The sequence below is a fragment of the Sycon ciliatum genome, chromosome 8 (genome assembly GCF_964019385.1).
Source record: "Sycon ciliatum chromosome 8, ocSycCili1.1, whole genome shotgun sequence".
Lineage (NCBI taxonomy): Eukaryota > Metazoa > Porifera > Calcarea > Leucosolenida > Sycettidae > Sycon > Sycon ciliatum.
In genome coordinates this window covers 13,337,080-13,409,168 of record NC_088650.1, presented here as the reverse complement: position 1 = coordinate 13,409,168, position 72,089 = coordinate 13,337,080, and the positions used below count along the sequence as shown (strand labels likewise).

The 72,089-nt window shown below is 47.4% G+C and overlaps 3 protein-coding genes across 6 annotated transcripts; all 3 read right to left on the bottom strand.

Moving 5' to 3' along the window:
• Positions 1-555: 555 nt before the first annotated feature.
• Positions 556-18,466, bottom strand: LOC135823740 (complement receptor type 2-like). 3 transcript variants are annotated; one of them, XM_065336581.1, is made up of 9 exons: positions 18,332-18,466; positions 14,798-14,993; positions 13,901-14,092; positions 12,270-12,428; positions 10,718-10,903; positions 10,061-10,231; positions 9,202-9,453; positions 1,759-1,879; positions 556-1,358 (listed from the first exon to the last, which is right to left on the bottom strand). In XM_065336581.1, the coding sequence occupies exons 2-9, from the start codon at positions 14,907-14,909 to the stop codon at positions 1,295-1,297; spliced, it is 1,257 nt and encodes a 418-aa protein (XP_065192653.1). In that variant the 5' UTR covers positions 14,910-14,993; positions 18,332-18,466; the 3' UTR covers positions 556-1,294. The 3 variants fall into 3 exon arrangements, with proteins under 3 accessions (XP_065192653.1, XP_065192652.1, XP_065192654.1); XM_065336580.1 differs by lacking the exon at positions 18,332-18,466 and adding an exon at positions 17,726-18,153; XM_065336582.1 differs by lacking the exons at positions 556-1,358; positions 1,759-1,879; positions 18,332-18,466 and adding exons at positions 7,417-7,945; positions 17,726-18,157.
• A 3,073-nt stretch (positions 18,467-21,539) lies between these two features.
• LOC135823742 (BET1 homolog) lies at positions 21,540-27,493 on the bottom strand. Its single transcript, XM_065336583.1, has 3 exons — positions 27,106-27,493; positions 26,260-26,316; positions 21,540-22,372 (listed from the first exon to the last, which is right to left on the bottom strand). Exons 1-3 carry the CDS (start codon positions 27,214-27,216, stop codon positions 22,223-22,225), a joined length of 318 nt encoding a protein of 105 aa, XP_065192655.1. The 5' UTR covers positions 27,217-27,493; the 3' UTR covers positions 21,540-22,222.
• A 3,726-nt stretch (positions 27,494-31,219) lies between these two features.
• LOC135823739 (ral guanine nucleotide dissociation stimulator-like 1) lies at positions 31,220-58,839 on the bottom strand. 2 transcript variants are annotated; one of them, XM_065336578.1, is made up of 21 exons: positions 58,590-58,839; positions 58,240-58,490; positions 56,054-56,182; positions 55,486-55,630; positions 54,531-54,663; positions 54,113-54,246; positions 52,933-53,205; positions 52,564-52,667; positions 51,359-51,443; positions 49,257-49,367; positions 48,371-48,457; positions 47,364-47,459; positions 46,403-46,468; positions 45,154-45,213; positions 39,761-40,015; positions 39,327-39,490; positions 36,672-36,776; positions 34,425-34,479; positions 33,424-33,639; positions 32,837-32,945; positions 31,220-32,304 (listed from the first exon to the last, which is right to left on the bottom strand). In XM_065336578.1, exons 1-21 carry the CDS (start codon positions 58,605-58,607, stop codon positions 32,144-32,146), a joined length of 2,757 nt encoding a protein of 918 aa, XP_065192650.1. In that variant the 5' UTR covers positions 58,608-58,839; the 3' UTR covers positions 31,220-32,143. The 2 variants fall into 2 exon arrangements, with proteins under 2 accessions (XP_065192650.1, XP_065192651.1); XM_065336579.1 differs by lacking the exons at positions 45,154-45,213; positions 46,403-46,468.
• Positions 58,840-72,089: the final 13,250 nt, after the last annotated feature.

Sequence of the window (72,089 nt, the reverse complement as noted above, 5' to 3'; positions counted from 1 at the left end):
TGCATTGTTTTGGTTGCATGTGCAGTCTTCTGTACATGTCTACAACATGGAACGCTTACGTCATCGTCGCGCGTGCAACATTATTTCGCGCGCATGCTTATATACTGCCGCAACGTTTGTCCTTTTCTTCAGTTATCAGTTTTACCTCGTCGTGATCGGTGTTCTTGTCTGTCCGTCTTCGTCTTGTCAAGATATTAATATGTAGAACTTTTAGTTCAGTTGCGCTGTTGTGTGTGGCGAGTCGGATGGGTGGGGAGGCTGGGCCCCTGACGCCTGGAGAAGATGTGCTGGTGCACGAAAGTGCATTAATGATTCCAACTGTGGACATGGCTGACCAGTCTGGGTTATGTCGGACTGTATGTCTGATCAGAGATGCCATGTGCATGGTCAGAATTGTACAGAGCACAAGAAGACATAGACCTCCACTAGTTACATTTTCTAGACACGGTAGGGCAGAAGTTCTCCCGATGCTACATTACACATGACAATACGCCTCGACGCCAAGCATCGACTGGACTACGTTGCGAAGCATTATGTCGAGATATGAGCAACCGGTCAGATTTCAATTGCTTTTTGTCTCTGTAAAGTGATTCTTTTCTGGGAAAGTCCTTTGTGGACTCTTCAGCGCAGCAGCAAAGCGAGAATGAGGCCAAACCTGATGGCAATGAGAAGTTAATTTCCAAGGCCAGATTTAAATCAGGCCTGAGCTCACCTTGCCAGAGTGCTCAAACTGACACTTGAAGTCACTGCGCTCTGCACATATCTTCTAATAAAATATATATATGTTTGGGAGGGGGGAGTACTGCTACAATAGTATCATTTATCAGCATTATAGAACAATTCTAGTTTGTTGTCTCCTTGTACTTGTATCAAGGATATTGTTTAGTACAGCCTATCAGTATTGAGCTTAATAATGAAGCACTAGCTTGGCGTGCCCTCGAAGCCACCCATATATTACCATGGCCGCCCGAAAAGGAGCAAGGGGAATCTTGGCATGCCATCGAAGAGACCCAAGCACTACAACGCATTGGCTGATCGAGAAATAGCAAGGGGAATCGCTCTCGTGGGCGAATATAGACGGATTTCATGGAGCCGACACGACACGCGGAGAGTTACCATCATGAATGTTAGCTCGTGTTCACTGAGCCCCTGTACTGATCTACTAGTCACAAGCATACATATACACAAGCGCTGGGGCGCTGCAGCATTTCCCTGATTCGGGGATTCGAAACTATCGCTACAGTTGACGGAGCAGCGGTTCCAAGTGTACGCAACCGTCCCGTCCTCCGTCTCCTCAGCACTTCACCGTCTTGGTATTGAAACGATAACGAGTGATTGTTGATGGCTGCGGGATGGATCTGTACATGTATACACAGGAGAAGAAAACTTCATTCCGCTAGTGGACTATCACCAGACAGAAAACAAAGGGAAAGCCGTATTTAAATCCACTGGAAACCTGTTACAAACACAGAGAAGGGGAAAATCCATATTGCTGTGAACTTCTTGCACACTGCAATAATCAGACAGCAGCCTGGTGAGGCGTGCTGCCACTCAGGAGTATTGGCACAGGCCAGTGTACATAACTTATTGCGGCGGCAGTGCGCCTTAACCTGCCAGGGTGCTCAATGCCTGTCATGGGCAGAGCGAATATGATGATGTCTGACGATTGGTTGTTAAACCATGAAACTCTGAGTGACAACAAACAGAGCCCTGCTTTCTTTTGTGTACCTCAGAAAGCCAGCATGCGCCTCAAGTTACCTGAATCGGGTACAGCGACTCCAGCCCCACCAGCCGCACTTCGTAGTGAACCGCTGCCGGACATAGATTGTGGTGGGAACCTCCTCGGCAACAACCGTCTGCACTTGACGGTAGCAACCGACTGCGGAAAGTGAAGAAAAAGAAACACATGACAATATGGTGTAGACCCTGAGGTTAGTACAGTCGCGCTCGGTGGAATCCGACCCGGAGTGCGAATTTAGCACTCTCAACATGCAAGGCCCCTGACGCTCTGGAAGGTGGTATACACGCGGCTCGACGTACACCTGTACAAGTACACTCACGAGGATGTAATCAGAACTGGTCCCGGGCACCAGCTTTGAACTTTGGGTCGGATTTCAGTGAGCGCAACTACAGCGTCATGACACGTTGACATGTGCCATTTCGACCCCATCCTACCAGATTTTGAACGTGATTTTCGCCGATTTCGGTGCAGATTGTGCGTAATCGAGATCAAATCCCTCCTCAATGACTGCTGAGATGATGAACTGATTTCCGAATGTGTGGTGAGATGCTCGCCACTACAGAGGTATTTTGTGAACGAAAACATACCGCTTGGTATTGGGCAACAGCGCAGACACACCTCAAGCATGCCTCGTCATGACATGATGGCGTAGTCAATATCACCCCGAAGCTTGCATTCTGGGCATCGATTCGCAATTAAGTACCAATATTCAGCATCTTGCGACTCTTGATATGTAATTTGGCCCGTAATGACCAACACAACAGCGTCAGCTGCAACACCGGGTCAACCGGGTCAGCAATCCAGTTGGGGTGTTTGGTCTCATTTGGGAAAAGGAGTCGTGTTTTTCTTTTTCTTTTTCCTACTTCAAGGGGTACACGTTGATGTGAGAGGCTGCAGCTAGAGCAGGCACGGGCATGCAGGCGTGCGCGGATAAAGTGCCCAGTGCGTTCACACATGCACAGTAAAACCTGGTGTAGGCAACCTCTGTGTTTAGCGACCACCTGCTCGTTTTTCCCATGCGCCGACAGTCCTACACAGACACTGCGGGACTTGGTCCTAAGGGCCGATTCCCACTACGGTACCGTGAGTGCCGTGCTGACGATTTGGGTAGGTCACGTGTACCTCACGGTACGAGCTTGACGCTGAGAGTGATTTACACCTGCGCACAGCCATTCCGTCGGCAGGCCGGATCACCATTTTTTTTATCAATTTCTGACTTTGGTCCTGAGGGAAAATAGCGGGGGCCTGGGAGATGACTGGAGAAAGCTCAAGAATCAACCAATCGAAAAGCCAAAAGCCAAGAAAAGACTTCGTACCACAAATACAAAAGAAAGAAAAACTTCCTTTCAGGGAGTAGTAAAATACCTACTACTCACTGCATTCGACCTCGCGGAATACCACGGCATGCCATTTCCACCCCCCAGAGGCCCTCGGCACTGGAATGTCCACGGCGCGGTACGGCAGGAGCCACGGAATGAACTCGCGCCAAAACTGCCCTTCACGTGAGCAAATCGCCATGGGTACTCATGGCACGGCACTCACGGTACCGTAGTGGGAATCGGCCCTAAAGACCACCTGGCTTCAACGACCGTTTTTGTTTGCACTGTGGGGTGGTCGCGTAAACCAGGATTTACTGTACCATCATGTACATCAAAGAGTGGCAAAATATTTACGACCCTCTGATGTACAGTAGCCGCACTTGAATTTGCTGTACATGGCTCGGACCCAGTAGCAAGAGTCGTGCCAGCTACACGTGTACCTGGTTGGTTTGAAAGCCTAGAGTAGACACTGCACACTGAGTATAATGTATGTCTAGGGTTTGGGCAAACTCTACTGTGCAAAGTTATTACTGGCTCGCTACAGTCTATTCATTGGAAACTGGCACCCTAACTTTTTGGTGTCTCTCTCACATAGTTGTAGATATCGTGAAAACAACAGTACATCCTGCGTTGTGTGACCCGTGCAATTACTCCTTGCCACATTTGAGGCCAGAAAAGTCCAAGAACAGGGAAATAAAAATTCAGCCAGGTTTTACAAAATTAGGACAGGTATGCCATGGCAAAATGTATGGAGAAGCAGATCCAAACCCCAGATTTTTGAGATTTTTGATCCTCAATTCGGCCCAAATCCGACTTTCAAAAGCCAGCGGGCCAGTTTCCAATGAATGGACTGTAGAGGCGCCAGAGTGTAAAGCTTCAGTATAAAATATAGAAGAGAGATGGAAGAGAGATGGTGGTTAAAACGAACATGGCAAAATGGCGGCAAATGTAGTTTTGGCAACGATGCTGATAATGCTGCATAATGCATACTGCATCCATTGGAGTCTTCACATCAGATAGAGCATACTATCTTAATTATGAGATATTAAATTTTATATTTTGTGTTAGGTACCTCCTCCCGTACCTTTTCTAGCTGGCCTGCATGCATTTGCGGACTCACCTTTTGTCTCCTTTTGTTCCGTTGGCCTGGGTACTACTTGCGCGCCCATATTTGCCATAGCTACCCAGGCCCTTTATCTTGCCGTTCAGACTTGCTCTCTTTTCTCACTCGTCAATAATCACCATGTAGTCGTTTCGTTCGTCTTGGTCTCTTGTCCCGTCTCTAATAAATGTCGTTCCACCAACCTACCTGTTCCCGTTGTAATGTCTGGATAATGTGTCGTCAGTCGTCCTTTTCTCGTATTCAACATTGGCGCCCGATTATTGATCGACCCACGACCCTGAGATCATCCCATGCCCAGCCATCCTCAACCGCCATTCGTCTCGTCTATGTCAACCTCGTCTCGTCCATGTTGGTTGGTTGGTTGGTATATTTTATTTTACCATTCCCATGTCAGTCTCGTCTCTCCTACGCCAACCTCGTCTCGTCTCTATCAACCTCGTCTCTCCTACGCCAACCTCGTCTAGTCTCGTTCAAGCCATGCAGGTCAGCTACCTTTCTCTCTTTCTTTTTTTTTGTATGCGTTCCTTCTTCGTCAAGTTTATATTCGTGAATTTTTTTGTAGTGTGTGTGCGCGCGTGTATTCATAAAACATTACCAAGTTAGGGGTCCGATCATGGTGAGCCACGCTCTAATTTTTGGATGTTTAGCAAAAGTGTAACTAGGTTGTATTAGCCATGCAAAATACTAGTAATTCACCTTCCTCGTCATACTCCAATAGTTATTGCACACTATAAGTAGTACAGGAATGATCTGTAGTGCATTTTTAGTACACACTTTTGTGAGATCCGTGCGCGCGTGCAATATGTGTGTGTGTGTGTTTTTTTTCTCCTTCAGTCATTTTTTAAATCTTTTTCTCTCCGCGAGGACGCGGGATTTTTTTCATGGAGGGGTGGTATGTTAGGTACCTCCTCCCGTACCTTTTCTAGCTGGCCTGCGTGCATTTGCGTACTCACCTTTTGTCTCCTTTTGTTCCGTTGGCCTGGGTAGCTACTTGCGCGCCCATATTTGCCATAGCTACCAAGGCCCTTTATCTTGCCGTTCAGACTTGCTCTCTTTTCTCACTCGTCAATAACCACCATGTAGTCGTTTCGTTCGTCTTGGTCTCTTGTCCCGTCTCTAATAAATGTCGTTCCACCAACCTACCTGTTCCCGTTGTAATGTCTGGATAATGTGTCGTCAGTCGTCCTTTTCTCGTATTCAACATTTGTATGGGAAGGAGACAACCTCTCTGAAAGCTCTCTCGTTTCCGTACAATGATAGGGATGTCAGCGCGGACACTGCGCAGGGCTTTGCGCATTCAATGATGTAATCGATTTTTCAACGCGGCGATGGCAGACTGAAAGAAAATGACGATCGCCAAAAACCGGCTCGGTGAGTCGGTATTTGACAACTCCCCGATGCAGCTCGACCTAGATTTTGAAGTTTGGAACATTTTTAGAGAGAAAGAGAGGAAGAGAGAGAGAGGGAGAGAGAGAGAAAGAGAGGGCTAGAAAGAAAGATTACTCAAGCTAATGCCTCAGTAGAGTCACTAGAAGTTCTGGGCACACTGATAGGCTAATATCATCTGACGATTTCCACAGCTTGTGCCGCTTGTTGCAGAGCATAAGTTAAAATGCGCCGCCAGAAGATCGGCGATCGTGAAGTCGGCTTTGGGTAGATTTGGCTTTCGCCATCCCGAGGAGCCGCTCCTGTTGCCTGTGAGAACCAAACCACGTCTCCACACGACTACTCGAACAAAACCCTGTCCACACCTGACAATCGATGTCTCTGGAACAACGGCCCATGCACGGCGATATGTGAGAATTGCAGAAATAATAGTATTAATACACAAGAACGAACACCGTCACGTCGAGCATGAACGCTTCGGTCAAATTTCCTGCAAACTCTCAACATCCAACATCAAGTATTTCTGCCGGGTTTACCATTGAATCCAGAGCTTTTCCCCGGTTAAATCCAGAGATTTTCAACTCGGAGATCGTGGCAACGATCGGCATGGTCGCCATTTTCCGCTCTGAAAGAACCCTGTCGTTTGGAACGAAAACGGCTTCGCGCCTTCCAACGAAAGCTACAAATTGATTCCAGAACACATGGGCGGCCAACATACCAAACAAGATCCCATTCTGGTAAGCAGGTAGCCTGTAACCACCATCTCCTTGCAAGGAAATTTCAGCCATTTCTCCTTCGTTCAAGGTCTCAATTTTCTGGCAAAAAATAGCCAGTGTTTGGCAAAAATTCTGCATGCCACTTCTGATGCACGTTTGGCTGCATGCGCGAACTGCATGCGCAGTGTACGCGCTGAGATCCCTAACAATGAGGGAACCTTTAAAAGTTCTCTCATTCCCATACAATTGTATCAACTGCGATACAAAAAATCCGGGAAGTGAACTGCCAAAAAAGTAAAACAATGTCTCCGGGAGTGAACTATTTGTCAGGGCCTTCTAAGTTCGGCCTGGTCAGGAGTCTCAGATGGCTAGAGCAATGACCAAGATAAGCAAGGTCCCAGGATTTTTAGTGGGCCAAAGTTGTTTTATACCCCATGGAGGAAAGTTTACTCACGCTTCAATGCATGTCCGTAAGCAATGCACATACTGGTGAAAAAAATCTGCAAATCGCCTGCTCCATAAGACCACTTCTTCTTTGGAATTAAACAAGCGGAATGCTCAAGGATCACCCAGGCATCACCTCCCCACACAACAACACAAAGACGCACACACCAATACAAACGAGTTTCACACCAACACACCAGACATGCACACACGTGACAACAACACTATGACACCACAGGCACGGGATACATGCACGAAGCGGAGAACACCTACGAGACAAAAGACAGGACTCGGAAGAAGACCAACATTCGATCACAATGCACAACGGTCAACGAACAAAGCAACAGCCCTAGCCAGTCAGGACCTCAAGACAAACCATATTCCAGTCCACACACCCACACCCACACCCACACCCACACACACACACACACACACACACACACACACATACACACACTGTCGCCTTTCAGGTTTTGCCACACTCGACTTCACAACAAATGTCCAGGAATTCAGAACAAAACAATGCATTCAATCACCACACACCACACTCTCTCCAATGCTCTGCATTATAAATTTCCAACATTTGTTTTAATAAACAAATTCACACGCTACTACATGAACCATGCTACACAAAGCGATACATTACTGGTTCAACGCTTGCACATCTCTACTCCATGCGTTCAAAAAGAAATCACACGAGGGTCGAAAGGCAAAGGGCAAATCATCGGGCACACCAGCACATTGTGAAATTCATCGATTCTGCTGCTCAGTACAATCATTCACAGATAGACATGCTGGTTTCTGCCAACAAGTAAATCCAGTCCAGCCAGCAGTGCGGTATGAAAACGGGCGACGGAAGGAAGATTTTCAGCTCGACATTCAGCCACAACTTGCCAAATTTTGAGAATACTACCAGCCAGTTTTTTGTTCTTCAGCATTGGTGTCTGTTCCATGCAGACTTATCACCATACACATAGTTTGCCAGCAGTATATGACACTATAGGCATATTGGCCTGATCTTGGGAAGCGAAAAAAAATTCTGCAATGCTGTATTCTGCACTTGTGCTCCAAGAATGAAAACTGAAGTTAGGGAAGTTTAGCACGTTATGTTTCATCACGGACATGAAGATTGATACACTTTGCAGGGCACACGCTACTGAACTACATCACTCCAGCAGTGCTTAGGGTACAAATATACAGTCTACTATCGATTTTCCTGTACACAAACACACACACACCAGAAGTATACGATAGATTCACGCTCTCTGGTCACTGAACCAGTCAGTCCCACTGATACGAGGACACAAACATGAGCACGCAAACACACGAGAACTCTCTAACACACAGCGACACGGATACACAGGGACGCAAACATACAAGAACACAAACAATCAAAACACAACACACACAAGAACACTACGACAAATATACACAAGGACTTCCAACAAGCGACTCACGATTACACATAATAGTTTGTAAATTCGTGATACTTGTACATACATGTATATCTACTTCGTGCAGCAAGGTTAGTTTGCTGCAACTCTGAGCTTCATGTTCATGATGCTATCAATAGGCACCAATGTGGATAGTCCACTTGATCATGCTGCCATATCGTCAACATTATGTATTACAGTTAGATGGGACTTTGCTCTGGGAATGGAAATTCTGTCGTTATTCGCGAATTGTCGTTACATCCGCAGTCGTTACTAGCAAAGCTAACTGTATATGAGGGAGAAAATGGGTACTGATAGCAGAGGTGTTGAGCTTTGGGTGCATCTACATCTACAGCCCATGCGTGCCCATCTCACCCTCACAGGGTAAAAGCGTGTCTCGGTGAAACAGAGCCCCGCTGAAAACCGGCCCCGTACCCAAAACATCGCACCCCAAGCTACATGTGCAGAGTACAAGTCTATGATACAAAAGGTGGTCAGATCATACAACACATGAGTATACAAACACGCCACATAGTACACTGAAAGCTCAGTAGAACATACTTCTGGATATACCATGATACGTATGGCGTGTAAAGCACTGTTTTCCATGACCCAGTGCTATTACCGTACTACACTAGTTATCTTACCTTCGGATTTGCAGAACGTCAAAGAAGTATGTTATACCGAAGCTTCACTGTGTTGATATTTAGCTGCCTAGGGTAAAGGACATGATGTCATGACAGGTGTTTTTTTCTTCCTTTCTGGCGTGTTGTAGTGGTTGTCTGAAACGTGATGGATAGTTTCGGAAACAATTGTGACAACCGTTTTTTCCTATCCCTGGCCAAGCATGTTTATGAAGGCATATACTGGAGAACAGGATTGTTCACAGTGATATTTGTGCATGTGGGTTTGGGGGAGAGGGAGAGGGAGAGAGCGAGCAAGAGAGGGAGAGAGAGAAAGAGAAAGAGAAAGAGAGAGAGAGAGAGAGAGAGAGAGAGAGAGAGAGAGAAATCCTCTACAAGCTACTCAAGCGACTTACCAGCCTGCGGTACAGGGAAGACTTCGTACAGCTGCGAAGAGCTCTGGCAGTTGGGCACCACGCCGTCGACGCGGTACTCGTCGAAGCACCAGCAGTTCATCTGGCCGTGCACGGTGGCGTAGGTAGTGCCGTGGCGACGGCAGCGGTGCAGGCAACGGTGCACGCGGTCCAGCTGCGCGTGCGTGAAGTCCACGCGCGTTACGGGCCGGTCCGGGTTCCACGGCGGCTGCGTGAAGCAGCCAAGCCGGGCAGCTGCAGACACGCAGGAACAATTTCAGGGCTCGCAATTACGTAGAAAAGCGTCGGATCAATGTGGGGGGGGGGGGGGAGGATGTAATGTGCTCCAAAATGCCAGCTCAACCAATCAGAAGTCAGCATTTCGTCGCATTTTAGCTTGGATTAGGTCGTGCTTGAAGGAGTGCACAGCACTTCAGCTAGGGTCTACAAGGCTGGGCCTTGGCCAGTCACAGACGACACCCGTTTCAAAACAATTATCTAGGAACTTGTTCATTGCTCACACGGGTACGTGAGATATAGTACAGCAGAAGAATGGAGTACTGTAGAACGGGTAATTTAGCGTTTTCCCATTGTCAACCGGTTAGCGACGTTTTATTTTAGCGATTTGCAGCGATTTTACTCACGGATCACCAGTGCACTACTAATGTCTCAACGGATTAGCGACTTGTAACTTTAGCGAAAATGAGTCGATCGCTAAATTCGCTAGGGTTTTTACGTCGCTAAAATTACCCGTTCTACAGTATGCAAAACCTGTCAGTGAGGAGGGGGGGGGGGGGCTACACACGCTGCCTAACAGGTGTAGTAAATTCCCTGAAATCAATCTCTACAGTGTTGAGCTTACTTTCGCATTGCTTTCCCGTGTCGCAGACTCTGATCTCGGAAATGTCTCGTTCGGGACATGCCCGTGCTCCTTCTTCAGGTGGAACGCAGGTGCGCGACCGTGTCTGCAGTCCGCGGTCACACTGGGCATCGCACTCGCTCCAATCGGAGAAATCCGTCCAGTAGCCGTCACCTGCACATATAGTCCAAAGTACAATCTTTTCAATACCGGTGGTCCTGGCAACGGGTACTACCCTTACTCACAGTTCTCGCTAGGTAAAAAAATTAAAAATTGTGGGAGGGGGGAGGGGAAACAGCTACCCCGTGATCCATTTTTTCGTTTTCCAGAAGTGTCTTGCCACGCAATATGCAAAGTACAAGGGCAAAACCCCTGTACCCCGACTTCACCCCAGACAAATGTGCCTTTTCGAAAAATGATTAGGGTGTGGCACTTTTCACAACGGGGGGGGGGAGGGGGGGGGAAGAGAGAGAGAGTCGTCCAATCAGAGTAGGGGAGGGGGTGCTGCCCCCCCCCCTCCCACCATTTTGGCTGGAACCCTGCTTACTTGTCAGCGCATATGGAAAGGGTATAACGTGCAAGGTTCAAAGAGGACAAATAACGTGCAAGGTTCAAAGAGGACAAATAACGTGCAAGGTTCAAAGAGGACCCGGAGCTTACGTTTGCACTCGGGCATCGGTGCGCTCCAAGTGTCATCAGAGCGGCAAGTTCTCACACGGGTACCGACCAAGGTGAATCCTATATCGCATCTGTGAGTGGCGGTGGTGTTGTAGCGTTGCTTCTCGTTGGCAGGTTCGTACATAGTAGAGCCATTGACCAAGTCGTTGTCCGCTGGACAAAATGATGCTGGACACAAAACCGGAAATGCATAACATATTTATACTTCAAGTAGTAAAGAAAAAAGGACCAAGAAACTACAAGTTACGCTATAATGTCCACTAACACCACCAGTCACTAAACAATCAGCTCATTCTTTACTATAAATGTATCCTTGCCTCTCCATCCGAGTGCATAACATATTATGAGTAATTGTTCACGTAATACAGTGATGGTTCCACTTGAACCGGGCTATGCGCAATCTGATGATCAATCATTTGCATTGAAAAGAGTTCTAGCAGAACAGTCCTATCTTCTTATTTCTATGTGTAACTTTTGCCGATTGCTTTTCATTGCCATTCTGTACTCCAAGTCTGGAGCAGTGCAGATTTGTACCACAATGCACAGACACACGAAACTCAGTCACGGGCTACAACCCTGCTTTGCAATCGAGTACTAGTACTTGGCAACCGGTCATGCTTTCACACCGAGACCAACAACTACTTCATTTTCAGATTCATTGCCCAAACACTACCCAGGCAAGTGTGCATGTTTTAGTCACGGTGTGAAGCGGAGAGGAAGTAGCCGAGGTCATAATATTACAGCACAGACATAATTCGTGTAATAGCAAGAGTACATAACCAAGAGTGTGCAACTCCTATCTCGAGCTGTGATGGGTTCACCCACGGCGGAATTTTTTTCATTGCGTCATTCTTTGGTAGAAGTATGACCAAGCGTGTATGCTTTCCCGCGCTTGTTTTGTAGATACGATGAGAGTTCACCAGGTTCAGGACACATCAATCTATTGTCTGCTGTTCCGCTTCGACTACCGTAGCAGCGATGTACAAATTCTTTTTTTACTTTGATCTCTGGCCACGCATGGTGGCATCAGGGAGCCAAACAGCCGCCAAAGACTGATGCCATAAAAAAATTCCGCCGTGAGCTAGGAGATCGCCGAGTTGCACACACCTGGTTATGTACTCTTGATAATACCGTAAAATCCCGCCAGAGCGCCCCGTCTCTCCTATCCGCTCCTCCCTGACTTCTTGTCAGGGACGTGATTTCTCGTATCTCGGTCGCAGTCTGTGATGCCGTACTGTACTGCAGACGCGTGCTCGACCCCGTTGGAAGTGTACGCAACAGTGCCCACCCTCTTGACCAGGGATCGCACAAACCCTGAGTTTTGACGGGTCTGTACGACTCGTGGCTCTTGACCTTTGGTCGGTGTACGAGATGCACGGACAGTTTTCGTAGGGTGAGTACTTTTTCATGTAGCACTGAATGCGGCAAGTAGGACTCGCCCATCCGCCCCTCCCCACCTGAAGCGTCGAGGAGGTAGGGGCGCTCTGGCGGGATTTTACAGTAGTAACAGGCTGGTGCAGGCACCAATACTTACGCACGCATCGCGGAAAGTCATCAGCCGGGAACCAGGCGCCTTGGCGGCAGGTCTTGCGCTGGGCACCGCTCAGTTCGAAGCCTTCGTCGCAGAAGAACTCCACGCTGTTGACTCGATTGAGCGTAAATCCATCTCTCGGGATCGGGTGCGATGTGCAAACTAGATTGTGGCAGAAACATAGGAGAACCTATCTTAATATAACACAATGCTCAGGCCCGCCGGAACCGGTCCGGTTGGTCAGGTTAACACCGGGCCAACAGTATGGCTACCTGTGCATGTTTACTGCTGAGGAGGGCATAGGTACCCGCCATATTATACACGAAGTATGAAAGACTTTGGTACGACCGGACCAATCGAAAACTCCTTCCGGCAGTCCTGGCGCTGGAAGTACTTGCGTGGCACCGATGTATTTCAGCCGTGTTTTTCGGGATGACCTTACCCAGTCATTGCATGACTGTAAGCATGACATAATTGCGCAGCATGCACACTCGCAATGGCCAACTGCACGTGTCAGGTGTGATAATTTCTAATCCACAGAACAGGACTCTGGCAAGACATACCGCTATGGTGCACAAGAAACAGCATCTCGCAGTTACCAATCCATTATCATAGCCTTCTCAGGGCCGTCCGCAATTATCGATCTTGTTCACGAAGAGCAGAATTTTCGCCTATGGGTGGGTTGAGGAGAGTTTCGTTTCGAAAAATATCAATAGCTGAAACATTAATCTATTCTACAGTCCATTTCAAAACTATAGACGCGCAGTGTTTTTGAAATATTTCAAATTTGGCTGGAACTTTTTGAGAATAGTTTTCGGAATATTGCTCAGGTTCGCTCCACAATTACTCTCATACAGTTTCTAAACGATTGGATAACAGGACGCCCAATTTGGAAAAATTTATGCACAAAATGATCACAGATTTTATGTGGTATAAATGCTGGCATAAAGGTTTTTGCCTAGGTACGCGTCTATAGTTTTGAAATGGACTGTAGCTGTCAAGTCAATATATTTTTCGTTCAAGGGGATGGGTGGGTACCGGGTGGGGGAGGGTCATAACTAAACTTTTTCGTTCCGTGAAAATTATCGATATCGCCGGATGGCCCCTTTACACTTAAGTGAACTAGCAGGAGACTGAGTCCAGGGCTTTTGTGTATGATTTCACTGTGACATTAAATAGAGATCCGCTTTCCCCAATATGTCTGAACTGAGCAGGTTCATGCAACGACAGAGTATGTACTACTTCACCACCCGATATCTATTCTATTCTATTCTATTCTATTCTATTCTATTCTATTCTATTCTATTCTATTCTGGCGCTAGAGCAAACGAACTACCTTAAAATGCCTGCGGTGCCTCGTAGCTCGTAGCTGTACTGATGAGGCCTTCATGGCCGAAACAGCTTGCTGACTACAGCATTGGGAGATCTATTCCAGGTTTTTAAAGCAAAAGGTTCACATCTAGCAGTACATGTATGTTCATAGTGTATATACCTTGCACACTGGGTGGCAGCATGCATGTCAGCTGACCACAGCCCTGTCGGCACGAGCAGAGATACCATTCCAGGTTTTTTTAAAGCAAAAGGTTCACATCTAGCAGTACATGTATGTTCAACTTCATAGTGTTTATTAGTACCTTGCACATTGGGTGGCAGCATGCATGTCAGCTGACCACAGCCCTGTCCGCACGAGCAGACATACCTGAGCGGGCATTCCGTGTCGCCAGCGCAGTACTGGACGCCAGACGGGCACTGGGTGGTGACGTCCTGGCGCTGGCAGAACGCTTGCAGCAGTACGTAGTCGACGCGGTTAGGCTGAGAGTCCGGATCTGAGATGGAACAAGGACATGAATGTACATGACTGTAGTGAAATATCAATGCTCTCAGCGGTCCGTGCCAGACAGAGAGATACTGTGTAATGTCTATGAGGCTGTATTTTTCATTCATTCATTCATTCATTCAAACTTTATTAAAAGGATTCTCAAGGGAAGTAAATGAATACTGTACTTATCAGGGGGGTTTCCCGGAAGGGTGGATGGCGGGATGAAAGTGAAGTGAAAAGGGGTCTGCACGACGCTATGCCTAAACATGTTACCGTCCTTTAAACTGACCAGTGGCTACGTGTTGCAACACAGGAACCGGGCAGAATGGGACCTTTCGGGCACAAGAAAAGCACGGTTCTCATGGAATTTGGGAAACCTTTCAAGGCCAGACATAGACATCCCATGAGTATCAGGGACCAGAAAGAGCTAATTTTGCCTACTAATGCATCCTTCCCCAAGCGCAGGGCTTTTTCCAGGATCATTAAGAGCAGCAGCGAGCTCACCTGAGTACTGGCACAGTCAGACTGGCTTATCCGGTCCTCTTTTTTCCGGACCCCTCACCATTCGCAAGAAAATCGTTGGTTACCGATTTACGGCATATGCCATGCATACACGCGGCATGTGTGTTCGATTATCCGGTTCCCTCGCCTATCAGGATTTAAGTTGTAGAAAACGGATGTGTGCGGTTATGCGAGGTCTGACTGCACTCACCTACCACCTTCAGCCGGTCACTGCTACTCTGAGCATTCAAACTGGTTGCCAGAAGCAGCAGCAGGAGCGGCAGCATCAGCATTGGGCCGGCGATGCTTACCAACGTAGCCATTCTGTGCTATGAAGTGACGGGATGGGTGTTTGGGAATAACGGGACTAGCCGAGCAGACTGGCCACAACACGGACACTTGAGCACCTATACAGAAAATACCAGACCATCACAGGCGCCGATTAGTACATGGAACTGAGTTGTGTGTGACAGCTGAGGCCAGACCGGGGCTTGTTGAACATCAGATCATACAAGTACATGTACTATTCAGACCCGCCGGAACCGGTCCGGTTGGTCAGGTTATTACCGGACCAACTTTTCGGTCTCCAACAGGTGTTTCCTACTGTGGAGGGCATGTGCACCCGCCATATCATGCACAAAGTATGGAAGGCCATGATACCACCAGAACAATCAAAAACTGCTTCCAGGAATCCTGCCAGTATGACATCCAAAAAATACCTGGAGCTTACGGAACACTCACAAAGTGATGCAAGGCCGTGACCTTGTATAAGCTATGCTTTGACGTATTGCCGTAGTAACTTCCTTTCAAAACCAGGATGTTCATTCTTCTTGACAGATCAAACCAGGAAAGATTGCTAACTCACTTCATTCCATGCACGGCATTAACCTATACATAGGCCTCAGTTATCCAGACATGGGCATGTGGGTGGGTGGGGGGGGGCTGCTTTGGATAAGTTTCTGTGGATAGTTCACTGCTTTTCACACAGGTCAGACCTAACAATAACGTATTCTCTGGGTTATGGCAAGTTGTATGTTATAGCGAGGTTATGTTATAGGGAGTTGGGCACACCGGTATGCAATACGTGCATGTACGTCAAACTTGGAAAAAACGAACCCCCGCCGACTGACTTCATTGCAGTGGAGCAGAGCGTCCAAAAACAGCAACATAATTCAGCGGGATGGTCTTAGTGGCATTGTCTACTCTCAAGAAGACTGTTCGTTATGCCAAAGGTTAAACCACCCATGCTGTTGGTTTCCACTGTACCGCCGTAGACATTGAAATCCGCCCCATACGGGACTGACGTGCGCCGAAGAACTTGGGGGTCAGGGTTCTAGCCTAGCCCGTTCTTATTGTTAGCGAACACAGCAGTTTTGTTCTTATTCGATGGTACAGTCTCAGTACGTGTACATTTACGCAGAGTTATACATCTGAGTGTACATTATAGTGTGTACTACGGTTTCCGTTCTTATCTGCAAACCAGCCTACACCGTTCTTAAAAATTGGTGAAATTCAGTTTCTTGCCTGGCCGTTCTCGGCGCCCGACAGTATTTTACTGCTTTCAGGGCGTACATGTACTGACACAGTCTGTAGTTTTGAGGTACCCACAGTAAACATGGACAAGCAGTGCTCGCAGCTGCAAGGCCAGCGCCCCGTGACCGCTTGACTTCTCAACGGATTTCAATATTCGCTACAGTACAGTGAAGCCTGTCTAAGACGACCGCTCAAGGGACCTTCAAAACGTTGCCTCTGTTACCAGGTGGTCTCCTTATCCAGGGTCATTTGACTGGAAAAAGCATCCTTGGTCCTGGTTTCAGTGGTCTTTTAGGACAGGTGGTCGCCTAATCGGAGTGGTTGCATTGACAGGATTTACTGTACTTCTACGCAGCACTGCATAGCAGGAAGCTGTAGAAGGCGAGACTATGGTGTAGATGCAACTACAGTCCGTATCGCCTATAAGGTTGGCGGCTATAGTAATATACCGGATATAGTGATCAATTTCTCAAATTCATTTTCATTTGCCATAACTAAGTATACACAGTTATCGCGTATAGTAATAATCGTCTATAGTAATATATCGCCTATAGTGATCAAATTCATATTTCAAAAGACGTTTATTACACTATTTTTGCATCAGTTATAGTGATTGATGTGAAATCAAGCGATGTCAGAGGAGAACAGGGTGTTACTTCTTCGTGAAGAACTTGTCCAGTGAGTGTTGTTTGGTGAGTTTTGCTTGTACAAGTTGCCAAAATATGCCTCCATCATGAGGAAATCCTGATTTTGTGTGTCCGGAGCTACAGCCAGCTATACGACATTGTACATGTATGTAGTGCGTACGTGCACGGCGCGCGGAGTCGTTTGACACCCCACTCGCATACATTGCATGCAGTATCGGTCATAGTAATAATATCGCTTATAGTGATAAAATGCTCAAAATCAAACACCAACGCTATAGGCGATACTGACTGTACATGTACATGTACCTGGCTGATGTGGGATGATCTGATATGCTTCACCAGATGACCGATTGATCAGTCTGATTCAAGACAGTGCTTTTTCATGCACACCATGCCTCCTATTGGAATGCATTGAGGTTACATGCTATGGTCAAGTATGGTGGGTGTTCACCGCTACCAGTACCACAGTGAGTGACTCCACAGACTGTGACTGGCAAGTGGGATAGACAAGTACAGTGTAAGCTGGACACCAGATCAGCCCCCCCCCCCCCCCCCACACACACACATACAGTGTTGATACACACAATGTCATCATGTATACCCACACGCACACACGCACACATGCAAACTGCCTCTGTACTGTAGCCCTAGTGCGCTGGAGTTATCTGGTAACTGTGGTAGTGGCTAAGATCAAACACGACTCGACTAGCCACTTGACCAGCAAGTGCGCTTCCGATTTGTATCTGTGTGCACTAAGTAGCGGTGTGGCATAGACTGATGATAGTCGACTCGCTCGGAAACCGCTAAGCTCGAAGACAATCGACCGCTTGAAAATGGTAACACTTCCAACAGTAAAACGCGCAACATAACAATAGGGTACGTAACGCACACGTCTCCACGGGACCCCAAGGGACACATACAGAGAAGTATAACAACATGACTGCACAAGCCGCTCTTACCTCTCAAGGACAATGTCAATGGATACGAAGGTGTGCGTGTGGCTCCAGCTTCCGAGCATTCGCCTCGCACTAAGTTAGTTTCCAGACCTCGACGGAGTACCGGCCCGCCAAAGCAATCGAAATGTGCCAATGCCGATGGGCACCAGTTTCCACTGAACTAAAATCCTCCGCCGCTGAATGTAATCGGAGTGCGAACCTCAGAGCCTATCCCACAGTCCAAGTAACAATATTTTTTATTTTGTGCAAACCCGAAACGCTATTTGGCTGGTCGAAGCACAACGTCGAAGCTCAACTTGTCTCAGACAAGATGTTCTTCGCTTTGCTGCAGTTTAGCTCAAGCAAGGAGATTTTCACCTTGTGGCACGCAATTCAATCGCGCAAGTAACCAGTCAGTTGGCGTGGGCAAGGGCAGCTAGCTGAAATCCAACGCAACTAACTCACAAGCGCTCGACTGCCTTGGCCCTTGTCAACTGGCTTGAGCTATCGCACTGACCCTGTTGAACTAACTTACTTGATGTCACTCTCCTATCAGTCTCGAATGGTTCATGTCATACAGAGTCAGAGGTATCTACGTGGCCTAGATCTACGACTACTCGCTGTACGTACCTGATATCAGCGCTAGACTGACAGCACGGCCGACGACGCACGAGACACGGGGGGCACGGCTCCGAGGAACTCGAACTCGAGGAACTGAAAAGCGAAAAGCCAGAAAACTATGGAGATTGTGATGCGTCTAAAATCCACCAGGAATCCACAGGAAAACTACTCAGACTGCACTGTTATTATTCATTGCAAAAGAACACCGAAAGGCCAAACCGCATGGTGAAGACTAATGTCTAGACTACTGAAGGATTCTCTGAATCCTTGTGCCATAACAAAGAGAAAATACAGAATGTGTAGTGCGAATGTGTAGTGCGCCAAAGTTAGCGTATGTAGATCTACAAACATGTATTCTATTTATTACAACATCTCAAGACTCGGTGGAAACACCGGCCAATGTTAAGAGCAGGGAGTAGTACAATACATTATTGTACTACTCCCTTAGAGAGAGTGGGTGATTGCCAACCACGGCGATAAATAAAAGCAAGAGTACGTACTCTTGATAAAAGTAAGGGGAGGGAAAAAGAAAGAGTAGCAAAATGAATACAACGCGCAATCAAAGGAGTACATATCCGGCAAAGGACACGAATGGTGTACGGTAAAGGAAGACACGTGCATGCATGTGGTACCCTACCAAAAGTGGACAAACCTAACGTAAATATCCACATGGTACTAATCGAGTACCGTACGCTACATATTTATGCAAAGCAATATCAAAATAACATACTACATGTAGCATAAAAGAAACCAAATAATTTAATTTCAAAACACATGGAAAATCTCCGTAAAACAAATCGTTAAAACCGTAGCCTACTAGGCTTATCGCAAACCACTACAATTGGACTCGCAATACTTCCGCGCTCCAATGATGCCCATTAATTGTCATTGAACCATTCATATTCAACAGGCTGCATGAATCATGTGTGCAGTGGCACCTCACGTCAATGACAATGACAATGGTACAGTCACGACCTCAATGGTCATTGAAGGGTGTGAAGTCCAGTCCGGACTACACTGCGACAGACTCAGTTCGGACAGGTCAGGAGAAGTATCATGGAAATAGCCTGGCGCCCAATCATGCAAATGGCAATGAGTTCAATCGCATTACCGCACTGTCAGCTGAGAGGACTGAGATGTCAAGGCGAGCAAGCAAGACTGGCTAATAATAAGAAGAGCCAGGGGATTCTACATTGTAGGCTGAGTAAGTGACTGGATATTGGGTGATACGTGTAGATCTACTGTCTGATCTGAGTGAGTGATCATACAGACAGTCCATGTGGTCCTGAAATGTAGCGCCGTGCATCTGCATGATGACGTTAGCATACTGAATATGGCATTGAGCATGCATGTTTATTGTTTAACATTACAATACGCCCGGTAAACCACTAGGGCCGCTTACTAGTACGCACCCTATCGCGTATCGTACTGCTCTCGGCTTTGAGAAAGACGCTGTCCCTGATTGTGCTGAAGAGGATACAGCCAGCGGTTGATCAGTACCTGGCTACATCCCAAAGTGCTTTTCGCCGTGGCCGCAGCACAAGTGATGTGGTGTGGTGCCATACATGTAGATATAATTATGGCTATGCAGTATGACGCAGCGATTCAATGCGTCCATCCACATATTGGGAATTGACATAAGTAAAGCATTCGACACTGTCCGCCGCGATGTCCTGATGAAGATCCTTGAATCCTTCCTCCAAGAAAGTGAGCTCCGAATGATCCGTATACTGTTGACTGAAACCTGGCTTGAACCTCGTGTGAAAGGTGCATCGAAAAGCTCCTTCAAGACAAATATCGGAGTCCCTCAAGGGGACAGTCTCTCTCCAGTGCTTTTCACCATTTACCTGGAGGCTGCTCTCCGGGACCTACGACAGGAGCTGCCATCTCGCCCTGCTGTGGACAATGACCTGCCGCTGGATATCGCGGATGATGTTGATTTTGTGAGCCGGGATGAGACGTTTCTCAGTGAAGTTGAACAACACGCTCCAACAGTTCTTGCGAGATGGAACCTGAACGTTAATCCCTCCAAGACAGAGCATACCACCGTCGCCCGATTTCCGGATAGGAACCAAGAAACGTGGCGTACTGTCCGCAAACTAGGCTCCCAGGACCCTCCTGGGTGACGCCGAAGATGCTGCTCGGAGGCGTCACCTGGCCGCCGCCGCCTTCAACTCACTCCTCAAGATCTGGACCCGGAGGCGCCAGATCAGTGAAGGTCTTCGGCTGAGGCTCTACAACGCCTACGTCATCCCAGTCCTTACCTACAACTGCGGCACTTGTGGTCTACCGATGTCGGAGCTCGCGCGAATGGATTCGTTCCACAGGACCCAGCTAAGGAGCATCATTGACATGCGATACCCTAAACGAATTAGCAATGACACTCTGTATAAGCGCTGCGGAGCTGTCCCCATCAGCGAGATGATCACAAGGCAGCGCTACAGTCTCGCTGGCCATATCTTTCGTTTGGCCCCAACTGCTCCTCCACAGTTGGCAGTGGATATGTATCTTCGCTTGGCAAACGACGAGGGCACTGAACGCTTCAGGGGTCGACCTCGGACGACTTTGGTAACGGTCTTGCAGACGGAACTGTCATCATGGCATGGACTTACCCTCCACCAGCCGCTAGATGCTGACGCAGTCCGCACAATGGCAGCGGACCGACAGGCATGGCGTGGAGCCCGCCCCACCTAACAGGACTGATTCTCGTGACACACGTGATTCCGCCAGACATGTTGTATGCATTCTATTTTATTTTATACTTTGGATGAAGTTTTCCATTTGTCCTATTGGTATTGTTGCTAACGGCTTTTGTTGACGTCACTTCTGTCATTTCATTGTATCGTATTACCAAGAGTACATAACCCCCGGGGGGTTATGTACTCTTCAGACATCAATCCTGAATGGCATAAGCGAAAGTGGCCCCCCGCCGCCTAGCGCCTACGCGGACATGCTTATAATAATAATAATTATTACAATAACTTATGTAGCGTGATGTCATCATGTCACCATCAGGGTTCATACAGACTGGATATTGGTTACAGTAGTAGTAAAATTTCTCAGTGACCACTAGTATACCCAGCCATACCTTGTAATCACTATTACCAAGAGTACATAAACTCTTGCTATTACCAATAACGGCGCAATGCGTTTACACCACATATCAATACCCAGATGCTAGCTTTGAGGGCAGGCTGCCAAAAAAACCCCAGAGGTGTACCATTAGAAAGATCGTTGCATCACCAAGAGAGAAAATATGGTGGACCGAATGATTGAAATTGCAGCTATTTACTGATCAAAATCAAGTCGTTGAGCTCAAATCATAGAACTTGCACACACATGTACATACTTACACGCGTGGAGAAACAGTCGCACAGGATAGGACAAGACATACACCTGTACACAAGCCATGGGAGCTGCATCAATACAGGGGACAACGAAAGTCGCCACAGGCCTAAGCTGTTAAAAAAAATAGTCGCATTTCGACACAAAGAGACAGCTAATCAGCAGCAGAATAACACGAATAAACACGGCCAGTAAGGAAAATAGCGCAAAAGCATACAACAGCATATAGACATCGCACTGGCATCAGGCAGATGAACAGGTACGATTGAACACAAACACAAAAAAAAGCATGACACGAGTGATAGGCCGGCCAGCAGGCAGAAACGTGCTTTGAACAGCAATTGCAAAGTGCTCCCTCTCTCTACGGTATTGGAAATAAATAGATACAGGTGACGCGCATGTACACACACACACACACACCACACACACGCACGCACGCACGTACACACATAAATACATGGCAGCAGGCTAAAGAACACAATCAGCAGGACAGGCATTCCGATATACAAGCCACCGAAGTACAAACAAACAAACAAAACGAGCACACCAAGGGTGCTATCGGACCAAGAAGTACGTGACAAAGAAGACGAACAGGACAAACGCTATCATGTAACACATCCAGTTGTTGTGTCCAGCTTTCGACATCAGACCCAGCCGCTTCATTGTGGAACCCAGCAGACCGCCGGCATTGTCGAACTCAGAACCCTGTGCAAACAGATCAGAAGGACAATAGAACGTCAGTAAGCAGTGCATACGCCCTGCCACAGCGTAAGATTCAATAGAGGATTCACACACACACACACACACACACACACACACACACACACACACACACACACACACACCCTGTACCACACACACACACACACACACACACACACACACACGGGAAAACCTGAGGTCACGTGACAAAGGTAAAAGTTCAGACCGTCGGACAAGTGAGTGTGGCTGTTCATCCCAGTGGTCAGTTTTCCCTTGGCCACATGATTGGTCATGAATTGGTGACGAGGAAGTACAAAATCGAATCCGTACTGCATTTTTTGTAGTATATTCTGTACAATGTTTGTTTCGCATTCGCAATGCGCGATTGCATGCAAGGTCAACGCGCGATTGCATGCAAGGTCAACGCGCTAGTAGCGAGATTAAGATGAGGACAATTATATCCGAAACAATTTCAGAAACACTTTTTCAGTCACGTCAGTCGTCTAGTTCAGATACTGCATGACATAACTATGTGCCTGTCTAGGTGGGCTCGGTGAAATCCGACCCAGAGTGCATATTGGGCACAGTCAACTTGCACGGCCCTTGACGCCCTGGAAGTGGCACGGATATCCGGATGCGGCTGGACGTACACACGTACAAATATAATGAAGTAATCATAACTGGTCCTGGGCGCCAGCTTTGCACTTTTGGTCGGATTTCACAGAGCGGAACTGTAGTAGATCATAATATGAGCACGAGGAAACTAAATTTTCAATTTTCCTTTGGTTTGATGTTCGGTTTGGTGCTTGTTGACCATGCCACTTTCACTGTTGCTGTTGTTGCTATTTCGGGTGGTCGCTGGGAGAGGAAAGTTCTTGGACTTTGGAGAGAGAGAAAGGCGTCGATTTTCCTGATTACGAGGACAGGAAACGGCGAAAGACCAACAGAGTTGACAAGAGCACTTTCGGACAGCTGTACGCGTTGATTGGTGCTGGTCGGGAGAAAGCTGACACTCGCATGAGAGCGTCTATACCTGGCAGAAAACGAATGGCTGTGTTCCAGCATTGGATGGCACGTGGCACGTCTTTGGACCAGCTTGCAGAGGACTATTGTTTGGGCACATCCACCGTACATAGTATTCTCCATGAGTGTTGGGAATCCGCCACAGCTGTAGAGCAGCATGTCACACTGTGTTTCCTGAATGAGAGGAGCTGCTTCAGGTGACAGCAGATTTCTTAAAGTCGTTGTCATCTGCCAGGATGCGGAAGTGCACAGGACGGCACCTTCATGAAAATTCAAAAGCCTATTCGCTTGGGAGACGCATATTATTGTTACAAACATTACCCTGCAATCGTGCTTCTTCTCTGCGTTGATGCACGTGGCGCAATCACACACATCAAAGCAGGACGGGCAGGCAAAGTGGGCGATGCCTTCACGTGGAATACGCCACTACCATGGCAACACATTGAAGATGGTCGTCTTCTACTTGCAACATAGTCTGTAGACGCGGGAAACCAGCGCATAAGGCCCTACATTGCCGCTGACTCCGCACTTGCTCTATCTACACCTATTATGAAGTGCTATGATGAGAATAGTGGCCTGACAAAAGCACAGTCCGATTTCAACTACTGTGCCATACGCACCAGAAGAGCGGTTGAAAACGCCATCGGCCGACTGAAGGGACGGTGGCAGATATTGACTGGCAACTCCATCCGCGATCCTGTGCTGGCCAGGAGAGTTGCTCGGGTTGCTGAAGCTCTTCACAAAAGTTTGGAGAGATGCCAATGCCCTGTTGAAGAAACTTGGATACCACCTCTGCCCGATCATAATGCCGATGTTCAGCAACATGGCAACCATGGCCTGGGTGCCAAAGCGGAGGTTGTGTAAACGAAACTTTCAACACAAATCAGCCAGTTTCTTTGATTTTTACTGGGCACGTCTATGTACATGCTGGAATTGTCCAACAGCTTGGATAGCTGATGAGACATATTGGCGCCTTTGAGGATACTGTAATTTCACAAATTGTCGTGTGTACTTATATTTTCGGTACTTTCGGTGCGCCTGTGTCATACCTAAATGTCGATACACCGAACAAACATTAACACCCGCAATCCAATACTGTAAGGGGCCGTCCGTAAATATCGATGTTTTTTTAGAGACGATATTGGTGCTTCTCTCCCTTAACCCCCCCCCCCCCCTCCCCCCAGAAGACGCACATGTACATCTAGATCATGGAATCAATATTTTTGGATGCTCATTTCGAACAACATCTGCACGGACTGCGCCATCACCATAACGTTCCACGAACGCATCAATGAACTCTTCGTATGAAGAGGGATTCGACTTTTTGTAAATTCCTGTATCGACTACACAACCCCCAAACAACGTCAACTGTTTCGTTTTCCGTTTCTTGGGCGGTGGTGAAGACGACATTTTCACAGCTAACCTGTCACTTTGCCATGGCCATGCGGTTCACAACTTCCTCAACTTCTCTCTCGACAAAGAACAAACTTCAGGCACGGCCAGTCAAAATTCGCATTTTACATGAAAAGATGAGGGCGCTGGCGCGCTAGCGCTACCCGTGCAGTACAACTCATCGTACAAAAAGCGTTCAAAGTGCAACTCATCGTGTACTGGTGTAGCCAAAGCGGCTACGCTCGGGCTTGAATTTTTTCAAATCCTTGTTCAGACAGTGAAGACTGGAAACTCTTGTGGAGTTCGTCCAGGTTTGTTCGCACTGCCTCTACGTCTTGAAAAAGGTCTCCTGCAGGCATCGTTCGGCCGATTTCCACAATCAATAGCTCATTCTTTTGCTCTTGAAATTCGCCATGGGCGTACAGTTTCCAATTTTTGATTTTATTCTTGTGTCGCGAGTTTTAGCTCCGCGAACGGAAGCTGGTTTCACATTTCTTGTATAGCCATTTAGACGTCCGCGTGCAGGGATCGGCGAAACTTCAGATATTTACATCGATATTTTTCTGATGCTCGAAAAGACGCACATGGCTCAACCCCCCCCCCCCCCCCCCAGACGCACCAATATCGTCTCTAAAAAAACATCGATATTTACGGACGGCCCCTAAGTCAACAAATATTCGACGCATATTTATTTTCGGCAATTTGCGGCCTGGTCATATTAATTTTGGCAGAAAATTTGTTGCAGCCGACAATTTTGTTTTGCAAGGTTCAGCGTGACAGTGCATACAGGCAGTACTGGTTGAAAATCTGTTGCAGTCGAGATGTGTTTTAGCCCTGGGAGGCCGAAATTTGAATGAGCCGAAAATTTGTCGACTTACAGTAGGGAACTGCTTCTCTGTACCTAAATTTTCTGTTCACCTAACCTGGCCTTTAACCCTCATACCGAACATATTGAGGAGATCAACGGTACTTTACGGTACTAGGAGAATAAAAAAGCAAAGTAAAGTTCACAGTCTGAAGTCTGAAGAAAATGTTGAACGGCCTCTGCTGGGATGACGACTACACCATAGCTCAGTGGTTAGAGCATCGCTGGCTACAAGCGAGGGTCCCTGGTTCGAGTCCTGGTGGTGACAGTCAATTTTTTCTTCAGACTTTTCCCGTTTGTCTCTTTCCCTCAAACCAGTTAATAAAGTTCATACGCTCGCCTTAAAACCGGCTATACAATTGTGTTGAAGAACACAACCAGCTTAGGAAATTTCGCTTGTGTCAGGCCACCACCATGTCTGGTATACCAGGGTGGCAGATGCAGCTCCCAGCGGCGAGGGTGAGCTGGTAAGTCTCACAAACCTCGTCAGCTGCATCCATGTTGCCCTCACTCCGAGTAGTGAGTGACCACTAGGAGAATGAAGAATAATAAAGGACCAAGGCATTACGTGTGCAATGTGAATTGTGTGCAGTGAAGTGTAAATACATACCATGCCCAGCAGTTCCGCATTTTGCTCTCGTACTTCTCGCCCAATGTCAAGTGAAACCTATTACGCACACACACGCATACACAAATAAGTGTGCGTGGCGAGACAGGGGAAGGGGAGGGAGAGAGAGAGGGGGGGGGGGAGAGAGAGAGAGAGAGAGAGAGAGAGAGAGAGAGAGAGAGAGAGAGAGAGAGAGAGAGAGAGAAGAGAGAGACAGAGAGAGAGAGCCAGGAGAGAGAGAGAGAGAGAGAGAGAGAGAGCCAGAGAGAGAGAGAGAGAGAGAGAGAGAGAGAGAGAGAGAGAGAGAGAGAGAGAGAGAGAGAGAGAGAGAGAGAGAGAGAGAGAGAGAGAGAGAGAGAGAGAGAGAGAGAGAGAGAGAGAGAGAGAGAGAGAGAGCAAAAGGAGAGCAGGGGGGGGGGGGGGGGGGGGGGGTGCACATGCACATAAACGTACGCACACCGCTAACATGTGTATTGATGCCCGAATGGAAACTAAACAATAGTTGATGATTGTTGTTTACTAGCATGGATTTGAATATACCATTGCTGGTAATTTCTGCATCAGAACAGGCTATTAACTTAATTGCTCTCTTGTCATAAATCTATTGGCTCGAAAATCATGAATCAAACCAAGATGATTTTTTCCTTTGATCTGATGCCAAGCAACATCACAATGGATAGGCAGTTACACGCACCCACTAACTGACGTGCTACATTCAAGGCACCAACACACATGCACGCGCGCTTGCCCTATAGTCTGCTTCAGTCTGAACACGAATATGGACACGCACACACACACAAAGGAATGTTTCCCAATATTCCAGCACGCAAATACTACAACACTACTTACCGACTTCAACTGGGCCACTTTAGCCGTCATCGATTCAACGATACGGTCATTCTCGTTGGCAAACATCTCTTCTGTTCGCGTTGTTCCATGGCTGCGGCCGCGTGATTGCATGGTGCAACCTCTAAGGAACGATGAGTGAGATTCGGTCTTCGCAAGAATTCAGTGTTGAAAATAGCACAAAGCACTGACCCCAGTTCTAACTACGATCACGGTGTTCCTGACTCTCAGCACCAGAAAATTCTAAAGGAATGTGATGAAGAAGACACTGAACACAGATATTATGACTTTGAATATGAAGGTAGAAGTTTGGTATCAAACCTGCTCGATCAATTATTTCCAGGAGTGTGGTACTGTAGTTCTTTTTTGTCTCCAGCTCTCCTGTCTGATCTCAGTCAGTCTTTTTGTGTTTTGAAGTTTTTGTTCCTGCCTCGTGACGGGACGCGTCGACGGGATCATCCCGATATGCATGTCGGTATGCCACGTCATACAGATGACGTAATTCACGCCCAACCCGGGTACATACAGATTACGTCATTCACGCCTAACCCGGGTACATACCCGGGATACCGAGCACCATGCATGTCCGGTCGAATGAATGGCCGGGGTGTCACCCGCCCATATCCTTCCGGAATAGATGACTTGCACAAAGATCCGAGCCGCGAGTGAGACGGGGCAAGTGCACCCTGTGCACCCAGGCTACACTGCGGGGACCCTCACCGTCTGTGTACAGTGTACTTTTTTTGTCAGCGTGAATGAACGGTGCACGGCATGTACATGCCAGTACATGATCACTACCGTCACTGTCTTCAGCAGCTCATGAGTCATGCATGTGTACTTGTAGGGTTAGTGGAAGTACATGAGTGTATAATACTTAAATTATTATGTGAAGAGAAACCAGGCGTCCAAACCAACCCAAAATACTCTTGCCTTATTCTTCGGTGAAAAAGTTATAAAAAAAATTGTCCTACCAAACAACAGTGAGCATAGAAGCAACCTCGATGCACCCAATAATATGGCATCCGGCAGTGAGCATAGAAGCAACCTCGATGCACCCAATAATATGGCATCCGGGAGCAGCAAGTGTTGCACGAGGATCCCAAGAACACGTCAAGTTCCATGCTACCCGCCGCCATCAAAAGAACGAAGGATAACTGTGCTAGCCTAGTTCATATTCAATGTAACGCTAACGGTACGGGATATAGGAGCCTGTTGGGAAGGCGTGGGTGAGCTGTAAGATCTTGTACGGTTCGCACAGCACAACATACATGCAGCAGTTATTGCGACGGTTAACACCGATGGACGAGAGTCATGAAGCACAGTCCATGGGGTTGACGTTTCTGGGCTTCCTTTCCGAAAGGAAAGTTTTATTTCTTCTCAAATAAAGCAGAATCATGCTGATTATACCAGTCTGTTGTGAAGACAAGAAAGCAGCCATGGACATTGTGCCATTCTAAAGGAACGACAGGTAACGTTAAAAGATAAAGCACTTCATCTGAAAACTCAAGGACTATTCATAAATACAGCAAATGATAATCCTAGCCTGGTATTGTCCAACTCCGTCATTTGAGCTATTCGGTGAGTTATCATGGGAAGCATAATATTCGAAATGCTGAACAGTTGCAGTTGTGTTCGTCGCCACACAACGCCATCGCCAGTTCACATTCGAAATGTAGCCATTTTTACGCTTGTGTCCCTATACACGGCATGGAAGGTTGAACAGATTCAACTCTTCCATCGCTTCTTGATCTGTACGGTAGTGCGGTTGCGTTCCCGTTCCTGACACACACACATCCGTCTCCGCTAACCAGCATCATGAGCACTCCAATGGTTCCCGCCGCTCCTTCCGTATCGTCCCAGCGCGCCCCGTCAAAATGTGAACTACTGTAGGCAACGGAGCCAGTGTATGATGAAGGTGAATGCACTGTTTGATGATGCTCCAACAAATCCTTTCACTGTTGTATGGAATTTGTAAGAAGAGTAGTGGCTCAACTGTAGGTCCAACGCAGAAGGTACCTCGCAGCGCAGTTCTGTTACGTCCACGTCCACGATAATGAACACACTCAGCAGACTGTGATGTGTATCAGACACACTCTGGCATTATTTTGTTCCACCTTCTCCCAGGAGGAGATAAAATGTAGTTCAATCATGTCTTCAGTACATGGGGTACCGTTGCCTCGTTGCAACTAAACAGGTACGCAGTTACTTTCCCATGAGACCCAGTCGGAGCCGCATCGTCGTCATTACCAGCTAATCATGGAGAGGTATAGTGTGACATTCCACCACTCCCTGATTCAATCATAGTTTGCGAGCCAGCGCCAAACTGCTTTCTCACTAGAGCCAGGCATTGGTCATATGGCTTCAGTAAGGTTTACAATGCTACGTCTCAGGCCTAAGTCCAAGTCTAGATACAGCTGCTCAGAGTCAGGGCTGATGAAAATGTTCATATCGGAACAAGTGAGACTTCAACAGTAGCTAGTACACATCAGGCCTGAGTACTTCGCAGCGTTTCTCCAGCACACTTGTTCTCTCCTTCAACTCAGATACTACTTGAAGTACTACTAAAGGCCATCTGGCTCTCACATTCAGTCCTTTCACCCTTCATTTTCGTGGTTTGGGCTTCCACTCGTGACTCGGCAGGTTCCTGGCCTCTCCGCAGTCTGTCCTCAGGAGAGGGTCGCTCTGGAGCTAGTGCAGCTGAATCAAAGGGAATCGAGTTCTTTCTCAGACCGTCCACAAACTTTCGTTGTGCTCGACTTCGCTTCCAGTGCGGGAAAGTAGTCACACTTCAGGACCACGACGTGCTTGTTGCAGCCTACACCAATGATACTAAAATAAGATTCCCTCATTTTTCTGCCTCCCGGCCGGCCGGCTCAACAAAGAACGTATGGAATGGGAGCCTCAGTTCCATCTCTCGTCTGCTAGTGCATTCAGGAGCGCAGCAGCGCTTCGGCATGACGATAAAAGCCGAATCAAAACAACTCTACTTTCTAGCCAAAAAAACTAGCTCAGTGTTCGTCAGGCAAAAAGCGAAAGTCACGAACTCAAAAGGTGGGGAAGTCAGAGTCAGAAGGTCCACTTGCCCCGTCTCGAACCCAGACAATCTTTGTGCAAGTCATCTATTCCCTGGGTGCATTGATGCCATTGTTGCTCTGCTCAATGAAAACGATGTAGACTCTACCGGTATTAATTTTGACGACTCGTAGATCTACATGTACCTACATGGTGTGGCACTGTAGCTGTGGGCTACCACTACAACAAGCCTACCACTAGTACCAGCAGGACTACAGAGTACAGTACTGACATACCGTATTTCCCCGTAAGTTTAAATAATAGTACGTACTAACTTTCGAACTTAGCAGCCACATGAGTACTAACTTTCGGGGGTGGTACTATCTTTCGGGGAGTACTTTTTTTATCGGGGGTAAATGACACGCAGTGGGAAGCCTGCGCAACTCTAGTGTCCGTGCATATGATGTATGTACTGTACGGTGTATGTACATGTAGGACGTAGATCTACGGGTACGAACTTACTATCTTTCGGGGGGGGGGGGGGGGGGGGGACTGTCTTTCGGGATGATAACCTCGGCAGTGGAAAGTGTAATTTTTATAGGGGGGGGGGGGGGTACTAAGTCATTGGGGAGAACTAACTTACGGGGAAATACGGTACTCCGTGGCTACGAGTACCGGTATGCAGTAACAGTACTGTACACGACCACCAGGGACAACAGGGGTTTGTAAACTACCGTTGTATTATGCGACTCTTTGGTCTTCAACGTAGAACCCGGTGACCAGTACATCAGCGACAGTTAGACCCGAGGCTATTTTTAATATACACACGTTGGTGCAACCACTTACCAGATCACATCTTTCCTCGAGCAACGACTAGCAGATAATTATATTGCTTGAGATCCAGATGTGTTGCTGGCCCCTACAGGCTGTCGGCTTCGACAAAGGTACACACACGCATACACACGCACACATTCGGGCTAGCAAACCACACACACATGCGCGCGCATGCACACACACACACACACACACACACACACACACACACACACACACACACACACACACACACAGCGGGAAAGCACACTCTTTGTTTTGCTTCGAGTGATACATGTATATACTGGTGATACTTGAAGCATATGTCCTCCCTAATGACAGGGACAGGAGAAAGAATATACTGACCAGCATAAAGATTATACAGATAAGCTGGACACTAAGAAGTTGCACAACCAACTCACACCTAAGTTGCTATTCTAGTGACACACGGCGCACAAGGCGTCTGGAACGGTTAGAACGAGGACGGAAAAAAAGGAAAAGGGGAAAAAAAGCACTGGGGCAAGCCTGAACAGAATAGTGCGCGCAGGCACTCATACATGGAAAAGGCGCCCTCAAAGCCGGTTAGAGCCGAGCCGCAGCCCGCGTGCGCAAGTCAAGGTGCAGGGAAACGAGCAGGGGTGAGTGCGTGCCTGCATGTACTGAGGCTATACAAAAGAAGAAAGAGAAGAAGAAGAAGAAAAAAAACTGCCATAAGGCGCAGCACAGCTTTCTACACGGGGGCTGATGAGATACACCCTACACCCACTAGACTCCTATGTACAGATGTGATCCTATGATGACACAAGAGGATAGCCAGGACGGCTGCAGAATATCTATAATAAATAATACACTTAGTGTGGGTATGGGGAGAATGACATTGTACACAGGTCAAAGCACTGTCAGGTTTGAATGCGGCTTTCGAGGGGAGTATTTTGATGAGAAACATAGGTAGACGCATGCGGAGTGCACGATAGGGAAGACATGACTGCAGCAGGATTCGTGAAGCAAGCGCGCAGGTGCAAAGCGTAAAAAATGTTTTAGTGATGAAGAAAAGAAGAAAGGAGAAAACAGCGTTCGTTGACGTGCTTTTCCCATTTTGCGTGCATAAAAGTCGTGTGTTGCATGGTGTGGGGGTTCAGCTTTGGTGATGGACGTAAAAATAAGTACTTGATGTATGGCATGCATGCTGGCCAGTGCTGCGAGACTGTGAACCACTTTAACTGGGCTTGCTCGGCAAGAAGCCGTTCTTCCGGTGCTGAGAAGGCAACTTGGTTGGCGGCTTGGCGTCTTTCAGTGTTACATAGAAGGAAATGGCGCTCACTTCCTCCGTTTTGATGGCGTAGAAGACGTTGACGTCGGACCGAATTGGCATGAACTCTAAGAAAAGATAGATGTGTGCAGAGAAACAGAGACAGCCTAATTGTAGCCTCATACAGGATAAGCTTTTTTGCACAGATTTCGAGGGGAATACGAGTCATTATACGACGCATATCGATGACGCAGTGTACATCACTTTCCACGCAAGCTGTGATGGGACTTCAGGCATTTCAGCACTTGCAAAGATGGTGGGGTAAGAGAGGGGTTAAAGCGTGTCCAATGCAAGCAGGAACGCCGCCGCAGAGCTACATGTACCCAATCACTCACCACTTTCATTCAAACCAGAATAGTACGTGCCATAGGTACCCGTATTGCTCCTTTCCTTGTGTAATCGGACCAAGAGATAAGATATTGTTAATAGAAAAAATTCAGGCTTTCCTTGTTAAATAAGTGCGCACTGTGCTCAAAAGCTGGAGGCTACCTCCCGTTGCAATTCTTTTTCCTAACCAAACAAAACCTACGAAACATACGACACACGCGCAACAAGGACGCTAGCAGCAGCCATGGGGACAAAGAATATCGAGCACCTTACTTGTTTCAGTTAGCACTTGGTACAACTGGAGGTCGGCAACAGATGCTTGCACAGACTGCTTGTCCAGGATTTTCTCCATGAGCTGGCGAGCTTTCATGCCACTTGTCAGCTAGTGTGCAAACACAGAGAAAGGAGCGGGTGAAGCAAGAACAACTCCATTATTCACAATCGGCACAGCATTCGAGAATACATTTCAGTAGCCTTCTCAAGCTCCACTCCTGAGGGGTGCGCACCCCGAAACATAGTGCATTGAGCAGGGAGTGATGCTTTCTTGCAGGTATGCCAAGTAGAAGTTCCATGGATTTCTCCTGTGTTCTGGACGGCAGTTGTGAGTCAGCCAAGAATCAACCCGAATATTTTCGGAAATTGAACAACCTGAATAAACCTAAATAAACGAATACTTTGGATACCTAGCCGAGCGAATAGTCTAAAGAGTACACACAAGTAGGCAGGCACTGTAGCTGCGGTTGTGCTCGATGCACACCGTGCAGAGACTCTCTCAGCGAGTGTACTGCAAAGGATATCTGATGCGTCCTTTGGTAGAGAGACTGGTAGAGAGAAGGGAAGGTTGACATCAACAATCTTACCAAGAGAGTTTGGTAGCTTGTCGTCACTTTCCCTATGCTTGTGTGCAAGGCCACACGCACAACATGGCTGTCGACGCCACCGATGTTGCTTGAAGTTGCGCCCACACTGACACTACTACCACCCGAATTGGGAGGGGTAATTTTCGACCTGCTCAAGTTCGACACTGACAACGAAGACTTGAGCTTGGCAAGGGGTCTCGATACATCTGATGTGGGCTGTGCATAGCAAGGCACAGGCAGAGAAGAAGCAAAAAAACAGCATTGGCCGATGCAAGTCACTGTCAGCGTGTACTGTAATTTCACAAATTTTCGGTGTACTTTTATTTTCGGTACTTTCGGTGCATCTCCTTCATACCTAAAATTTCAATACACAGAACAAACACTAACACACATAATCCAATAGGGAACAGCTTCCCTGTACCGAAAATTTCTGTTCACCTAACCTGGCCTTTTGCCCTCATACCGAAAATATTGAGCACCGAAAAATTTCTGAAATTAGAGTAAATTGTCAAATCGAAGCTTCAGCTAAGGAAACAAGCAGTCTACCACCAAGAGTACATAACCCCCAAGAGTGTGCAACTCCACTATGGGTGCTGTGCCGACAGACTTCCAAGTTGACGTCATTTGTATGATGTACTGCGCATTGTACACGTATAATGAGACATGTCCTGGACCTGTGGTGGACAAGTCCGGCTTGATCTTGTACAAGGAAACAGGTGTGATGCGTTTACAAACACTTTTTGGTCAGATCTCAGTGTACTTACATGTACATTATGCAGTATATGTTCTTGCCATCAGTCTTGCCCATCTCTCAATGCCCCTGCCCCCCCCCCCCCCCCCCCCATCTTACCCGATGCATGCATGCACGCACACACACACACACACACACACACACACACACACACACACACACACACACACACACACACATACACACACACACACACACACACACAAAATGCACAGTATAAGTAGATTCATTATCGGCACTTAAGACATACACTTTGCGTAAATATGCCTGTGCTGTGCAAATCCCGGGTACCCGCAGATGTACATCTGTGGAGAACAACAACAACGACGACGATAACGACAAAACCAACGAGAAGAAGAAGAACAACAACAACACATCGTGAGACAAAAGATTTGAAACAACAACAACAACAACAACAACAACAACAACAACAACAACAACAACAACAACAACAACAACAACAACAACTCTTATTGGCCACAGGCCATCGTGAGAATAAAAGAATTCAAACAACAACAACAACAACAACAACAACAACAACAACAACAACAACAACAACAACAACAACAACAACAACAACAACAACAACAATGGCAGCAGCAACAACAAACGCGCACACACAAACGCGCACACACAAACGCGCATGCACCCACACAAACGCGCATGCACACACACACACTTGTACTTGCTCACTGCCAAAACTGGTCATGTGAGTCTCCCCGGTAGAGGGGAGAGAGACTCAAAAGGAATCTTGGAAAGATGACTCAATTGGCTATTGAACCGCCCAACGGCCGACACCCCCTGAAATCTCAGGTGAAGTAAAGTTGGCCTGGTGGTGGTTTGTTCTTAGCTCCTTTGTGTACGCTGTACCAGTGCTCATTTTTGGACCCAAAATTCAGTCGTATTTTGGGCCCATGTCGAAGTGGTCCCCAGTTGAAAGGTGTCCGTAAGTTATGCAACGAGCCCTTTCGCATGGTTTGTTGTAGAAAATCTGAGCGAAGCCGGAGAGATGGCCCAGCAGTGGACTTGAAAATGATCCCACTTATGGGCTCACCACACCTCAGTAAGTGGGTGAGGACAAGGTGCAGAAAAGGGATTGACGGCATCAGGGTATCCGTCCTGGGATCCAACTGCAGTTACCCCTGCCACCAGTGAAGGTACTACTTGCTACTAGTGTGGGTGGCTAAATCAGAGTGGATCTGACACACACACACACACGCGCGCACACACACACACACACACACACACACCATGTACCATGTACCATGTATACGCCCGTCGCAAGAGAAGCACGCAAATCTGCAAATGCACTGGATGTGCACCCACAGATTTTCTCTTTATAGCAACGATAGCGGATCTGATTCTGATTGAAACAGATCAAGACAAGCGCCAGATAACTGTCTAATCCACGCAACTGGCGAAGCCATGTGAATCGACCCCCCCCCCCCCCCCCCCCCCAATGCACACCTGGTCTACACCACACGGAGTACATCGGAATAGGACGGCCAAGACAGTTACCTATGCACACCCTACACTTGCTGGGGTAACCAGTACACACACACACACACACACACACACACACACACACACACACACACACACACACACGCCCACGCACACACACACACACACACACACACACACACACACACACACACACACCATGTACCATGTATACGCCCGTCGCAAGAGAAGCACGCAAATCTGCAAATGAACTGGATGTGCACCCACAGATTTTCTCTTATAGCAACGATAGCGAACAAGATCTGAATGAGACAGATCAAGACTTGCGCCAGGTAACTGTCTAATCCACACACAACACACACACACGCACCCATACAGATACACATAGCCACAGACGCAAAGATCTACTACAATAGAACCTCTCTAATTTCGGGCACGTCAGGACCAAATGGTGCCTACATGTATCTCAGAATTGTCCAGAACTCGCAAATACTTGTGCACTGCAACCATAATGGATATGACACATGATTCCCTTCCATAGCCCTCAATGCTCCTAAAGCGGTGAGAAGTAAAGTTCAAATTGCATACTGTACAACCGGAAAGTTTAACGACCAAAAAGTGAAACGTTTTGGTAATTTTGGCATGATAACGTGCAGAAAGTTTAACGATGGCTACCTGGCCACCCATTTGTATGCGCAGTTTTACACAGACATCTCAAGCCGGGTTTGCGATAACGTTTCTTCAAATAACGAAAAAATGGTCGTTAAAACGTTAGACTTTGGGACTCGTTAGATTTTCCAGTTTTACAATACACACTTATGGAGGGGAAAGGGGGGGGGGGGGGGATCAGGGCCAGAGCAAAAGCCATCAGCTTGATGAGGTGGTCGGAGATTGAGGTTTCACCGTATGTTAGATTACCTAAGCACACGAATGGTGGTAATGATGAGCAGTGTGCATGGCATACGTGTGATAACTCGCAGTTTCAGTCCGACACTTCAAACGCGAGTCTACAAGAGATGCATTCCGCACTTACCTTTTAAGAGTACGCTTCAAGCTGCCACTCCGACTGCCAGCTTCCTCACCATTCATTGAGTTAGAGCGGATTGGCTGGCCCTCCATTAACTTACTCTCCTCATAACTGAGAAGGGTGCGACAAAGATGCATGCACGCACGCACGCACACACACATACACACACACAAACGTGCGCAGAGAGAGGAGAGAGAGAGACACACACAAACACACACAGAGAAAGACAGACAGAGAGAGACAGAGACAGAGGTAGAGAGAGAGAGAGAGAGAGAGAGAGAGAGAGAGAGAGAGAGAGAGAGAGAGAGAGAGAGAGAGAGAGAGAGAGAGAGAGAGAGAGAGAGAGAGAGAGAGATTAGGCACAACAGAGCAGAGGCAAAGGGCAAACAGCAGAGGAACAGGGAAGGGGAACGGACCAAAATAATGCCAACACCGTGTAACAGAGTTGTTATCCAGCAGTCCCTACAGCACACTATATTCCTTCGCTTTGCTGGTATCTATTGGACCACCCGTCGGGTCAATTAGATTGTTATTATCATTGATCTGATGGTCGGATATTCATGAAATTTTGAGTTGTGAACACAACAGGTTCCCCTCTGCCACACACTAGAACACTGTTATCCGACAACGTGTGCATGTGGAAAGTGGTTCACGACCACCCATGCCCTGTCCTGCTCGCTGGGCGGCTACCCCTCTCTCCGCCACAACGAGATTCGGGACATCACGGCCCACCTTCTCCGGGAAGTTGCCCATGATGTTGCTGTCGAGCCCCATCTCCAGCCTCTCTCGGGGGAACACTTCCCTTTGAGATCTACCATCACCGACGACAACGCGCGCCTTGATGTCGCAGTCAGTGGATTGTATGGTGGACGGTTTGAGAGGACATTCCTTGATGTCCGGGTTTTCAACCCATTTGCCCCCTCAAACCAGAAGCCATCAATCCCGGCAGTATACCGCAAGCACGAAAAGGAAAAGAGAAGAAGCTATGAGAGAAGAGTCATTGAGGTAGAGCATGGATCATTCATCCCGGTCGTGCTCAGCACCACAGTTAGTCATGGCAAGGCAGCCGGCAATCTCTACGCTCGGATTGCATCCATGTTGGCCGATAAGAGGTCCGAGCCTTTCTCTATCGGCATGGCATACATCCGCACCCAGCTGTCTTTTGCACTGGTCAATGCCGCAGGCACAGCCCTGAGAGGCCATCGGCACAAAGCGTCAAGAATCAACGGCAGCCCTTCGATCACGTTAGCAGTGGCAGAATGCAGCATGTAATGGTCAGTTCTTGACTTTTAAAATTACGTAACTATATTCTTCTCATTATGTACAGCCCTTGTTTGTATTATCATCAATTTTATCAGTTCTAAGAGTACTCCACTCTCATTTTAGTACCTCGAACCCCGTACTGAGTTTGATACGGATTCTGGTATCTTGGCCGTACTACGCATACTGCTTCCAGCGGTAAGTTTGCATTTTATTGATTGCCTACTACTGTAGTGTACTGTACATCTTGTAGTATTAGTGGGAGAGATCTGTTTTTTGCACGCTTGAAAAAAAACCCACTGTTACAGTGGAGATCGGATATAACGACCTTGCATATAACGACAGATTGAGTTTAGCAACACAATTCTGTTGCCCAAGTCGTTTAGTAAGTCCTTTGTGAAGATCGGGTTTAGCGGCAGATCGAATATGGTGACATTTTGTTCTCTCCCGTAGGAGTGTCGTTATATCCAATCTCCACTGTATCCGTAAGGAGCCCATTGCACATTGCCAAAATATAGAAAGCACGAGTCATGCATGTGAGTACGCTGAGATCATGATATCAGCAATGCACTGTTCAACGACCCACACAACCATAGATCAGCAATGTCACTGTTCAGCGCCCCACATAGCCAACCCCTGGTGGTTGTGTGGGTGCCGATGGCGGTACAAACCACTTGTACGTCATTGGGCAATGAGCTTGCTACAGGCTACACCACGCAAAGGGTGCCAGCCACACAAAACTGCTGTTGTCACGATAAGCTTAGGGTGGAAACACAGCCATATTCAAACAGAAGAGGGGAGAAACAGACCACACCAATACAGTCGCGGCCGAAGAAATCCAAACCGTGAGACGTTATCAGCGCCAAGGCTCATGCGGCCATCGAATGGGTTTTTTCTTCAGATCGTGCATGATGTACAGTAATTGAAATGGGAAGGCGGCGCTACTTTTGAGTCGCTGGTGAGATTTCTTTGGCCATGTCTGCATACTGTAAAACATGAAATTTTCGGTGCAACTTTAATTTCCGTGATTTCGGTAGAGAAACCAGGCACCTAAATTTAAATTACACCTAAAATGCACTAGAGTATGCACTGCACGTGAAGGGAACGCTGGTCACCTAATTCTACACTACACCTGAAACCTGGCAGGTCCCTGACACCGAAATTTTAATGCACCTAAAGTTACAAGTTTTACTGTATCTACTGTGTTTTCCAGAATATACGCCACACTTGATACTCTCGTAATCCACCCAAAAAAAGTCCGTGCGGCTTATATCACGCTGGTCAAATAAACCATGAAATATAGGGTAGATGTCCGTGTTTCGTGACAAAAAAATTCGGTGCGGCTTACACTCCGGAAAGTACGGTATGAAAAGAAGAGCAACGCCGGAAAGTGACACTCACCATTTTTGTTCGTCCATGACATCGGATGTTTTGATCCACTTCTTAACGAACGGATCTATCGTATCGCCAAAGCGATAGGCTTGGGCTTGCTTCTGGAACAGGCTGATCTGGGCTAGAATTTCAAATTCTTTCCGACGTTTGCCAAAATTGAGAAGCTTTATATCCTGAAGAACGAAACATCAAGGGAAAAGAGATGAGTGCGCCCGATACGAACCAACATCACTTCTAATGCTCTGCACAACCCTAACTACGGCAGACCTTGGTCAGAAAAAGCAAAACACCACTTGAAAAGAGGATAGGTAAACAGAGAGAGAGAGAGAGAGAGAGAGAGAGAGAGAGAGAGAGAGAGAGAGAGAGAGAGAGAGAGAGAGAGAGAGAAAGAGAGAGAGAGAGAAAGAGAGATAGAGATAGAGAGAGAGTAGCACAACACTGACCTTCAGCTCCTTGCGTTCTGAGATAACCGTGTCCCCATGTGCAGAATCCACCATTGTCAGGTCCGTGAGGAAGATACCCAAATACGGAACAACACCGCTGGATAGCACCTTCTTTGCCCTCTCCATGGGACCCTCAATATCGTGCGTGGGAGCATACGGGCTAGTTGGAGACTTGACTTGGCCAATCTTGTCTATTGAATTTTCACTGACTGATCGAGGCAAGGAGGAACTCTGTGGCAAGGATATAGTAGCCCGCTGAATTACACAGAAAGGACAAAGAAGAAGCAGTGGTGATTTCAGGGGAGGTGAACAGATGCAGGTTCTTCGGGATAGTAATAAAACGAGAGAGCTTGGAAGCTCAGGGCCCTACGCTATGCTTTTAATGTAAAAAGGCCAGAGATAAAAAGGAAAAGAAGGAGCAAACCAAAAGCGGATGAAGTGAGAGAAAGATAACAATCCGCAAAAAAATCTGCAAATACTTTTGCCTAACTCATATTCAAACTGATTGAAACGTTTTTGCAATACAATGATGTAGCCAATTAACGAAAAAAAACATTTCCATCAGTTCTAGTAACATGTACGATGAGCTAGGCAAAAAATGTCCTGATGTCTGTCCTGACGTTTTCTGTGACCGGCGCTGACTCTGCCGATCACGGGCGTTCTGGCCTCGACGGGATCTCTCTTCCAACGTTTCCTGTGACCGGCGCTAAATCGCCCGTTCACGCTTATTTTGGAGTCGACGAGATGTCTGTCCTGACGTTTCCTGTGACCGGCGCTGACTCTGCCGATTACGGGCGTTCTGGACTCGACGGTATCTCTCTTCCGACGTTTCCTGTGACCGGCGCTGAATCGCCCGTTCACGCTTATTTTGGAGTCGATTCTGCGTCTGTCCTGACGTTTCCTGGGACCGGCGCTGACTCTGCTGATCACGGGCATTCTGGAGTCGACAGGATCTCTCTACCGACGTTTCCTGTGACCGGCGCTGAATCGCCCGTTCACGCTTACTTTGGAGACGACGGGATCTCTCTTCCAAAGTATCTCTCTTCTAAAGTTTGTTTTTGCTGATTCGTCCTATCACCTATTCCGCAACTAGCGTCCATTCTAATTTTATTTCCTCCTCGTCTCCCTATTAATTTTCTTTCCAAATCTCCCTCTATATCAGGGAGTCGTATACATGTTGTTTGTTTGTTTGTATTCTTTATTTAGAGTGGGAAGTCCAAAACAGGCCCTAGCCTAATAACAATGGTCCCACTAGTGAGGGAATGCTGTATATCTGTGCATAAGCCTAGCGGATCAGTGAGTGTAACAGCAACTAGTAGGGAAAGAAAAAGAGAGAAGAAAAACAACTCAAAACAGAAGTTGCGACTTGCATAGGGAGAAAATAACGCAAAGAGCAGTGCATACAGTATTTGTAAAAACTAAAACGGCTTATTTATCTGGTAAGCAAAAAGGCAAGAGCCATTGACTTAAAGCGATTGCGTTTTCTTTCTTGCCTGACCGCAGCGGGGAGCTGGTTCCATAATACGACGAATATTGTGGCCAGCTGTTTGTGGCCAGCTGTTTGTGGCCAGCTGTTATGTATAATCCTGTAGAACCTTTGTAGTCACAGATACGGGACAGATATGGTAGCTCCAGGCGTGACACAAGCACACAAACAAACAAACACCAAATCACAGATATTTTTTTTATTGGACAGATACGGTAGCTCCAGGCGTGACACAAACACACACACAAACAAACAAACACCAAATCACAGATACGGGACAGATACGGGACAGATACGGTAGCTCCAGGCGTGACACAAACACACAAACACCAAACGAGAGAGCTTGGAAGCTCAGGGCCCTACGCTATGCTTTTAATGTAAAAAGGCCAGAGATAAAAAGGAAAAGAAGGAGCAAACCAAAAGCGGATGAAGTGAGAGAAAGATAACAATCCGCAAAAAAATCTGCAAATACTTTTGCCTAACTCATATTCAAACTGATTGAACTGAACAGGGAACTGAACGTTTTTGCAATACAATGATGTAGCCAATTAACGGAAAAAAACATTTCCATCAGTTCTAGTAACATGTACGATGAGCTAGGCAAAAAATGTCCTGATGTCTGTCCTGACGTTTTCTGTGACCGGCGCTGACTCTGCCGATCACGGGCGTTCTGGGGCGATGGGATCTCTCTTCCGACGTTTCCTGTGACCGGCGCTAAATCGCCCGTTCACGCTTATTTTGGAGACGACGAGATGTCTGTCCTGACGTTTCCTGTGACCGGCGCTGACTCTGCCGATTACGGGCGTTCTGGACTCGACGGTATCTCTCTTCCGACGTTTCCTGTGACCAGCGCTGAATCGCCCGTTCACGCTTATTTTGGAGTCGATTCTGCGTCTGTCCTGACGTTTCCTGGGACCGGCGCTGACTCTGCCGATCACGGGCGTTCTGGAGTCGACAGGATCTCTCTTCCGACGTTTCCTGTGACCGGCGCTGAATCGCCCTTTCACGCTTATTATTATTATTATTATTATTATTTGAAACTCGGATGTTGAGCCATAAATAAATGTAAAAGAGAAAAGGACATATGGATACGAGTTTAGAGTAACTCTCCATCACTGTAACATGATACTATATACAGTCAGAAAGTGCAATAACTAGGCACAAAACTGACAGAGTACTGAGACATTCGACGTCCTGACACCTAACTTTAACACATCTCCGTAGCGCTAACCGACAGCCTTCCAACTTGGAAGGTTCAAGGTTATGGAAAGACCAAAGAGGGGAAGGCAAGCGCAACGAAAACGAGCAAAAGCTACAGTCCCAACGGAACAAAGAATGTCGATTGTTACTGGACGATGACGAGACCAGTACGATATTTGACAAAGCGGTCTAACTACAATTCGAAGCAGCAAAGCAGCACACCACCCAACTTGGGTGGGTCATAAATATCAAAGATAAGTAAAGAAAGGGAAGCTTTGCGAAAACGAATTGTACAAGCCGAAAGCCAAACTCCTACAGTACTCCTCATGCATGACATTGTGATGGACTAGTTGACTACAAAACAAGTTGTTTCACACGACGTACGTTTCGCCGTATGGTTCGTGACGGCTCATCAGGTGTGCAATTTGAAACTCGGATGTTGAGCCATAAATAAATGTAAAAGAGAAAAGGACGTCAGGACGTCGAATGTCTCAGTACTCTGTCAGTTTTGTGCCTAGTTATTGCACTTTCTGACTGTATATAGTATCATGTTACAGTGATGGAGAGTTACTCTAAACTCGTATCCATATGTCCTTTTCTCTTTTACATTATTATTATTATTATTATTTTTTTTTCTTATTTTGTTAGGGATTTCCCAACAGGCAATGGAGACGACGGGATCTCTCTTCCAAAGTATCTCTCTTCTAAAGTCTGTTTTTGCTGATTCATCCTATCACCTATTCCGCAACTAGCGTCCATTCCAATTTTATTTCCTCCTCGTCTCCCTATTAATTTTCTTTCCAAATCTCCCTCTATATCAAGGAGTCGTATACATAATACGACGAATATTGTGGCCAGCTGTTTGTGGCCAGCTGTTTGTGGCCAGCTGTTATGTATAATCCTGTAGAACCTTTGTAGTCACAGATACGGGACAGATACGGTAGCTCCAGGCGTGACACAAGCACACAAAGAAACAAACACCAAATCACAGATATTTTATTAATTGGACAGATACGGTAGCTCCAGGCGTGACACAAACACACACACACAAACAAACAAACACCAAATCACAGATACAGGACAGATACCGGACAGATACGGTAGCTCCAGGCGTGACACAAACACACAAACACCAAATTAAAGCTGTGTGGACCCTGGCTAGCGCCAGACGTTACTGAAGTAACGTCTTCTGCATAGCTACGGGAATTGAAGCTGTGTGGACCCTGGCTAGCGCCAGACGTTACTGACGTAACGTCTTCTGCATAGCTACGGGAATAATACACATATTGTGTGTAGAACACCGCAGGCTCCCCAGTGAGCCAAACAAGACGTCGGACGTAGCACGCTTTTCAGAGAGCACAAAGAACCCCTCTACGCACGCTCTCTCTCTCTCTCTCTCTCTCTCTCTCTCTCTCTCTCCCCTAGCGGTAGATCTGTGAACTTGGATAGCGGCTATGCTCTATATGTTCATGATGTCTACTGGATTCGTTTGACAATTGAGCTTGTGCTACGTCTTATAGGTAAGACATGCGCATCCTACAAGCACTACACGCATGACTGGTAATCATCGCGAAGAAGATGGGAACGAGAAGCCAGGAAGACGGGGAAGAGAGACGACACACGAAGAAGCAGCAAGCAACAGAACTCAACGTATCGAGTGCACCACGCCTACTGCAGCATAGGCGCGAGCTATCCCTAATTAAGTGCGAACACTGACCACCTTCTTCATTGTCTGCCAAGAGTCATGCTGCCTGCTGGTACACTGGTCAAATGAAGCCTGCGACAGGATATAGACAAGAGATGGTGCTGACAGTATGGATATCGTTCATAGCAAATATCATGTACTTCTCATCAAGCACAGCGCACTCTAGCCTGCATCAGCAGCAACAGGAGCAGCAGCATCAACGCTACCACCGACACCACCATCCTCCCAATTGAATTTTCTCAGTGCCTGCTCAGTTTTCCTCAAGAATCAATCACTGTAAAAAAAGCACTGGTTGTGTGCAGGGCAAAAACAGACAATGCCTGCCTGAGACGATATCCGGCTTCACACACACACACACACACACACACACACACACACACACACACACACACACACACACACACACACACACACACACACACACACACACACACACACACACACACACACACACACACACACACACACACATACCTGTCTGGAGATCAGGAGTTGGCATTCGGTACACAATACCTTGAACCCACAATTAGACCATATCCAGAGCCAGGGTGCAAAAATAGGACTGGGACAGGAGGAGTGATGATTGACTCGCATGGGCTTGCAAGAGCAAGGCATGCGAAATAACGTAGGTCAAATGAGAACTAAAACTCGAAGAGAGTCCATAACACTCAAACGCAGTTGCTGGGAAACCAGGGATTGGTTTTCACTTGTGGCAACTGGACAATCTCATTGTCATACTTCATAGCTCTGATAAATTTGTTTGGCGATGAAGCTCATGTTTTAACCGTCTCCCATTGATAAAAAGAGCAGATCCTACATGCACTACAAGCATGACTGATGTTCATAGCGCAGAGGAGGGGAACGTGAAGCCAGGAAGACGGGGAAGAGACACGACACACGGAGCAGCAGCAAGCAAGCAAGCAACAACAGTCAGAGTAGCGTGGCTACTGCAGCAGCAGCAGAATCGGTGTGAGCCATCTCTAGCTAGATGCCAACACTGACCAACTTCTTAAGTGGCGTCCAAGAGTTATGCTGCCTGCCGGTCAGCGCGTTGGATAGTTCCTACGACAGGGTATAGACAAGAGACGGTGCTCAGATCGTGATTACTGTTCATAGCAGATATCCTAACCTCGTGAAACACAGTGCACCCGGGCCTTCACAAGCGAGGCTGTCACAGCAGCAGTAGCAAAAAAACTACCACGCACATGCACACTTGTACTTGTTGCTCACTGCCAAAACTGGTCACGTGGGTCTCCCCGGGAGAGGGGAGAGAGACTCAAAAGGAATCTTGGAAAGATGACTCAACTGGCTATTGAACCGCCCAACGGCCGACACCCCCTGAAATCCCCAAAACTCTGGGTGGACTTGAAAATGATCCCACTTATGGGCTCACCACACCTCAGTAAGTGGGTGAGGACAAGGTGCAGAAAAAGGATTGACGGCATCAGGGTATCCGTCCTGGGATCCAACTGCAGTTACCCCTGCCCCCAGTGAAGGTAATACTTGCTACTAGTGTGGGTGGCTAAATCAGAGTGGATCTGATCTAAGCATCACTAGCACCATTGATTACACCAAGAGTTAATCTAGCCAGAAGCAGTCCATGGTTAACAGGTATGTATACTTCAAATAGAAAGTATACGAACCCTGAAACCAACAAAGGTGGCAGATACAACAATACACCTTCAAGCAGCCGAGCCAGTTGGCAACAGACCCAACACAATCAGGCATAAGTGTACCCACCAACCGAACTAGCTGGCATACACACACATGCACATACAATGTACACACTCACCCACAATTTGACTAAGCAAAAAAGCAAGTGCATGTACCCAGAGATCCAGCGCCAACCAGGTGCCATCAGACCTCATGAGTGAACCCTGCACTATGTGCTCACCCAGCCCACAATATCAAACGAGGAATTTTCTATCTTTCCATTCGGCGTAATGTACTCTTGGTGTCAATGGCAGATCTGTAAACTTGCATATCCACTCTGCTGTATAGGTTGGTGATGTCTACTACATTTGTTTGACAATGGAGTTCGTGCTCATGGCTGTGCTACGTCTCACTGGTAAAACATGCACATCCTACAAGCACTACAAGCATGACTGATGATCATCGCAAAGAGGAGGGGAACAAGAAGCCAGGAAGACGGGGAAGAGCGAGACGACACACGGACAAGCAGCAAGCAACAACAGTGCTGGTAGCACGTGCACTACTGCAGCAGCATTGGTAATTAGGTACGTCCACTGACCATCTTCTTTAGTGCAAACCAAGTGTCGTTTCTCCTGCCGCTGGCCGTCTCATCATCGGAATATTGCTGCGACGGAATATAGACCAGAAGATGGTGCTCACGGCAGGGTTACTGCTCATAGCAGATATCAGAGCCTTCTCATGACACACATCACACTCTAGTCTTCACTAGCGAGGCTGTACCACCACCACCACCACCGCCGCCACCACCAGCAGCAGCAACAACACTACCTCCGACACCCCACACATGGTTAGCTTGGTGCCAGCTTCGTTCTCTTGAAGAATCAATCGATTAGCAATCTCTGTAAAAAGTAGTCACTGGTTGTGTCCAAGATAAACCACACAATGCCATCCTCATGCGATCACTGGCTCACACATACTCCACACACACACACATGCACGCGCACATACACACACACACACACACACACACACACACACACACACACACACACACACACACACACCTACCTTAGACGCACATCGCTGGAGGCGATGGTTACGGTGCTGCAGCAGAAGCTATAGCAATGTGTCCTCGAATTGCTCGCAAGGCTGATGAATTGGTCGGCACTATTCAGCCTAGTCTACACCACAAAGGCTTTGAAAAGCTGATATGGCCAGTTAATCCCATCTTTTCAGACTTCGTCCTTTTCTCCTTTTTCTTTCGTTGTCCCCGCACTCACACCACACCACGTACTCTGGCATGCACTGGCTGTTGGTGACCACCGAGGAGAATTGGAAAAAAGTCATGAAGCAGGAGGATGAGAATGAGAAGAAAGACGCGTGAGACCATAATCGTTGGGAATTGAACCTGCAACCTCTTCGATTGGAAATCAATTACATATACCCCTAAACACACATGCATGCATGCGCGTGCACACACACACACACACACACACACACACACACGCCCGCCCGCCCGCACACACACACACACACATGTGCAAGTGATTGCAACTTACATTCCCAAGGATGGGCGATTTAATCCTGTTTTTGAGCGACGCCTTCTTCGAACAACTCAGGCTAAGATCTTTATCGAGGGACATTCTATCTTGTCCCTGGTGAAAAACAAGTATGAAGACACAGGACACGAGTTGCGAAGAGAAATATCAAAAGTGTCAGACGTTCACCCCGCCGTCACGAAAATTTCCAAAGCAGCAGCTGGGAGGGTACATGTATGTGGATGTAAGCATGTAAACCGGCCCCCGGTGCTTGCGTTCCAATTGAATATGCCTGCTACCTTCCGGAGGGCTAGTGAAACCAGTGTCTTTTGTGACAAAGTGACTCACCGAATGCCATGAGCAGAAAAAGAACAGTGTAGTCAGTGCTACCAAGAGTCCACAATCCCCCAGAGTGCGCAACTGGGATGGGGTTGTGGCACGGCGTGGTCCATGATGTACGTCATTTTTTGGGTCGGACTTGCCTCATGTCATCGACGCGGGCACGCGGTGCACCACGTCCACACTTCCCCTACTCGTGATGTCATTATTATGACGTGCAGCACGGATTTCGCCGTCCCAGATCTGATAAGCGAAGTTGCACACTCTGGGGGGGGGGGGGGGGTTGTGTACTCTTGGTGCTATGTACTGCGCTGGGATGGCACAGGATGCAACTCATTACCCTTCACAGAATGAGTACTGAATCCAGAGAACGTCACAGAGTCATTCGTACACTTCAAACTGGCGACCGTCTGCATCAAATACACTGGGTGTACTCCTACCAGTATATTCGGCAGAGCAATGACATAAGCACCCTAAGCGCTACGCCCCAAGCAACCACCCACCTACCTACTTACCTACCAATCTACCAGCCCACCCACCCATTTGATTGCATGCACATCAACATATATACACACACATGCACATGCACTTGTACTTGTTGCTCACTGCCAAAACTGGTCACGTGGGTCTCCCCGGGAGAGGGGAGAGAGACTCAAACACACACAGGCACGCACGCACACATCACTCACACTTAACGTTGGCTTCCTTTTCCCAGATTTCTCCTTGGAAGAATCTTCATTGTTGTGAAACAACGCTCTATTCCCATCAGGCGGCGGCTTCAAAGAGAATAAAGATCAGCACAAGAGACAAAGGCACCGACACTTACGCCAGGACTGTGACGAAAACAAGAGAGGGGCATGCCTTGTGGATTTTCGGTTGCGTGTTTGAATGTCGGGATTTGTGCACGACTTAATAAGGCGGTAGCCTTGCTCCACTAGCTAGCAAAAAGACTACGCATTGAAATAGGGACAATGTTCAGACATTACTCTGCAGATGTAAGGACAACTTGGATTACTAGAACAATATAAATTATCAGAAAACATCCTGCAGAGTACAGTAAAACCAAGAGTACATGAAAACCAGAGTGTGCAGCTTGGGGAATTTTCTAATATGGGTGTCTGTCACGGCGGAATTCCGTGATTACATCATATTTGGCGCAGATGTGAGGCGGGAAGTGGCGTAGTGCGTACAACTGAGCTGCAGTCGTGCAGAAAGAGACCTGCTTGAATCCTGCTTGTACGCACTACATGATGTAATCACGGAATTCCGCCGTGACAGCAACCCATCCGAGCTGCACACTCTTGTTTTCATGTACTCTTGGTAAAACCTGTCGAGACCACCGCTCTGAAAAGGCGATCGCCTGTCCAAAACGACCACTACAACCAGGACCGACGGATTTTACTTCCTGTCAAATGACCCTGGATAAGGAGACCACATGTACACGAAGACCACATTTTGAAGAGCGGTCGGCTTGGGCAGGTTTCACTGTAACAGCTTGCCCCAAAGTGTGTGGATAACTGGAGTGGGACTGCACACTGCAAAGCATCAGGACGACGTCAAGGCGTTCGTACTCACCGTTCCAATTACAGGTGAGTCTTTGCAGTTTTGAATCAGACGCTTGAGCATGGATCCGTCCTCTCGTCCACCACCGGATGATTGATTCACAATATCCTTGGCAGTGCCCTCCTGGAGAGAGATAGAGAGAGAGAGAGAGAGAGAGAGAGAGAGAGAGAGAGAGAGAGAGAGAGAGAGAGAGAGAGAGAGAGAGAGCAATGATCGGAAAGTACGACGGTTTACAATTGGTGAATTCTATCACTACTCTCTTTTTGTGTGTGTAGGGGGGGGGGGGGGGGATTTTCTTGTTCTGGGTGCTCAGACTCACCGCAGCTAGTTCATCTGAAAAAAACTTCGATCAAAACTATTTGACATTATGGTCTCTGTAGTGGAATTCAATCACGGAAACAGACGTCTAAGTGAGCAAAATGGCTCAATCAACCGGTGGCCGACTTTCAAACGAAACGTTAAATTTTTGACCCCGCCCTTCATTGTGTGATGAACATTATATTGGCCAATATAGCTAGTGTTGAAACGATCTCACCGGATACTCGTTAGCTCGCTCGCCAGAAACTCGGCTCGTTTGTGCGGCCAGCTCGTTTGCACTAACGAGCACCGTACACCGTACTCCGTACACATGGCAGTACATGTCGACCGGAGAGTCGTAAAATATTTTACGACTCCCTGGTCGATCGAGAGTCCAGTCCCGCGCAAAGTGAAAATCACTCGCAGTTGCAGTGACTGTATGCCTGCATGACACTTGAGTTGTTTCAGTTGTCGTTGCAGCTTTGGTGGACTCTAGTGATGTCTTGTTCCGCATCTGCTGACCTGTCGCAGGATATGCTTTGGTCACCTCTCCATTCAAGTGAAAGTTACGCTCAGTCGTTTAGAAGTTATCTCCCGCGATGCAGCGAAGACCAGGGCTACTTGCAATCTTTGCAAAAACGGTCTATTCTTACAAAGGCTACTCGACGACGGCGCTGAAAAGACATCTCGACAGCAAACAGCAGTCCGAAGTGAAGCAGCAGCAACCCCAAATGCCGGCGGTGATAATTTGAACCAGCTGAAAAAATCGAACTTTAATAGAAAAAAATTATTCAAAAAATCATATTTGCCACATCAATGAAACTCGTTAGCTCGCTCGATAGCTCGCTCGTTAGTGGAACTGATCGCTCGTTTGTTATAGATACGCTCGTTTCAACACTAAATATAGCCCACCGTTCTGTTTCCAGCACAGTATTGGATAGGCCATATAGCCTCACCACACTCTGCATCATGACCGCGATCCAAATCAGGAGCTCTTTGGATATGGCTCGCCTTCAAACTGAAAGAAAGGTAGCCATGCTCGTAAAGACACAAACAGGGCTGCTGGCCAGGGGAACTTGACCCCAGGCTCGGATCCCGCACCCTCATCAGAATGGCGCTCAGCTCGCACAGCCCAGGTCGCCATTACATACCCAGTAATGTCGCGTATTAAAGCCGCGCTTATCCCTGTAGCAGCCGATGTTAGGGCTAGGCTTATATTCACATCAGCCTTCTATTCAAACCAGGTATTTCTATGTGTGTCAACACTAAAACCAGGCGTATATGCCGACAGGGAATCTTGAAAATCGGGCTTGCATTCAACACAGGCTTCTATGTGAGATAGGCTTTAATACAAGACACTGCAGTAGTCAAGTGTAACACAATCATGCAGCTGACCCCGAGCTGGGTGAGGGGGTAAACGTAACTGGATGCTGCCACTGTACCAGCCTACCAGGCATCCTGCTTCCACACAGGACCTCCATGGGCACAGTACTGATAACACATATACCGTAAAGTCGAGTATAAAAGCCGTGGCTTATAAGACTTTTCGGGGGAATTTTTGCAGGCTTCTGTATGAGACAGGCTTCTATACAAGACAGGTATTTCTATGTATGTCAACACTAAAACCAGGCTTGTGTGCGGACAGTGTACCTTGAAAGTCAGGCTTCTATTCAAGACAGGCTTTATACAAGACACTCCGGTAAGAAGGTGGAATATTGATCTGTAGGGAGGAAGGAGCCAACGATAAGGTAGTGCATTCATGATCACTGCCATCATGTGGCGGACCTACAAGCTACACAGAATGAGGTTCAGCTAACCTTGGTCAATAACTCGCGAGACCGATGCTCATTTCCATCAGTCGACGTCAGAGCCGAGAGGTCAGAGAATATGGCCAACGTTTGCCTGCCAGAGGAAGAGAAAGGGAGAAGCAGAAACACAGCAGCAGTAGATCTGAGCAGAGGCTACACAATACTGTGGATATACCGAGGCAGTGCGCCTAACCTGCAATAGTGCTCAAATGCCCGGAATGGGCAGCGTGTAGTATGCAATAGGTACACAAAAGGAAGTAAAATAGGGCTGTTTCGTTGTTGCTCAGAGTTAAATGGCGAAAACCAATCATCAGATAAAACTTATTTCGGAGGTCGACTTTAGTTTGCGGTGACACTCACATCACACATGAATTGGTTGTTGCACGCGCCCAGGGTATTTTAGTGAGCAACCGTGCAGAGCAAATAGGGCCTGTTGCGTGCGTGTTCTAAACGGACAGGCGGTCATCATTAGGGAGGTTTCGCTCTACGGAATTACGTATGAAAATAACGTAGGAACTGCACGTAATTTTCATACGTAAAAATCAGAGCTGTTGAGTTTCGCTCTACGTGATTTCTCCACGACTGCTAAACATGCCTTGTTGCTTTGGAGACGCGTTGACTGCATGCGCCCACCGTATGCACCACGAACCGAAACCGTGTTTTCCATTTTATTTTGCACGTGATGTACGGTGCGTGTACATTGTGTTTCGGCGGCTTGTACGTTGCCATGGATAAATCCGGAAAATGCAAAACGTCTTTCAAAAAGTCCTTCGGAGGACCCAACGTAGGAAAGAGCTTTCCTACGGAAATCCGTAGAGAGATTTATGTATGAAAGTTGCCCTCGCTCCCCGGGGCGTCCGGATTTTCATACGTAATTACGTAGAGCGAAATCTCCCTAATACCAGCCGAAAACACCAATCACCACTGGTGTCACAATACACTGTGGAAGATGACAACACAGACTTCAGTGAGACCCCATCACGAAGAAACTTTTTCAACACATTGGTGTTCAAGACCGCGAAGTGTGTGCTCTTTCCTAGTGTTCCAGCATTCACAGCTGTTGAATAAAATTAATATCTTTGTATTCATAGGATACAAAATATGAACAAGAAGAACTCCTGTTATTGAGAGCAAATGCCATCAGTCCCAAGGTGTTCGTCCTAAAGAGGTATCACAGACTGGTAGCATCATCACTAAGCACCACTATCTCTTACTTGTCCACGCTTTCCCATGTCTTTTGAAGCCGCGACACAGAAGACGAGCCGAGCGCAGACAGAATTGCTCGCAAGGACGAGTAGTTCCGGAGATTCCGGCATTCCTGAGAAAATTTGCACACAAACAGCAAGAAGATGGAGGGTTTGGCAACTGGTCAAAGGAGTAGTATATCATGGGTCACTGAACTGCTACCACAAGTAGGTTGACCCATAACCGGGAAAATACGGTTCACGTACTTAGTGGCCATATGTCTCCCTTCCACAACACACAATAATATAGAGGTCCATCTGCTAACAATATAGAATGCCCCACGCACACCCACGCCACATACACTCATATGTGTGCATGCACTGGAATGCACTGCTTACCTGCGCCGTTCGAATCCAGAATCCTACGGCACAGGCACGCTGCAAGCACTGGCCTCCGCTGGCATCGTAGCCCCACACCGACTTCTCCAGTGGCTCGGCCATGAAGCGCGGCGGCTGAAGGCACGAGGTCATCACCAGGCTGCAGACGCGGTTGAACTGCTCCACTGTGTCCATGACGGAACCGGCCAGACGGCCGCCAGCACCGGTATCTCGACCTCGCTTGCTCCAGATCGCCGCCAAGCACTCGTAGGGCCGTACACGAAGGAACAATCCCTGGACAGAAGCAGCACACGCATGAAACATGAGCAAGCAATGCAGAATTCGCACCCTGGTCACTTTCAAAGCAATACCCATCTGGTTCAGCCACTTGGATCACTTGCCTTGTGCTAAGCATATCCTTGGAAAGCAGGCGGGGGGGGGGGGGGGGGACTGCTTCGCAGAGAGACAAATGACAGTAGAGAGGTTTCCGAGTACGATGTTCCGTACCAAAATCGGTAGAGGCGCTACGGAGTTTTGAGGCGTGCTTCATACGATTTTTCGGCGCGGAGAAACTGCGTGGATTGGTTTTCATAAGTCAAAGAGATCACATAGTGCACCCCGTTCATCCAATTCAAAAAAACTGGGGACAGGTACAAGAAGAAGCGAAATACAGCAACGGGCCAGCCCACCTGTCGACCAGCCCAGGCTGGAGCTGCGCATATAATCACCCCCTAAGAGATACATATTTCATCCTCCGACGAAGCATTATGTGTGCAGAAGCCGGTCAGGTATCATCTTGGGTTCCCTGTAACAAGGCCATGCCTGTTGGGACTCCCCTGTAGTCGAATAATAAATACTACGACTACTACTACTACATTTATTGTAATGTACAAGTATGAATATTAACTAAACAACTGTGTCCTTGTTGTGCTGGGAGATAGATGTATCTTCCCTAGTGTGAGTGATGTGTCGGAAGTTGTTCTTCCAGATGCGAACGTGCGTGCGTGCGTGCGTGCGAGAGAGAGAGAGAGAGAGAGAGAGAGAGAGAGGAGAGAGAGAGAGAGAGAGAGAGAGAGAGAGAGAGAGAGAGAGAGAGAGAGAGAGAGAGAGAGAGAGAGAGAGATACGCACCCCCCCCCCCCCCTCCCATCACACACATACAGAAGGGAAAACAGCAAAGTGAGAGAAGCAGCTCAACTCACAGATTCAATCTTGGTCAGCTCCACAGCCATATCAAACGGCGAGCAGCTGTCCAGATCTGCAGAGTCATCAGTGTCATCATTCACGTTATGCCGTTCATCAGTGACAATTAGACTGGCTACGGAGTGCTTTTCAGCTGTGGAAAGAAAAAAAGAAGAATTTTTTTACAGTCTGCGTTTCACACAGCTAGACTGAGCGTTCCGCATCCATAGGAACGCCGCCACTCCCATCGGATCAAAGGTGCAGATACAGCTACTGAATCAGGGGGGGAGTAGATCAGACCCATCACAAAGCGGTCAAAGACCGAAAATCCCATTTGCTACATCCATGTTTCCCACAAGTTCCCAATTAACTGTGGGTCGCAGCATGGCTGGAAAAAACCCTCCCGCCACCCCAGCAGGACTTGAGCCTGGTACATACCCGTATCCATACTCTCGCTTGCCGACAAGCTGGCTACTGTCGACGAGCTGGTACTGAGCTTCTCAGCGTGGTCGATCGATAATGTCCGGCTGAGGCAGGACTGGGCCAAACCTTTGTCACGAACACTTTCGATCTGGGCACGGTCGGGAGATACAAACAAGAACAAAGTCTGTATTGGGGACCTCATTGATGCAACAGAATTAAAATAAAGATCGCTGTACCAAAACACGCCACACACAATTTGAGCAACTCCATGAGACAATATGCATGCTTGACAGGACACCAATACAGGTGGAATCCTGATAATTCGAACTCTAAAATGCCAGGAAAAACTTCTAATTATCCGGACATTCGATTATCCAAACATGTACCCACAAGGGCCACAACACATTATGTATGTCAAAATGCTCACCCTGTCAACCACAATTGCGCTATGCACCCTAGACACAGATTTCGCGGACACTGAACAGGCCAATACAGGCTACTAATGACAACTGAACTAACTTGTATAATGTACAGTGATATTCGAATTATGCTTTGCTAACTTCAAATTATCAGCACAAATCCCACTCATTTTCTATGTAAGTGGATTCCACGGGCCTTCTAATGAACAGGACAAGCCCAGTTTGAGGTTTGAATTATCAGATATTGTTATGTGGGAATCGTATTGATAGAAATCGGGTTCTGGAAGAAACTTTCAATTATTTAAAGCAATATGTTCGATATAAGCCATATTCGAGCTATCAGGATTCCACCTGTACAAGTTATAAGGCAGCTTCTACGGCGTAGTCCATTCCTCACCGGCACGCACGCACACGCACGCACGCACACACACACACACACACTGGTGGGGGTGGGGGGAGGGGTCAACGGTGCTTAACGTCAATTTTTTTTAAAGCTAGGGTTGGAAGAGTGCAGATGCTTCACGGAATAGGCACAAGAAATAATCACTCACAAATAGCATCAGCTCCTCTTCATCAAAGAAGGTGTTCTTCAAGCTCAGTTCCACAACCTTTCGCAGCTTGTCACACAACACTGGTTTCCCAATGAAGTCCTCCGAGAACTCTTTCAACCAGATTTTCACCACAGTCTGGACATTTCTGTGAGAACACAGGCAGCGTAGAGAATACTAGCAGATGAAAAACAGAACATGGACGAGAGAGAGAGAGAGAGAGAGAGAGAGAGAGAGAGAGAGAGAGAGAGAGAGAGAGAGAGAGAGAGAGAGAGAGAGAGAGAGAGAGGGAGGGAGGGAGGGAGGGAGGGAGAGAGAGAGAGAGAGAGAGAGAGAGAGAGAGAGAGAGAGAGAGAGAGAGAGAGAGAGAGAGAGAGAGAGAGAGATATAGAGGGAGAGGGAGAGGGAGAGGGAGAGAGAGAGAGAGAGAGAGAGAGAGAGAGAGAGAGAGAGATAGAGAGAGAGATAGAGAGAGAGGAGAGAGAGAGAGAGAGAGAGAGAGAGAGAGAGAGAGAGGGAGAGAGGGAGAGAGAGAGAGGAGAGAGAGTGGTGTCCAGTATTCAATCTGTACCTTGCCCTCCAGCCGCTCTCAGATTCCGCAATGTCCACGATTTCCGCATCCTGTGTGGACCGCATGCCAAGAGCCTCAGAAGAATTGAATTGGTCCGACAGGAATACATCCAGTGGATAATCCTCGATCCTGTCGCAACCAAGCGCGAGTCCAAACAAAGAACAGCACATCAGCAAGCACACCACCAATGCAAGGACACACTAAAAGTGGATGGAGACAGGCACATCATGCCACATGTACTTTTTTTAGTTTCATTGCTTTTCAACATCATGGGTAGACAAATGCTATATAAAGGAAACATAATAATATGAATGTGGCAATGTGTTGCAAATATCGCACCAGCACAACATCGCTGGAGGGTGACGTTTGACTGGACCATACTTTTGCTTTTCTTGGCGGATATCTAAAGTATATAAGATCCTAAGAGTGTGCAACTCCTGATACCCTTTCTATGGGGTTCGCCGACGGCGAGCAGCGGAATTATAAAAAGTAATCTGACAGAAACTCATTGCGCATATGCAACTCGCTCGCATGATCATGGCAGATATTCGGATTGCGCGCACGCTATCCTTCGTTTGTGCATAGTACGAAACGTCCCTGATACACGTGATGTGAGTTTTCGCCGTCGGAGACCCCATATGGAGAGTTAGCCAACCACGGCAAGGCAGGGAGAAGGGGAGGAGAAGAAAAAGGAACCGGCATGGATAAGCATGGATAAGCAGCCTTCACTACATCATTTAGCTGCAGTCCACGCACTGCGGAAAAATCAAACTTCACACTTTCCCTCTGGTTTGAAATGAACTTTCGTACAGAACTGGAGTTCTCGTGCCAAGATTTAGAGATTGCATAGGTACTGGAACGAATCGAACAAAACGGTTGGGCTCGTAAGAGAACTCGTGGGTTTGAGTGCATGCTTTCAGAGCGCGATGGAGGCAAGTTACGTAACGAAGGCAGCGTGCCACGCACGGACCCATAACCACAGTTGCATACTCTTGTTTTTGCACTGTTGGAAACATTTTGTACCACATTTTCCGGGGTTATAGTTGCCGCTACCCTGCGTATGCGATCACCGACCAGGATACTAAATGCCTCCGCAATCAACATGTGCTGCACACTCTGAGCACCCTAGCAAGGCACCAGTAAAAGATAAAACATGACATCATTGTCCTATTCCTCCCACCGCTTTCTTGCAACGCATGATGGCCCGCTGGTAAGAGTGTAGCCAAGAGTACATGAAAACCAGAGTGTGCAGCTCGGATGGGTTGCTGTCATGGTGAAATTCCGTGATCACATCATTGTAGTGATGTAGTGCGCACAAGCAGGATTCAAGCAGGTCTCTTTCTGCAGAACTGCAGCTCAGTTGTACACTACGCCATTTCCCACCTCAGATCTACGCCAAATACGATGCAATCACGGAATTCCGCCGTGACAGACACCCATAGTAGGAAAGGCCCCAAGCTGCACACTCTGGTTTTCATGTACTCTTGGTGTAACGCAAAGCACATAAACCAGCAAGTGGCAGCGCAACTGTGCACACGAGACGAGGAAGACGGCGTTCATCGTTTACGTCACTCTTAAAATGAGACGCGGAAGCCAAGATCTGCACCACAGCCTTCCACTGCATAGGTCCAGTCTTCCACAGTATGGGTGACTTGCGCTGTCAATACACCGTTGTGGCCAAGTGGTGTAGCCGATGACGAGCTGCGCTCTCCGAAACTTACATGTGGAGCTGCACACTCTAGTGTCTACTACAGATAGTGCTCCAGGCATACTTGTTACAATTACAATTACAGTCAACTTCGTTTATAACGACACTCGGCGGGGCATCAGAAAAGTGTCGTTTTTCACAAAGTGTCGTTATACCCGTAGTCTCATTATACGTATTACAGATTGATGGAACTTTGCTCTGGGCACGGAAATTCTGTCGTTATTCGCGAATTGTCGTTATATCCGCGGTCGTTATTAGCGAAGTTGACTGTACATACTAGAACTGATGACAGAGTATGGTGAACATGGTTGGGGGGTTGAATGTCACAAAAACCGCATGTCACACTCACAGCATGTCATGCGTGAACTTGCATACGACGCTACACTATACCCTAACCCCGTCAAGTAACGTTGGACTCAACGCTATCTATTAGTCTATAGATTGTGTCTTGGTCGAATAGATTGGTTCGTTTACTTACTGATGGACAATCTCATCAACGACATACTCAGTCGTGGTGAAAGCTCGATACGTCGAAAAGAACACGTGTACGAATGTAGATTCACGATTTATGAGCAGCTCTGTGACCAGCCTCTCAAGTGACGCAGCAGTGAGGGTGATCGTCTTCGTCACCTCCACCGCAGTCTCTCCAGGTGAACAAATTAAATTGTGTCTCCGTCTGAATTTGACTGCGTACAGGGCACTGTTGATGACCTCTTCAGACAATATAGTCTGCGAAAATAAAAGTCGACGGAGAAACAAGGACAGTACAGAGTCTCAGACGACGGGTTTCACAACAAAGAAACTGACAAGTAAGACTGCTTTCCATACCTCATCATGCCGAGACATGCCGAGACTGAAGCAAACTATTTCGATCCACAAATTTCGCTCATCCCTGCCATTGTTGACAAGTTTAGACTATCTCGGCGACCCACTTAGCCTCCGAGATCAGGCTACTGATAGGCACGACACAGGGTCGAATGGCAGTAATCCAATACATCTGGACATCGAATTCAAGCTACGAAGACGAAGTCAGGCACAATGATAAAAGACTTGTGAAAATAATTAATTGAAAATCAACCAAAACTACAGCTTGCCGAAACAAACAAAATGTACGGAAATGCAGGACTCTCTCTCTGCGGCTGCATATGCATGAGAAGCCTCCCGATACATGTATCAGGAAGTCATCAACGACGTACATGTAGCAAGTTATGCAACGACGTTAACCATTAACGTGCACACAAAACCAAGTACGTGCTTGAACCAGAGACGAGGCGTAGGCCTACAAAAGTTGTAGCTCCGGTAGTTCCCAGGATCGCATAGCACTCCGAGCAGATGCCACACTCATCTGAGGCTGCGTTTACACGACAACGCACGGCCAGTTTTCCGTTTTCAGTCCCGCATTTCTTCTTTCGTTTTCGTGCGTCATGATCAAAGCTGATCCGAGGTGGTCTCCGTTTGTATCGTTTTCGCGCGTCTACACGGCCGGGAGCAAAGGATCCGCAAAAGTTCGTCATGTGCCAAGTGTTGTCGTGGAAGCACCAATCACACTCAAAACAGGCCACAAAACAACCCTCGAGTCGTCACATGACGAAAATTGTAAAAACAATTTTTTGGATTGCCGGATCCGTGTGAACGGCCGAAAACGGAACAAACGTGACGGAAAACGAGGCCAGCATACCGTTTCGACTGTTTACACATTCAAATTTATCCGGCAGAACATTTTCCGTTTTCAAATTCTTCCACCTTGGCCAGCGTTTTGGTTTTCTTCCGTTTTGGTGTACAACTTTTACGTTTTGCTCTTCGTACCGTCAAGAGTGCATGAAACAGTTGGACTCTTGGTACCGTGTACTGTATCCGAAAGGATTTTGTTGCGTTTTCACCCCCAGCGTTGTCGTGTAAACGCAGCCTCAGCGGCCCTCGACACCGACCAGCAACGTGTCATCGAGCTTGCCTCCGAGAAGGGTGCATGGAGCTGGCTGACGTGCAAGCCTCTGGCGTGCCATGGCTTCTCCCTCAGCAAGGGTGAATTTCGGGACGGTGCCAGTATACCTCCGCTACAACTGGCTGCCAGCCCGCCTGCCATCGGATTGCCCTTGTGGTGCCAAGTTCACCACCTGTCATGCCCTTTCATACCCCACAGGTGGGTTCCCTTATTATTATTATTTATATTATTATTATTTTAATATGGCAATAAGTAGGACGAGCTGAAGCGACATGTGGACTAATTTATTAACAATGTAAGCGATGGAGACGATGCAAGAAACAGCCTAAAGGGTAAGGAAAAATACATGTAAGAAGAAAAAGGGCAATGGAAAAAAAAGATGATTCGAACAAGTTTTCGTACAACGCTCTTCAGGAATCACCGTTGTACTAAAGAACAAAATGAGAACAAAGGAAATAATATAGCAATCAAGGTAGGGTGACATGTAACAATGACAGCACTGGAATATCGAGGTGCGATTTCTCACAAAAGTGTGCAGAAAACAAGGGTATACAAGTAAGAACTAAGCGTGACAAGTGTGTATCAGCAACAAAAACAAAAACAAAAAAGTGAGAACGAATGATAATAATAACAATAATAAACAAGAAGGTGACAAACACATTTAGGCACAAGAGGCAACAACGTTGCCACACTACACAACAGAACACTATTTGAACAATTTTAGGGTAATAACACTATCTTTCTGGACACACAAATTCGGCTTATGAATGCGCTGACAAACAGCTTCCAAAACTTGTAACTGCAAAAGGTAACCATGACGAGCACGGCACAAAACAGAAAAACAGGAATCAGAATAAGTACGACAACAGTCAGTACTAGAAACCAAATGATTGTATACTGAAGACGATGAGTCGCTTTGGCCGGCGTTCTACGTGCGTTTTGTTGACGATTCGTTCATGCATTTTGACAGTGTTGAGAGCAGTGAATTGTTTCTCGATGTGCTCAACAGCCTACATCCTTCCCTCCGCTTTACTTGTGAGCACGAGCAGTCTAGTAAGTTGTCATTTCTAGACGTGCTTGTAGAGAAGACTGGCTGTGAAATGTTGACTTCTGTGTATCGTAAGCCTACGTTCACCGGTCAGTACATTGCCTTCGATTCATATTGTTCGTCTCAATACAAGGTCAACTTAGTTCGTAACCTCGTGGACCGTGCGAAACGTATTTGTTCGCCCAGTAAGCTGCAGGCCGAGCTCGATTTTCTTCGATCTGTTTTCTTGAAGAATGGCTATCCGGAATTCTTGTTGCGTAAGTTTCTGTCCATGGAGCATAAACCGAAATCGGTGCTGATTGGTCCACCTCGCTGTCCCGTCTATCTATGTTTGCCATGGAAGGGGCAGGAGTCGATCAAAGTGTGTCACGAAGTCAAGTCTATCGTCCGTCGTACTTATTATGCAGTACATTTTGTGCCAGTCTTCACAACAATGCGTGCGTTCACGGTGCGGAAGGACGTCCTACCAACCCTCCACCTCAGTCATGTTATCTACAACTTCGAATGCCGACATTGTGCTAGTCGGTATGTTGGTAGGACTGTTCAGCACCTGAACGCACGTATCAAACAACACACTCCACTTCACATCCTTCCACCCAGTGCGCAATCTGAGAGGCCCAAACGCGGGAGGCCTAGGAAAAACCCATCACTTAGACGGCAGGATAGTTCCCTGCCGCTGTCTGCCGCTCCCCCTCTGACATCTGTGTTGGACGGGCTTGAGCTTGGCAGCTCTTTGGAGGTGCGTGCGGAACCGCCATTGGTGCAGCCCTCGGGTGTGCCTAAGTATGTGCCTCTGGGTGCTTTGCATGGGGCTGTGCCTCGAGTGGTGACAGCATCTCTGCCTCCCCCTGACCCTCCTCCTTCGAGGTCTGTGTTGGTGGGGAGCACCCGCGGCGGTCGATTTGTCCCACCGGAACCAGAGCTGGATTCAACAGAAAGACCAACAACCATGGCTGCAACAACAACACCAGCTTCACATCCAACAACAACACCAGGTTCACATCCAACAACAACAACAACTAATCCACAAAACAAAGCAGCAAATGACAGACCACGGAGATCTACAGCAGATTACAACCGGACCTATGAATTCACGGTAAACATACAAAGGAAACAATCGGAAAGGACGACGACTGACGTGAAGGCAACGGCATTCCCGGTTGGCGTGGGTGGTGAAGGTGAGACGCAGGACGATGCAAGTGAGGAGGAGAGTCAAACCGCGGTGGATGACGGAGCAGGTTCTGATTCGGACAGTGAGGGAGGGGGTGAGCTGAGTGAGGGTGAGAGTGAGTGTGAGGGTGTGCGAGTGAGTCGAGATTGTGTGCGTCCGTTTCGTAATAACAAGTCGGATATGCTGGTCGATGCTATACAGTCCTCTTGCTATGACGAGTGTGACTTCTTCCTGACGGGGGATTTTAATGCCAAACATAATGATTGGTGCTCTTCTGACTCCACCTCTACAGCCGGTACCAACCTACAGACAGTTTTTTCAATGCTTGGGCTCCAACAACTAGTGAGTTTCCCAACATACACTTCATCAGCGGGTGCCAACTCATGTCTTGACTTGTTGGTAACCAACAAACCCCGACACGTCCTCTCAGTCGACCACGCAGCTCCTCTTGGCACATCTGATCATCTGCAGGTTGTTTGTACGCTCAACTATGCATCGTGCTCGACACCACAAGCGACTGCTAAATCGTCCCTCCATCCCCAGGCTCAGTACAGGTATAAACAAGTGCCTACCCGTGTCTGGCAGGTTGTGAATGAAGACTTGTCTAGGTTGGACTGGTCATTACTTCATCGGCATTCTGATGTTGATGATGCCATTGTCCTGTTTGATGCTTTACTACAGTCAGCATTCCATCGTCATCTGTTGCCTTACAAAGTTATTCCGCGGACAGGAGACTACATTAGGCCTCGTCCTACTATGCGGGATGCATCCCGACCCTGGATCACTCCGGACCTCAAGTGTGCTGTGAAACTGAAGCGAGATTTGTATAGCATTTATAGGAAGTATCCAACCAGTGAAAACTTCATTGCCTTTAAGCGCAAGCGTAACGAAGTGAAATGTTTGTCACGTACCCTCCATCGTCAGTATGTACAGTCGGTTCATGCCACCCTGTCTTCCCATGATCGCCCTAGTCTCCATCAATTTCTCCGCCATCTCCGTAAGAACTGTAGTCGGGAGCCGATCCGATCAATGACAGCTTCAGACGGCACGGTAGCAACAGATCCCGCAGACATAGCAGACATATTGAACACGCAGTTTACGTCGTTTGGACTTCCTGACGACCCTACGTGGCCTATACCACCACTCACCCCTTCACCCTCAATACCTGCGTCCCTCCTATCATTGTCGACTGGTACAGCCCAAGTGAGGAAATATCTCCGTAATCTGAAAACTGGCAAGTCCCCTGGTCAAGACGGAATTACCAACGAAGTTTGGAGAGCTCTTGCTCCGTCTGTTGCCTATCCTGTGTCAATTATCTTGAATATGTCATTTCGTGAAGGGAAATTCCCAGCCATGTGGAAAACTGCGGTAGTCGTGGCCACCTACAAAAATAGAGGACCACGCACCACCCCCAGCAACTATCGCCCTATCTCATTGCTCTCTACTTTATCAAAAGTGTGCGAACGTGTTGTATATGACATCATTTATGATCATGTTCGCATTTCACTTTCGCCAGCACAGTCGGGCTTTTGTCGGGGTGACTCCACCAGGTACCAGGTTACCCGCCTCGTGCAAGACATCCACACCGCCCGGAACGCCCATAACCATGTTGGTTTAGTTTTCTTCGATCTCGCAAAGGCCTTCGACACTGTTTGGCACAGGGGTCTCTTAGCTAAGCTGCGAACAGTATATCGCATTGATGGCAAGGCTATCGGCTGGCTCTCATCGTATCTCTCTAACCGACATCAGCTTGTACGCCTCTCAACTGTGTCATCGGAGCCTTTACCCGTTACTTCTGGAGTCCCCCAGGGTTCAATCCTTGGGCCACTGCTATTTCTCCTGTATATTAATGACCTCCCCGATATTGCCCCTGGTGTCAGCCTTTTCGCTGACGACACAGCTCTGCTTTGCTCCAATGCTTGCCCTATACGCCTGCACGAAGCCATGCAAGATAGCATTGGGAAAGTTATAACCTGGATGCATGATTGGAAGTTGCAGCCCAACGTTGATAAAACGGCAGCTATGTACATTTCCCCTTCTCCCCCTTCCCTGCCACTTTGTTTTCCTTCTTCAAGTGTTGCTATTCATATTGTTGAAGAGCATAAGCATCTTGGCGTTATTATTGACTCTAAATTGTCGTGGTCACCCCATGTGCAGTATGTCTGCAAGCGCACAAGCTCCATCCTTGGGGCTCTTCAAGCCCACTGTAGACATCTTCCTCTTTCTTGCAAACGCTTGTTTTATCGTTGCTATATATTGCCCTTACTTGACTACTGTGATACTGCTTGGTGTGGCATAACTACTACTGTATTGAACAAGCTAGAAACCCATAACCGCATGCTCCTTAAAATCTTATTTAGCAAAGATCGTCGCTTTCCCTCCGCTAGTCTTTACGAAATTGCCAAGATCAGTCCCCTTTCCACTCGACATAAGTACCACCTCTGTGTTCTCATACATAAAATATTACTAAATAAAATACCCTTGCATATGCAGGCTTATAATTGGTTCTCCGAAACACGGAATACCCGGAACTCACTCAGTCTCCCACGCGCTGCCTCCACCCTATTCACTAGATCCCCGATCTTTGCTGGCTATGTGTTTTGGGCAACATTACCAACGCAGGCCAAGACCAGCACGTCGATGGATAATTTTGTTGCTAAAATCTCTGCTCAATTATAGGTTTCATGTATATCCTGCTGGTTTCTCTCCTCCTTTGCCTTCTTTGCCTCTTATTTGTATTCTTTTATCTGTTTTACTGCTGTGGTTGGCTTTCACCCTTGTCTCAGTTTTATTGGCCGTCATCATGATGTGCCATGAGATAATGATATAAATACAAATACAAAAGTCTTCAGTATACAATCATTTGGTTTCTAGTACTGACTGTTGTCGTACTTATTCTGATTCCTGTTTTTCTGTTTTGTGCCGTGCTCGTCATGGTTATCTTTTGCAGTTACAAGTTTTGGAAGCTGTTTGTCAGCGCATTCATAAGCCGAATTTGTGTGTCCAGAAAGATAGTGTTATTACCCTAAAATTGTTCAAATAGTGTTCTGTTGTGTAGTGTGGCAACGTTGTTGCCTCTTGTCCCTAAATGTGTTTGTCACCTTCTTGTTTATTATTGTTATTATTATCATTCGTTCTCACTTTTTTGTTTTTGTTTTTGTTGCTGATACACACTTGTCACGCTTAGTTCTTACTTGTATACCCTTGTTTTCTGCACACTTTTGTGAGAAATCGCACCTCGATATTCCAGTGCTGTCATTGTTACATGTCACCCTACCTTGATTGCTATATTATTTCCTTTGTTCTCATTTTGTTCTTTAGTACAACGGTGATTCCTGAAGAGTGTTGTACGAAAACTTGTTCGAATCATCTTTTTTTTCCATTGCCCTTTTTCTTCTTACATGTATTTTTCCTTACCCTTTAGGCTGTTTCTTGCATCGTCTCCATCGCTTACATTGTTAATAAATTAGTCCACATGTCGCTTCAGCTCGTCCTACTTATTGCCATATTAAAATTATTGTCTCCTCGTCGAATTTTTAAATTATTATTATTATTATTATTTTTTTTTCTTATTTTGTTAGGGATTTCCCAACAGGCAATGTTGCCTTTTTACTGGGAACCCTAAATGAGACTTTGTGTGAGCGCGAAACAAAGCAGGCGACTCGGCCAGGCGACAAGATGGAGGCAGCGCATTCCACCTGTCGGCACCAAGATACGCAATGGAATGGAAACCATACCGGGAGTGGCAGGCAGGCAAGACAAGAGCAGCTGTAGCTTGGCCCCGGGTTGTGGCAGCAGAATGTGGGTCCCTTCCATCCGCCACAATGAGGTGCGCGACATCACCACAACTTTGCTGAAGAAGGTGGCGTACAATGTGGCAGTGGAGCCTCACCTCCAGCCGGTAACCGGAGAGCAATTTCGCCTTCGCTCCGCCAATGTTCAGGAACAGGCCCGCCTGGATGTCGCTGCCAGTGGCCTTTGGGGTGGCCGATTTGAGCGCACGTTTATTGATGTATGTATGTATGTATGTATGTATGTATGTATATTTTTATTTGAATTCGCAAGTACACACGGGCTACAAGCCCAATTACATGGAAGCGAATGCCATAATGAGGCCAATTAAGAAAAATGTCAGGGTGTTTAACCCGTGTGCGTCCTCAAATCGAGCCACTTCACTGGTAGGGTCCAGCGGATAATGCCGGCACTATATTCGGCATTATGAGACTATCCGAGCATCAGAGCATTATGGAGCATTAGAAAGGAACAAGACGAGCATTATGTGAGGTTTGAGCGGCATAACGAGTTTCATAGTGGATAATCATTCGGGAAATCTCAGGTTTTTGGCAACCATCTGCTAAAGCCATTACTAGTACTACGTGCAAACACCTTTAGCACTAATGCTACATTTACCTTACTACATTATGTACATGTACCGGTACATGTAATGCCATTGCTACATAAAGTCTTTATGTAGCAACGTAGTCAGGTCAGAAATGTATAGGTGATGCAGCATGCCCAACGTTGCAACTGAGGCTGTTACACAAAATCCATAACGATGATTTACGAGAAGTTCTTTTTTAGAAATCATGGAGAGCCATGGAGAAGACCAGACGTACGCGAAGTGAATATCAAACAGACGAAGAGGAGTTTTCCTGTTATGCCATATGCTCTGGCCATAGCATCTCTAGCGATACTGAAGTAAACACTGATCCATTGATAAAATTGGACATGGATGAAGGAGCGGCTATGATTATGAACAGAAAGAGCTTGTTCCAAATAACTGCCTTTGCCGAGTCCAGCTCAGCAGGCTCGAAAGGAACTAGAATTTCTCATGCATGCAGTACCAAGTCGATTTGAGTGCTCAGCAGTGCGTGTCTTACTTTCCTGGTGAAACACGTACAGTTCGCCGTGGACGATTGTAATGCAAGGCCTACAGTCAAGTGCCATCAGAAAAGAAGAGTATTGTGGCCAGCCATTTTGTCTCCACGCAACCTCAGGAGAAGAAGACAGCGCAAGCAGAGGATATAGAGCGGCAAAATAACTTCTCACCACATGTTTTCAGGATTTCCGCAAATGGGAGGGATCTTGATCTGAGATCGTCTCTCAGGAACTGGCCTCACGCGAGCTGTTTCGGATGAAGAAATATTTCACAGAGTGGAAGCAGTGACAGCTTGTCTGCAGGCAGGAATACCACTTCCCATGATAAGCTTCCAGCATCCAAATGATCACAAGCAATATTGGTTTTCAGCAAGGGAAAAGATTTGATACATCCACTATTCAGCCACAGCCCTGCACCAAAGTTGCAATGGAGAGCAGCCAATGGAGAAGCGATCATGTCTTATAGTGCTAAGAAGTGGTGGAGCTCGTGAGAGATATTGTAGCAGCTTCAGAGGCACATCGACTAAATGCATCCTTTCCTGGAATTTTGACAATGTGCAGCCTTTCTTCCATTTTTGTTCCAAACCAAGAGCATTATAGCTAGCCTTGTTGAAGCATTCTAATCAGCATTACAAGGTAGTTTTTGGAGCATTATGATTAGCATTATACGAACATTTTCGGAGCATTATCCGCTAGACCCTAGCTAACGCCCCTACATGGCTACTTCCCCTTGTCTAACCCCCAAGACGAAAATGGTAGTAGCCGACTGGCCGAAATTTAAAAAAAAATGTACTTCAAAGTAAGGACCGGCGGATTATGCTCGAAAAGGTGGCAGATTCTGCTCGAAAAGCAGTGAAATTGGCAGAACCATACAAACCTTATGGCGGGCAATTCCTCGAATTCTGCTCCATTTCTTTATCCACATACCACACATGCATGAAACTTACCAGAAAAAGTACCGAATTCTGCCAATTTTTCTGCCGGCAGAATCCGCCGGACCCTACTTCAAAGTACGCATGACTTTACTCAGGCACGGTTGTGCTGCGCCATAGTACAGTGTTGTCTATTTCCGCTGCTAACGTTATTTTTCTTTTAAAATTGCTTTTGGCATCATTGTATGCACAAGAACTCGCTCATTTTGAGTTGCGATATCAGCAACTCGATATTTTGTGAGCTTTTCTGAAAATGTGGATGCGATTTCAGCAACTTTCACTTGTTTTAGCATGGTTGCGAAAAGCATAAGTTGCGAATTATCTTGGCATCTTTGGGAAAGGGCTACCTCACAGACAGTCTGAGACTCTCCTCCTGAATTAAGTGTTCACGTCAACGTTCAACACTCAACTTAGGCCTATTCCACACTACGCCAAAAGTGGCTTTGCCTTGAAGGCATAAAGTGTCTTATAAAGTGAAGCTGCATTCACACCTACAAGTGTCGATCACGGGACTTTGCTTTGAAGGTTAGACTGTGAGGCTTTCCTGTGCATGATCTAGCAACGGCGGTAGTGGAGAGGCTCTTTGTTGGTCCAAATCCTCGAATATCACCCATTTTCGCGTGCCCAATCTTGAAATTTGACCACGCTAACGCGCGCTGTGTAGGCGGATTCCAGATCATAGGTCGAATATTTGTCAACCTCGCCAACAGGCATTCCGGTGGCAGTTTTCGTTGTGTATGTCTCGTACAGACCTTTCGCCTTCGTTTTCATGTTGTCGATTTTGGAATGGACGATCGACGCAGTATAGATTGCCTCCTCCTGGAGCTTGAAGTTGAAGACACCACTGCAGCTGTACTTATGGTTGATGAAATATGGTGGTAAAGACACACCTGGCAATATGGCGGTAAACACACGCCTGCCCACACACGCTCTCTAAGCTGCACAGTTCTGGCACAGAGCTCTCCTTCTCACCACCACCACCATCAGTTCGCGCCTGGCGCCTCGTCGATGCATGGTTGGCGGTATCCGACATAGCAGGCTGGTACATCAAGTAGCGCATGGCACATAGAAGATGACACAGCAACGACATAGCTCGATTGCGACGTACGTTTCGTCCCCGCTGGACTCATCAGGCAATCTTCTTCTTGGATGTCTTCATACGGAGCTTAACTCGGGAGAATGAAGTTGAAGACACCACTGCAGCTGTACTTATGGTTGATGAAATATGGTGGTAAAGACACACCTGGCAATATGGCGGTAAACACACGCCTGCCCACACACGCTCTCTAAGCTGCACAGTTCTGGCACAGAGCTCTCCTTCTCACCACCACCACCACCACCATCAGTTCGCGCCTGGCGCCTCGTCGATGCATGGTTGCGAGGCGCCAGGCGCGAACTGATGGTGGTGGTGGTGAGAAGGAGAGCTCTGTGCCAGAACTGTGCAGCTTAGAGAGCGTGTGTGGGCAGGCGTGTGTTTACCGCCATATTGCCAGGTGTGTCTTTACCACCATATTTCATCATCCTCCCGGAGCTGTTCAAACAAACAACAAGTTCAGCTTGATGGCGATCTCCTCCGGCGTAGCTCCTGCGAACTGTACCGCCCGGAGGTCGCCTCAAATGTCCGCTCCAAAGCTCGATCAGCTTGCCCTCAAGCTCCTGGCTAAACATGACCCTAGGCATTGTTGACGGCTCACAACTCACCACAACTGAAAGATACGACAGGGAACACATTCGGAAAAAAATCGAAAGGCTGAAGAAAAGTCAGAAAAGTGTCCTGAAAAGGTAAAAAGTTGCCTTGAAAGAGGGTGCTGGTGTTGCTTTGTAGACAACAAGCACTTTTCACTTTCGCGCGTTTCTCAAAGTGATCGCCATGGCAACTTGCCTGAAAAGTGCCTGAAAATGGCTTTTTAGACAGGATTTGGTGTAGTGTGGAATCGGCCTTAAGGCCCCGGTCACACCGAAACAAGCCACTTTGGGCTTGTTATCGCTGGCGCTCAGCTGGCTTGCGTGGTCCCTGTGACGCGGTCACACCAGACCTTGACTGCAAAGCTTGAATGGCTTGTTTTTCTTACCCGCCAAATTTTGAATATCTCGAAGCACACCAATGTTTGCAAGAAACCGGAAAGCAGAACGTTCGCGATCTAAAACTGTACTTGTTCTTGTGTTCAGTTTTGAGGAAGAAGCAAAGGAAGCCCGGATTCTGAATTGCGAAGTCGTGCTCTTTTTATTTGTTCGGTGTGCATGGACGCGATGGTTCGGGTGGTGTTTCCTGATGTCGAGCTTTCTGCCCCGCCGGTTGCCGTTCTTCAACTCAGTTGCAATCCACTCTCTTCTTCGTACCCGGCTTTCTTCATGAATTCGGTCGTGAGTGTGGTGCCTTGTCTTGGCCTCAAACCACAGCTCCAACAATCTACGCAGCAGTCTAGAGGCACAGCGGCAGAAATCCATGGTCGTCGGACAAAATCCAAATCAAACTGAATACAGTGTAGTTGGATAGACAGACTCACGGTCAAAACCAAAGGCGCAGGGATAGCACGGTTCCACGGACACAAGAAAGAACATCAATATCAGTTCATCATGTCAATTAGCTACATGGTGTGCTCCAAGCGCACTCATTTTTTGAATTTCGGCTTTCAGCCGCTTGTACAAGCTGTGGCTGAAACAAGCCGGAAAAAAACGGCTGAGAGTCAGCCACGGCTGAAAGTCGCTTGTTGGACATTTTCAGCCATTTCCATGGTAATAGTGACGTAAACAAGCGCTTTTTTCGGCTGAACGGCTGAATCGAGCTCGGTGTGACCATGGTGACCGCGGCCTAAGTCTTTTGATCACTGACTGAGCACTGCAAAAGCGAAACTCCAGGCATGGCAGGATATACGGATGCTGATGCAGTGATGCACTGATGGCCGGTTTCGAACTGACAAAATGTATGAGTCGAGCCGTGGAAACGAAACAGGCTAGGGGGGGGGGGGGGGGGGCGAGCGACGTTATCATTATCAATATCATGGTTATCATGGTTATCTGGCTTGCAACATGAACACTGCATGCTCCAGATCAAGAAGCCCTCTGCCGAGTGTTGTGCTATGAGGGCGGTACCAGGGATTTCCCCTTTGTCGAACCGAAACTACTTAGTACAATCATGTACTAGTAAGCGCGCTAGCGCCTTGGCGGTTGCAAATCGAACTAACACGCTAACAACAGTTACTAAGTAGTAAAGGTGAACCGTGCTTCCGAAAGAGAAATCGAGAGCGTGAAAACTTGAAGCGAAAAGAGCTAAGGCTCATTTTCGCTAGCAAGATGGCGAGCGAAGCAGCAAAAGCCAACACCTCACTAGAGTGTCGAGAGAACTGTGTATTCTGCCAGTCTAAGACTAAGGGCGAGTCCGGTGCAGCAGCTAGTCAGTTGAAAATACTGAAGTGTCTTCACGTATCGTGCAAATCCTGTGCAGAGCAGTTTCTGCTTTACAACAACACTATTCGCTGTGCTCGATGTCAAACAGTTACACCAGACCCTGGTCCTGGTCGGAAACTCACCGAATGCCTCGTTAGCTGGCCGACCCACCAATCAGCTGCCAGTCACCATGATCAGCGAGATACGTATAATGACGGGAGTGACTTGAAATCGAGCAAGGAAGCGGAGCGGGCATTGTTTTGCCAGAATTCGGACTGCGAAGATGTGGACGAACCTGCTGAAATGCACTGCTTGACGTGCGATCTTCTGCTCTGCAGCATTCATTCGGTAGCGCACCGACGGAGAAAGAGTCGCCGTGACCACGAGATGACCACCGTTTCATTGAACGATAGGTCTAAAACTAGTGACCACTGTCCGCTGCACAATGAAGACGTGCGATTCTGCTGCAAGGCATGCAATGTGCTGATGTGTGATAGATGCCATACCAGCGAACTGCTGTTCACCGCACACAGCGGTCATGACGTGCTGGAAATCAGTGTTGCTGCCAACAAGTTGAGGCACGTCAATGAGTTGCGTCAGGGTGAGATCACCATTCTGGACAACATGGTGAGTGAAGTGGAAGGCCGCATCGAAGAAGTGAACGAAGAGGCCGAGGCCATATCTAAGAAGATCAATGCTGATGTCGCCGCCGCGGTGAAGATCATCGAAGAAAATGGTGAGAAGCTCCGGCGTGAGCTTGACAAAGAAAGATGGCGTACGATGAAACGCTTGGAGAAGATCAAGTGCGCGAGAGAAGAAGAACGTCGCAAACGCCACACGCTTAGTTACTTGTCCCGGCATGTGTCAGATGCAGCATTTCTGCAAGTACTACCCCACGATGGTCCTGAGCATACGAGCATCTTCGAGACGAAAAGCGACAGCGAAAGCTCCGATGACGGCGGCATCATTG

Bases quoted from the DNA above. Each gene is read 5' to 3' on its own strand.
- LOC135823740 (XM_065336581.1), bottom strand. From the start codon at position 14,909: ATGGCTACGTTGGTAAGCATCGCCGGCCCAATGCTGATGCTGCCGCTC. The intron at 10,904-12,269 runs GTAAGTATTGGT...TTTTGTGTCCAG, and splicing joins TGACTTTCCGCGATGCGTGC to CATCATTTTGTCCAGCGGAC. The intron at 9,454-10,060 runs GTAAGCTCAACA...GCGTGTCTGCAG, and splicing joins CACGGGAAAGCAATGCGAAA to CTGCCCGGCTTGGCTGCTTC.
- LOC135823742 (XM_065336583.1), bottom strand. From the start codon at position 27,216: ATGCAATCACGCGGCCGCAGCCATGGAACAACGCGAACAGAAGAGATG. The intron at 26,317-27,105 runs GTAAGTAGTGTT...TGTGCGTAATAG, and splicing joins AAGTGGCCCAGTTGAAGTCG to GTTTCACTTGACATTGGGCG. The intron at 22,373-26,259 runs GTATGTATTTAC...CTGTTTGCACAG, and splicing joins ATGCGGAACTGCTGGGCATG to GGTTCTGAGTTCGACAATGC.
- LOC135823739 (XM_065336578.1), bottom strand. The intron at 54,247-54,530 runs GTATGTACCAGG...TTCTTTCCACAG, and splicing joins AAGCGAGAGTATGGATACGG to CTGAAAAGCACTCCGTAGCC. The intron at 46,469-47,363 runs GTAAGTTGCAAT...ATTCCGTCGCAG, and splicing joins AATCGCCCATCCTTGGGAAT to CAATATTCCGATGATGAGAC.